The sequence below is a fragment of the Gossypium arboreum genome, chromosome 3 (genome assembly GCF_025698485.1).
Source record: "Gossypium arboreum isolate Shixiya-1 chromosome 3, ASM2569848v2, whole genome shotgun sequence".
NCBI classification, from domain to species: domain Eukaryota; kingdom Viridiplantae; phylum Streptophyta; class Magnoliopsida; order Malvales; family Malvaceae; genus Gossypium; species Gossypium arboreum.
Window position 1 is genome coordinate 133189716 of NC_069072.1, and position 60934 is coordinate 133250649.

The window sequence follows — 60934 nt, forward strand, 5'->3', positions numbered from 1 at the left end:
TACTTATATCTATATGTATTTTGTTTTAATACCATTATTATTACTACTTCCATTATCTTTTATCTCTAACTATTATGATTTTTACGTACATATTATCATTTATATTATTATTATTATTACTTTTTGTATTACTATTATTGTACATACATATACGTTATTATTTATATTATTACAATTATTATTATTGTATTTTATATTCTTTCTATTATGTATTACTCATATATTATCACTACCACTTGTCAAGATTTTATTATTATATTTTAATGTATTATTAACATGACTTTTATTTTATAATTATTATTACTATTATTCCTTATTGTCATGGTTAGTATTCTTATAGCTATTATTTTATTACTAATATTACTATTGTCATATCTAGTATTATTTTTTACTTTCATTATATCTACTACTATTATTATGGTTTCTCTTTTATACATTTACGTTTTATATAATACATTGATTTTACCACTTATTCGTTTATACTTTTATGTAATTCCAAACCTTTTATTTATTTTGTATCATTATTTTATTTTATATAATACTTATTTATGTTTATACCATTATTACTATTTTATGCTTTTTATTTATTATAAGTTTGTTTACTTACTCGTATGTTTATTTGCTTACCCCATTTAAAATCCAATTTTTACTATAATTTATTTTGTTATTTCCTTTATCGTTGTATTTTTATTTCGTTTTGTTCTCATTATCATTATTTCATTATGTTTATTCGTTTATTCTTATATGTCTCAATATATCTGCAAATCCATATTATTTTGTCATTATAATTGTTGTTTATATCACCACCTTTGTTATTATTATACAGGTTTATGCTGCAACTCGTTTCTTATTTCACCATGCGATTATGATTACATTGGTCTTTTACTCGACGCATATAATTGCATTTTTCTAAAATAAAACAAGTTTCGTATTTAGACAATTCGAGAAAATTGCGCCCTAAATTACTGGGTTTCGGTTTTCCTCGTTTAAATCTAAATAACGATATAATCCTCTTAAATCGCAATACGAAAAAACACTTATTTTCGGAAGTACGAGGTGTTGTGCCCTAACTTACTGGGTACGACATTTTGTCACCTCGAAATAAGAATTTGTTTAAAAATAAAGGCAATATTTGGTATTAGGAAATTCGAGAAAACGTGCCCTAACTTACTGGGTTTCGACTTTTCTTGTTTATCCTAAATAACCGAACAGCCTTTTAAAAAAATTTTAGAATATATGAATTTTAAATAAAGGCAAGCTCATTCTCAAAGTTTGAGATGTCGTGTCCTAACTTACTGAGTGTGACATTTTATTACTTCGAGATGAGAGAGTATTTAACATTTGTTTTAATTTATTCGGCCATTTTCAAATTAGCATTTTTACGAAGAGGGATCGTATTTCAATGTCTTTCAAGCTTTCTATTTTCGACACTAAGATATTAATTAATCAACTAGGTACCAATTTTTGGGTGCTACGAGGGTGCTAATCCTTCCTCGTGCGTAACCAACTCCCGAACCTATTTTCTTGATTTACGTGGACCAAAATCGTTATTTAAATAAATCAAACCATTAATTAAAAACAACCACTTTTACAAGGTGATCCAATCACACCTAAAAAGATTGGTGGCGACTCCCGTTTTCGTTTTTTCTCCAAGTCGATACCCGTTTTCCAAAAAATGGTTACGACAATATGGTTTAAAAATCATAAGGATGTGCAATTGCCATTTTTTTTATAGTGGCCGGCCATGTGGTTTAGTAGTTGAAAAGTATAAATTTTATATGTATTTATATATATAAATGTATTATAATATGTAATAACAATTTTATATTATAATAAAATAAGTAAATGGGTGAAAAGAACAAGGTTAATTACTTTTGTTCTTCATTGCCGATTTCTTAAAAGAAAAAAAGAGGGGATAGGAGAGATCAAACTTTCGGCTATTTTAGCATCCAAAGTAAGGTATGTTTCATGTGCTATCTTCAAATTCTTGTGAAAATTTAGTTAATTACATAGTTTCCTACGTAGCCCATGTTAAAACTTTAGTTTTGGTTGTGGATATAGCATTCGGCCATTTACATGAGTTTTGCTAAATTATTGATAGTTGAATGTTGGTTTTAAGGAATGAATAATTGTGATTGTAATGGAGTTTCATGTTGCTTAGGTGATGAATTAAGCAATTTTTGCAATTGGACATATTGACGAGATGCAAGGATTTTGTTTTTTTTTTTTATAAATGCAAATTTGGTCATGGAATTTGATGTATTTCTTATTAAATTTAGATGAATTTTGTTATAGGAGAAATTAAGGATGAATTTGAGTTGGCTATTAGTGATTTGTGTGAATCATTTAGCTAAGTGAGGTATTCGGCTAGGTCCATTTGAACAAATGTTTTGGTGTTGGTTGTTTAAATGATATTATTTTTGTATTAAGTTGAATTGAAAGATTGATAAATGTGTTAAAGATGACTCAAGACTTATATAAGCATACGGCAATAGCTAAGGAGTGGGAATTTTTGATAGTTGATGTATATGTGTAATGAGTATAGTGTTATATATATGTGATTTATTTGGTAATAGAAAATTTGTTAAAATGCTTAGTAAATGGATATTTGGTTAATGTTGTGTATATAAATTACTTAAAATATTAACTTTAAATGAGTACTAAAGGTTGTATATGAATTCGGCCTTGGGAGATATGTTAGTATAAAAATGCTTGAAAGTTAAATAGGTGATTGCTTTAATGACCAAATGTGCCAAAGAATAATGCATGATCTAGTTGACCAATATGTATTAAGGGAACATGAATAAATATATTTTGATGAGCTATACATTCGGTTATAGTATGAAATGCAATGTTAATACTTAGTTGCTAGTATGTATATGTGTGCTAGCCGAATTTGAACTTGAATGATGATTTGAACACGATGTATTGTATTGAGATTATGCTTAAGTGAAATTATAGAATTGTGATGAAATTGATTGGTGATATACATGTTTAAATAATATGAATGCAAAGAGTTGTGAAAGAGTAAATTGTAGTAAATCTGCTTGGGACAGCAGCTGTAACGTGAATTTGGAAAATCACCATAAATTGTGGGAGTGGAGTTAGAAGCTGAATAAATTATATAATTAAAGCTTAATGAGTCTAGTTTCTAATGAAATCAACAAGAACATATTTTGACTTCTGTACAATTAGAAATTTGATTCGTAGTAAAGGGTGATCAAACTAGTCAAATAGTGAAAGAGGGGAAACTTTAAGAAAAATCTGGTATTGATTGGCCAAACTAAAAATTCTGAAAATTTTATGGATAAAAGATATATGAGTCTATTTTCAGGGAAATTTTACGGCAATTGATTTGGAGTTTCATAGCTCCAATTATAAATAATTTAGTGACTGTTGCTCAGGAAGATAGCTTATTGTGAATTTGTGATTATGTGGTAATCATTGATAAAAATTTGTTAAGGAGTTGCTTAATGTTTTCTTATAAACTTACTATGATGTGTTTGAAAGTCGAATATATATATTATATTTCTGAAGAAATGCTTGAATAGTCAAATAAATACTAGTTTAAAATTTTTGAATTTAAGCTCAAGAGCAAAGAGGGTCGAAGTTGGATAGGGGAAAAGAGAAAGTAATTGAGTAGCCTTTCCGCAACCGTTCAAGTATATCTGAGGTAAGTTTTGAGTAGTCACATTTAGTACGTAATTGATAATGTCTTGATATGTGTATGATAACTGTACTGCAATCTATTGATTCTATTTGAATATAGTTGAGTGACAAATAATTTATGTTTAAGGCTTAAAGCCGAATAGACATTAGAAGTTAAGCTTGGAAAGTAAAATGGACATATATTCTTATGTACGTTATTAAGCCAAAAGTTATATGAATGGTGCCCATGTTATGCTATTATTCGAATGGAATAAATGAACTATGATTGTGAGACGTTATGTGAATTGAATTTTCTTGTGAATAAGTATGCATGACATTCAGTGATGTATATCCAGACTTAGGGTCCGCAGGCTATGTGCTGGAATTATATCCAGGCTAAAGTCCCGCAGGCTTCGAGCTAGTATTATACTGGGTTTAAATTCCCGCAGGCTTGTGCTAGTAATTGGCTTCAAGTCCTAAGACTTGACAGGCTTAATGCCAGTAAGTTAAGTAAGATTACGATATTGAATGTTCGCAGTAAACCATTGTCGAGTAAGTACTATACATTTAAAATGTTCAGGTACGTATTACTTACTCATCGGTGAATTGATTTCGAAGTGAATCATTAGCATCAAAGAAGAATATATATATATATATATAAATATGATTGATGGTTATATTTGCGAATATGAGAATGATTTAATCGGTCATGGTATATTTGTATATGAATTATATGTTAAAATTTCTTTATGTACTCATGTACATTCACCAATGATTTTGTGAATTATTAGTATTAAAGAATGATACTTAAGTGTGAATGATTGTTATATCTTTAGTAAAACAATGACCTATTCGGTCAAATATTGTTAATATATGAGATTATTTGATTTAAATGCATCTTATGAATTTTAAGTAGAAGAAAATATGTAACACCCCAAACCCGGCCTAGACGTTATGACCGGATCGATGTGCCACATTGAAGCGTTCAAATCATTCCGTATTACTTAGCTTGGAAAATTTAGTTTGGTGTTGTAAAAGACACTTTTAAAAGTAGGTTAAAGTGAACGGTAGTCAGGCACCGGTAGGAAACCGGGAAGAAGAGGAGGTGAGTCCGTCGATCGCTAAGTACCAAGCTCCTTCGGATCCAATCCTAGACATGCACACCGCCATTGCCACACTCTAACATCTCGTATAATTTTGAGAAAAATTGTTTGATTATGACCATCTTAAGAAAATGATTAAGGTTGCAAAACGTTTGCTTAAAGATATTTATTTTATTGGGAAAACATTTACTTTATGGAAACTTTGCGCGTCATCGTGAACTTTTTAAAACAAGTAGTTTTTATAAAAGCGAACCCTAGTGCTAGCCAGTTTAATAATCCCCAAAATAAAAGTAATTAAAAAGAGCGCCTTATTACAACTTTAAGCATGATAAAAATAAAATAATCCAAATTAAAGGCTAAACTTATTTAAAATCGTCAATCAATCTTCATGGCCACTCTGAATCCCGCCACTCCAAGTCCACCAATTCTAGGGCTCACCGCAAGGATGGAAGAGGAAGGGGTGAGTTTGGGAAAACTCGATATATCAGAAACCCATCCAAAGCCCAATTCAGCTCGAGCCCATTGGGCCTAAGCCCTATTCAGATAACAAGACACAGAGGTCAAGCCCTTTTCGAATCACATAGCAAGGTCTTAGCCCTTTTTAACATAACAAGTGTGGCCCATAGGCCCGTTCGAAGAACATGAGTAACAATAGTAATAATGAATGCAAGCCCATCCGGGAGACTACTCAACCCACCAACCGCTACACCGCCTGCACCAACCCTACACACCATGTGGGAATATCTCAACCCACCCATCCCTACACACCACAGTTGCAAAGAACGCACTCAAATTCAGTCGATTGAGGCAAAGCCTCCAAGACGTGGATGAACCACTTTCAAGATTTCCTCCATTAATACCCCAACCCCATGCAAGATGTTAATAAAAGCATATCATGTAAAATACAACATTGATCAATCATGCGATTCACCCAATTTAAAACTCTAGGGTATATCGGTAATTTTGCTCTTTAGGGTAATTTCAATAATTTTGCTCTTTAGGGTAATTTCGTGATCTACGCTACTACACAAGCTAATTCAGAATTTTTATCGTTTTATGCAATTTGATTCCACCATCTACCTAACAAAGCTAATTTGCCCATCTCTTGCCCATATTGGTCCAGTAAGCCCATTGGGCCCGCTTTTGGCCCATCGAGCCCTTTTTTTCCGAAATACGCTAAAACGTCACGCTGACGTGCTTACCACCTTGCGGTGCCAGATCTAACAATTACTCTATGACTTGAGAGCATTCGCATACTCACATGACCATGAAATGCCGGATTTGACATTTGCTTTTGCCGAATTGAACTAAGAAAGGGTGTTCGGTACACACCTGATTCGCGACAACCGCTACTGAGACCTCTTCCGATGTCCTACAATTGATTAGAACAGTTCTTATTTACAAATTGTAATCACTAAACCCAAAACCTACTTATCCATGACCGAACCATGTCCCTGAAAGCCTTTGAAACCTTACCTTTTTGCCAAAATCGATAGCTAGCTCAATCGATTGCTCCAATGAACCACGCCTTTAATTCAACGCTTAAGAAGACTCTAGTCACTGAAAGAAAACATCGTTAAAGACCCTTAGAGCCATATGCCCAAATCGACACCTCCCTAGATTTTGGGGACTTGACTTTTCAAAGTTGTAAAATAAGACTAGATCTGAAGTGATGAGCACTTACCACTTGTTCCTCTTTGATTTCTACGTAGATCGATGCGATTTATCCCTAAACGATGGTAGAACTCGAATCTAGAAGATCTGAAGTTCGCTATAAGTCCCTAAATCTATGGTATTTCGCTTTTTAGGTGATGAAGAAGATGATGGTTTGAGGCTATAACCTTGGAGTAACGTTGTTGAAGCGGATATTAAGGGTTTAGAGATGATGAATGTTGATCACAAGGAACAAAAATACTGAAGGATTTGGCTTTGGAGAAATCGGCACAAGTAGTGAGTTTTCGTGATTTGCCTTTTAATGGCGATTGGTGATGAAGGTTTAATGGAAGATGGGATCGACAAAGAAGGTGAATAAGATGGTCGAAGGTTTCGCTAGAAGGAGAAGCATAAAGGAAGAGAAAACATGGAGGAAAAGAGAAGAAGAAAATTCGCACAATGAGAAATAGACTTGTGTTTTCGGCTTTTGTGAGAATTCGAAAAAGATGAAAGAAAGCTTTCAGTGACTAACCCTAATTCTCCAAGATAGAAAAGAAAAGAACCTAACCCTAATATTAAATTAGAGCAATCGGCCCATTTCTCTAAGGCCCTTGTCGAAATTTACTTGTGTGATCACATGCCTAGTACATGCCTAAAAATTAAAAGAAAAAAACAATATGCCTACCTTACAACTTGAACCCTGGACCTCCAATTCCTTCCCAAGCGCCACTTTTTTAGAAACTTAGTGGCGTCACCTTGCCACTTTACCAAGGCCTTATTTGTGTCATAACTTACGCAGTTCTTCTTAAAAGCCCACTTAACCAAATCTCCTATTCACTTAAAAATCCCACCTTGATATTTTACCGTGTTTAGCTTAGTCTTGGGCCTTCTAAAGGTCTACTAACATATTTAAACATAATTCCAATATTTAGAACATGAAAATTTCAAGATTTACTAAAAATCGCAAAAACCCAAAAAAAATCCCGAAAATCAGGACGTTACAACTAATATTTTTTTTCCTTTCCAATAATAATAATAATTTTATAAATATATCTAATAATAAAAATTTCAAATATCAATAATACAGAAATAATAATAATTTTCATAAAATTTTCAAACATACATACAATAATATTTTTCTAATAATAATAATTTTATCTCATAATGCTAATTAAAATTTCATAAAAATTTAAAATATCCATAATAATAAATATAGTAAGAATTTTTCTAGTAGTAAAAATTCTTTCTTAAACGATAATAATTAAAACTTCTTAATTATTCAGGTTTTCTTCTATCCGAATCCCAGACTCAAAGCCCAACTCTTCTAGGCCCAATTTTTGGGGCGTTACAAAATATGTGCTGAGAAATCTATGTATATGTTTATGTGTATTCGGCCATGAAGCAATTTGAATTGAGAATAAGTCTGTTTAAATGAATGTTTCGATTTTCGATAAGTCTTTAATTGTTTGTGATGCTTAAAACTTACTAAGCTTTGAAAGCTTACTCTGTTCTTTATTTCTCTGTTTTATAGATTGTTGATTTTGGCCACCGACTCGGGGATCGTCACTAGTTCATCACACTATCGATCTTTTTGGTACATGTAACGCCCCAATTTTCGGGAATCCTGTGAATGTTGGCATAGGTTTAATTATGTTAGTGGGCCTCTAGAAGGCCCAAGCTTAAGATAGAACCCAGTAATTTTACTTAATTTTTGTTCCATAAGAAAAAGGGGGTGAAATTATGAAATAGAACCTATGTGAAAATGTTTGAAAATACTATAGGCTAAATTGAAGTGGCCAAATAAATAGGAGTGCAAAATAGGAGGATTTGCATGACAAACCTCCCATTTTACATGAAGTGGCCAGCCATCATGTAGTTGTAGACAAAATGTGCACTTGATATCCATAATTTATGGTACAAATTGATACAAATTGATAATAGGTTAGGTAAATGTTCCATGATAATGGGTTAGGTAAATGTTTCATGATAATGGGTTAGGTAAATGTTTCATGATAAGAATTTCATGTCTTTTGTATTAAAGAATTAAATGGATGAAATATGAAGTTTTATTAAAAGAAAAAGGGGTGAAAAGAACAAAGTTTTGTCCATCTTTGTTCATCATAGCTGAAAGTTAGAGAAGAGAAAGGAGAGGAGAAAGCTCTTGAGTATTCGGTCATTAGGAGGAGGAAAATTGAAGGTAAGTTCTTGGTACCTTGCTTCTATTTTGAGGTTCATGAGTTCTTCTTGATTCTACCTTAACTCTTGAAGTTTATTTTGATTTTTAGTTGTGTTGTGAGCATTTGGTCATGAATTAAAATGAAGGAAATGGTTGTTGTTTCATGTTCTTTTGATGAAAATGGAAGATATGTGAAGTTGAGCCAAACAAATGAGCATGCATGTGTCTTAGATGCTAAAGGGAAAAATTGGCTAACATGTTGTGCTTTAAAATGATGAAATGGAGATTATGCTTAAGTAAAAATCATAGATATGTGATGATTGATTGGTAATATACATGTTTAAATAACATGCATGCAAGATAGGTGTATGAAAGAGTGATTTGGTAATAAATCTGCTTGGGACAGCAGCAGTAACGTGACTTTGGAAAATCACCATAAATTGTGGGAGATGAATTAGAAGCTGAATAAATTATGTAATTAAAGCTTATTGAGTCTAGTTTCTAATGAAATAAACAAGAACATATTTTGAATTCTGTACAATGAGAAATTTGATTCGTAATGAAGAGTGGTCAGATTAGTCAAACAGTGAAACATGGGAAACTTTGAGAAAAATCTGGTATTGATTGGCTAAACCAAAAATTCTGAAAATTTTATGGATAGAAGATATATGAGTCTATTTTCAGGGGAAATTAACGGAACTTGATTTGGATTTTCGTAGCTCCAGTTATAAATAATTTAGTGACTGTTGCTCAGGAAGACAGCTTGCAGTGAAATTATGATTATGTGGTAAACATTGACAAAAATTTGTTAATGAGTTGCTTATTGATTTCTTATAAGCTTACTATGATCTGTAGGTGTGGTTGGCCGAATATTGTAAGGGGTTAATACGTAGTTTGTATTTGAATAGTTAGATTAACGTGTTAGTAATCCAATTGTAGGCGGTTCGTGTGTGGATCTCGTCAAGATATCGTCGCAAAGCAGTGTGTAAATCGACACCCTCTCATAGACTAGATTGGCAAAAGCGAAAAGTCGAAATGCCGAAAAGTCAGTATTTTGGGAATTTGCGAGTGTGCGAATGCTCGTAAGATAGTTGGGTTTGTATATTTGGTAATCTAAAGTAATAAACTGCAGTACGCGCGATTTCGTACATTTTGATAATTTGGGCTTAATGGGCCAAAGATCGAGTTCATGGGCCAACGGGCCCAATTCAGTAAGTATGTGCGGTAAGTATTCTGATAGTACGTAAATAGTTAGGATATGCATGAAAACCCTAAAATTAGCTAAATTATTATGATACCCCTATGTATGGAAAATTACTGTTATACCCCTAGGTGCAAAATTATCGTTATACCCCTAGGGTTAATTTTTACTGAAAAGCATGACGATCTGATTCTGTATGATGTATGCCATGATTATATATCTGTTGCATGGGGACATGGGTTATATTATGGAGGAAGCGTTCGGTGGCTATGCCACAAATATCTCGATCTGGTGGCTCGCCACATATATCTGCTTCGGTGGCTCGCCACGATTATTCAGATCTGTGACTCTGTCACATTATTCGCTCGCAGCCATGCTGCAAATTACGTGGTGTAGTAGCGGTTGGGTGGGTCGAGTTGTCTCCCCACACGGTGTAAGGTTGGTACGGGGTGTATACGGTTGGATATGGTTGGGTTTCTACATAAACATGTAATATCTGCTACGCTACGTTCATTATGGGCCTATGGGCTTTATTCGAATTTTGTTCGGCTAAGGCCAACTTATTCTATTTCGTGGTTTGAGTGATATAGGTTATGGTTGGGTTATTTTACACATCGAGTTTCCCAAACTCACCCTTTTATTTTCATCCACGCAGAAATCCCCAACCATAGTGGGCTTGGAGTCGTGAGGGAATTCGGAGTGGCCACCCGCTCGAAAGTTTGATTTTCTTCCGTGAACTAGACATCCTTTTATTTACGTTTGAAGTTTTAGGCTTTTAAATATAATAAGGCCGCTTAATTATTTTTATGGTTTTAATATGTATTACTAAGATAGGTAATACTTATTTTAACTGTTGAAATTGGATAGCTTTAGGCGCGTTTTCAAAAACAACAATTGATTTCAAAATAACACGACAACAAGCAAAGCTTCCGCAATGAAAGTATTTTCCAAAATTAATCACTTTTCCTAAAATGACTTAATCAAATCGGTTTCCTAGAAATATCCATGACGTTAAGGTGTGGCAATGGCGGTATGCATGTCTAGGATTGGATCCGAAGGAGCTTGGTATTAAGCAATCCGATGGACTCACCACCTCTTTTCCGGTTTCCTACCGGTGCATGACTTCCATTCACTTTAACCTTTAATGAATTAATCTTTTGAACATCAAGTACGATTTTCTGGACTTAGAATGGAAATTTTTTTTTTACGTTTTTGATGTGGCATGCCGGATCCGGCCATAACTTCTGGGCCGGGTTTGGGGTGCTACATTTAGTGGTATCAGAGCCTAGGTTGCAACAACTCGGCTGTGGAATGGGTTTACAAAAACAAAGATTTTTGAAAGCGAAAATTTTATAAAGATTGCGAAAAATGCGGTTTTCAAAATTTAGATCTTTAAAAGGTGGCATTCCGAATCTCCGGCCCAAGCCTGTAAGTACTACTCTAAACTCCTCTGAATATTTTTCTAAATTATCTGTCTGTACTGAAACCCTACTAGGATACTCTAGATAGGATGATTCTGAAACCATAGGAAAATCTGATAAGAGACTGAAACTGTAGCTAGACTTCGATTCTGCGAAAACAAACTCTGAACTACTGTCTAATTCATAAAACATCTGTAATAAACATCTTTTGATTTTATTTGTCATGCTTGATTTATTTTAGTTTCGATAATTTTTTAATGTTAATTTGAGTTGTATTGACAATAAATATAACATTTTGTATCCGATCAATTTTGGGTCAAATATAAAGTGTTACACTAAACCCTCTAAACTAATTTCTTCACTCACTAAGTCATCTTTCCTAGTAAAATTGGCCCACCTATTACAAAGACTCACTCTGAACCCCTTCTTTACTACCCTCATTAGCTCTGTTATATCCTCCAATGTAAGGCAACATCGAGGACAACTTTCTCACTAACATGTCTAAAATTCCTCCGATAATGTTGTCATCATGTATAAGGATTAAATATTTAGTATAAATTTCAACATTCGAGACCTTACAGAGACAAATGGTTTAGCACTACAGGTCATCTAGCAATTTGACATTTTCAACTATATCCCAGTGTGATGAAAAGGTGGTGTGTTCACATGAAAGGTGGGGATGAAATTAGTAATATGACGAGACAACATTGGTACTGAATGTATTTATTAGCAATATGATTGACAACAATCGGACCGATGACTTTATCAACAATGACAATAAATATGTTCATAAATTCCAATTACTCCTTTCCACGTAATGGGACCAATTATAGAGGTGCTTTTAAGAACCCCAACACAACGTGACCCACGTAAAAGAAAAGAACAATTCAATCACGTTGGAAAATAAGCATTAAAGACAACCTCACAAATTTAGTTGGCTTAATTCATTATTTCACTTTGTGAGATATGTTAATATCTAAATTTTACTAATTGATATTGACATTGTTATTAATGTAAAAGGATATGGGTTTGAGTACGCTAAAATATATTGTCCTCTTATTTATAAGTTGAGAAGAAACTATAAATAATTCTAAATATTGTGTTGGACCTACATAACCTATACTTCTACATATAAAAGTAATGCCCAAATGCATCTTACACTTTCACACTTGTGTTCTATTTTTCTTTGTCTTTTGTGTTGTTTTTCCCTAGAAATGGTCAAAATTTAACTTTTAGCTTCTATACTATATACTAATTCAAGTTATAATTTTTATACTTTAATTTTAACATATTTTGATTCAGTTGTTTTTATAGTGTCATTAGTTAGTCTAAGTCGTTAATATTATTAACTAATTCAATTAAAATTTTGACATCAATATTTCTTAAGAACACCGCTCTATCAAAAAAATCATTTTATGATAATTAGTTTGATTCTCAACATTTTGACTGGCTAATGCCATTATAATAGTATAGATACCAAATTTTACCAAACAAAAATATAAGAGCAAAATCTCAAAATTAAACATAATAAAGGGATCAAAACCAAAATATAATTGAAGACAATTTATACCTAACACAAATTATACCAAATAAAAATATAAGGACTAAATCTCAAACCCATAAATAGTAGAGAGATCCGGACCCTAATATGACCTAAAATAATGTATACCTACCACATTTATAATACGATATGAGTACAAGAGCTTCTCGTGGAAGAGGCTGTGGACGTGGCCGAGGAAGGGCTCGAGCGGTATCTTCGTCTTCGGGACATATGCCGGCGGTAGATGCACCAGTACCACCGGCAACAAAGGTAGAGTCTCATGACCACGGTGCCGAGGATGATTCCCTGTCACAGGCAATGCTTCGTGTTCTGGAAAGGGTTACCGGAGCAAGTTCGGGCAACGAAATTCAGGGATCTATTTCTGAATGACTTCGGGACTAACGGAACGGAGATCTTTAGGGGCGTGTCTGGTATAGCCCGAATATGGCAGAATATTAGTTGGAGGCCACAGAACGGATTATGGACGACTTGGACTGCTCTGAGGAGATTGTAAGTGGGGTATCTGTACTAAGTCCTTTGGGTCACTCGGTTAGGGTAGACAAACTGTATAGGAATGTACCCTTAGAAACTCAAGGCAAGATTTTTCCTGGAGATCTGATGGAGTTACCGTTCGGAGAGTTTGATCTCATTTTGGGAATGGACTGGCTTGTTAAGCATAAAGCGACTCTAGATTGTGCTGTTAAACGAATGGTGTTAAGGACCACAAAGGATGAGGAGGTTATGGTGATAGGTGAGCGAAGGGATTATTTGTCCAATATGGTATCGGCATTAAGAGCCAAGAAGTGGATTCGGAAAGGTTGTGAGGCCTATTTGGCATTTGTAAGTCAGTCGGAAGAGGGGGGACTGACAGTGGATAAGGTTAGGACCGTAAAGGAGTTCCAAGATGTTTTTCTGGAGGAGCTTCCAAGATTGCCTCCGAACCAAGAAGTTGAGTTTGGAATAGATTTGTTGCCTGGAAAGGCGCCTGTGTCTATCGCACCGTATAGGATGGCACCGAAGGAGTTAGTAGAGTTAAATGCTCAAATTCAAGAGTTATTGGATAGGGGCTTCATTAGGCCAAGCGTGTCTCCATAGGGAGCACCGGTGCTATTCGTGAAAAAGAAGGATGGTACGATGCGGATGTGCATTGATTATCGCCAGTTGAACAAACTGACGATTAAGAATAAGTATCCACTGCCAAGGATTGACGATCTATTCGACCAGCTTAGAGGAGCTTCTGTATTTTTCAAGATCGACCTTCGATCTGGATATCATCAGTTAAGGGTCAAGGAGGCAGATATCCAAAAGACGACATTCAGGACTCGGTATAGTCATTACGAGTTTCTGGTTATGCCATTTGGACTAACGAACGCTCTTGCAGCATTTATGGATCTGATGAATCGTGTGTTCCAACCATTTTTAGATCAGTTCGTAGTCGTCTTTATTGACGATATCCTGGTATATTCTGAAACTGAAACGAAACATGATAAACATCTCCGTGTAGTGTTGCGAGTGTTAAGGGAGAAGGAACTCTTTGCGAAGTTCAGCAAGTGTGAATTTTGGTTGAGGGAGGTAACCTTCTTAGGACATGTGGTCTATGCCAAGGGATTAAGGTGGACCCTCGGAAAATTGAAGCGATTTTGGAGTGCAAGCCGCCTAGGTCGATTGTCGAAATACGGAGTTTTCTAGGACTGGCAGGATACTACAGAAGGTTTATGGAATGTTTTTCTGTGATGGCAGCACCTTTGACAAAACTCATAAGGAAAGGAGTACCGTTTGTATGGACTAAGAAACAGCAGGAAGCTTTTGAGAAGTTGAAGAAAGTTCTTACTGAAGCACTTGTGTTAATTTAGTCGGAGTCTGGGAATGATTTTATCGTATGCGAAGGCGCATCATACGTGGGTTTGGGCTGCGTGTTAATGCAAGAGGGTAAGGTGGTTGCATATGCATCACGATAGCTTAAGCCTCATGAGGGAAACTATTTGACTCATGATTTAGAGTTGGCAGCAGTGATATTTGCACTTAAGATTTGGAGACATTACTTGTACGGAGAAAGGTGTATTATATACACTGACCATAAGAGTCTTAAGTATTTGTTGACTCAGAAGGAGCTGAACCTTAGGCAAATGAGATGGATTGAGTTGCTTAAGGATTATGACTGTTCGATCGAGTATCACCCAAGCAAGGCTAATGTGGTAGCCGATGCTCTAAGTCGTAGTCAGATCTCGATCCGAGAGCAATGTTTGCTTGTCTCGAGTCTCAGTATGATGATGGAAGTCTGTTGGTGAGTTGCAAGTGAGGCCAACCTAGGTGGATCGATTAAGGAAAAGCAGTTGAACATTGAGTCTTTGGTCACTCGTTTTCAACAAGTTAAGGAAGGAAACTTCGAGTTTGGGAGCGAGAAGAGACGATGCAACAAAGAATAACCTCATCTGTTTGATTAGGTAAATTTAGAGGACGAAATTTCTTTAAGGAGGGTAGAGTTGTAACGCCCAATTTTCGGGAATCCTGTGAATGTTGGCATAGGTTTAATTATGTTAGTGGGCCTCTAGAAGGCCCAAGCTTAAGATAGAACCTGGTAATTTTAGTTAATTTTTGTTCCATAAGAAAAAGGGGGTGAAATTATGAAATAGAACCTATGTGAAAATGTTTGAAAATACTATAGGCTAAATTGAAGTGGCCAAATAAATAGGAGTGCAAAATAGGAGGATTTGCATGACAAACCTCCCATTTTACATGAAGTGGCCAGCCATCATGTTGTTGTAGACAAAATGTGCACTTGATATCCATAATTTATGGTACAAATTGATACAAATTGATAATAGGTTAGGTAAATGTTCCATGATAATGGGTTAGGTAAATGTTTCATGATAATGGGTTAGGTAAATGTTTCATGATAAGAATTTCATGTCTTTTGTATTAAAGAATTAAATGGATGAAATATGAAGTTTTATTAAAAGAAAAGGGTGAAAAGAACAAAGTTTTGTCCATCTTTGTTCATCATAGCTGAAAGTTAGAGAAGAGAAAGGAGAGGAGAAAGCTCTTGAGTATTCGGTCATTAGGAGGAGGAAAATTGAAGGTAAGTTCTTGGTACCTTGCTTCTATTTTGAGGTTCATGAGTTCTTCTTGATTCTACCTTAACTCTTGAAGTTTATTTTGATTTTTAGTTGTGTTGTGAGCATTTGGTCATGAATTAAAATGAAGGAAATGGTTGTTGTTTCATGTTCTTTTGATGAAAAATGGAAGATATGTGAAGTTGAGCCAAACAAATGAGCATGCATGTGTCTTAGATGCTAAAGGGAAAAATTGGCTAACATGTTGTGCTTTAAAATGATGAAATGGAGATTATGCTTAAGTAAAAATCATAGATATGTGATGATTGATTGGTAATATACATGTTTAAATAACATGCATGCAAGATAGGTGTATGAAAGAGTGATTTGGTAATAAATCTGCTTGGGACAGCAGCAGTAACGTGACTTTGGAAAATCACCATAAATTGTGGGAGATGAATTAGAAGCTGAATAAATTATGTAATTAAAGCTTATTGAGTCTAGTTTCTAATGAAATAAACAAGAACATATTTTGAATTCTGTACAATGAGAAATTTGATTCGTAATGAAGAGTGGTCAGATTAGTCAAACAGTGAAACATGGGAAACTTTGAGAAAAATCTGGTATTGATTGGCTAAACCAAAAATTCTGAAAATTTTATGGATAGAAGATATATGAGTCTATTTTCAGGGGAAATTAACGGAACTTGATTTGGATTTTCGTAGCTCCAGTTATAAATAATTTAGTGACTGTTGCTCAGGAAGACAGCTTGCAGTGAAATTATGATTATGTGGTAAACATTGACAAAAATTTGTTAATGAGTTGCTTATTGATTTCTTATAAGCTTACTATGATCTGTAGGTGTGGTTGGCGAATATTGTAAGGGGTTATCGTAGTTTGTATTTGAATAGTTAGATTAACGTGTTAGTAATCCAATTGTAGGCGGTTCGTGTGTGGATCTCGTCGAGATATCGTCATAAAATGTGTGTGTAATCGACACCCTCTCATAGACTAGATTGGCAAAAGCGAAAAGCGAAATGCCGAAAAGTCGATTTTGGGAATTTGCGAGTGTGCGAATGCTCGTAAGATAGTTGGGTTTGTATATTTGGTAATCTAAAGTAATAAACTGCAGATGCAGCGATTTCGTACATTTTGATAATTTGGGCTTAATGGGCCAAAGATCAGGTTCATGGGCCAACGGGCCCAATTCAGTAAGTATGTGCGGTAAGTATTCTGATAGTACGTAAATAGTTAGGATATGCATGAAAACCCTAAAATTAGCTAAATTATTATGATACCCCTATGTATGGAAAATTACTGTTATACCCCTAGGTGCAAAATTATCGTTATACCCCTAGGGTTAATTTTCTTGAAAAGCATGACGATCGATTACGTATGATGTATGCCATGATTATATATCATTGCATGGGGACATGGGTTATATTATGGAGGAAGCGTTACGGTGGCTATGCCACAAATATCGATCTGGTGGCTCGCCACATATATCGATCGGTGGCTCGCCACGATTATTCAGATCTGTGACTCTGTCACATTATACGCTCTGCGACCATGCTGCAAATTACGTGGTGTGTAGCGGTTGGGTGGGTCGAGTTGTCTCCCCACACGGTGTAAGGTTGGTACGGGGGTGTATACGGTTGGATATGGTTGGGTTTCTACATAAACATGTAATATCTGCTACGTTACGTTACATTATGGGCCTATGGGCTTTATTCTGAATTTTGTTCTGGGCTAAGGCCAACTTATTCTATTTCTGTGGTTTGAGCTGATATAGGTTATGGTTGGGTTATTTTACACACTGAGTTTCCCCAAACTCACCCCTTTTATTTTCATCCACGCAGGAAATCCCCAACCATAGTGGGCTTGGAGCTGTGAGGGAATTCGGAGTGGCCACCCGTTCTGAAAGTTTGATTTTCTTCTGGTGAACTAGACATCCTTTTATTTACGTTTGAAGTTTTTAGGCTTTTAAATATAATAAGGCCGCTTAATTATTTTTTATGGTTTTAATATGTATTACTAAGATAGGTAATACTTATTTTAACTGTTGAAATTGGATAGCTTTAGGGCGCGTTTTCAAAAACAACAATTGATTTCAAAATAACACGACAACAAGCAAAGCTTCCGCAATGAAAGTATTTTCCAAAATTAATCACTTTTCCTAAAAATGACTTAATCAAATCGGTTTCCTAGAAATATCCATGACGTTAAGGTGTGGCAATGGCGGTATGCATGTCAGGATTGGATCGAAGGAGCTTGGTACTTAAGCGGTCAGATGGACTCACCACCTCTTTTAGGTTTCCTACGGTGCACAGCTTCCATTCACTTTAACCTTTAATGAATTAATCTTTTGAACATCAAGTACGATTTTACGGACTTAGAATGGAAATTTTTTTTACGTTTTTGATGTGGCATGCGGATCCGCCATAACTTCGGGCGGGTTTGGGGTGCTACATTTAGTGGTATCGAGCCTAGGTTGCAACAACTCGGTACGTGGAATGGGTTTACAAAACAAAGATTTTGAAAGCGAAAATTTTATAAAGATTGCGAAAAATGCGGTTTCAAAATTTAGATCTTTAAAAGGTGGCATTCGAATCTCCTACCAAGCCTGTAAGTACTACTCTAAACTCCTCTGAATATTTTTCTAAATTATCTGTCTGTACTGAAACCCTACTAGGATACTCTAGATAGGATGATTCTGAAACCATAGGAAAATCTGATAAGAGACTGAAACTGTAGCTAGACTTCGATTCTGCGAAAACAAACTCTGAACTACTGTCTAATTCATAAAACATCTGTAATAAACATCTTTTGATTTTATTTGTCATGCTTGATTTATTTTTAGTTTCGATAATTTTTTTAATGTTAATTTGAGTTGTATTGACAATAAATATAACATTTTGTATCTGATCAATTTTTGGGTCAAATATAAAGTGTTACACTAAACCCTCTAAACTAATTTCTTCACTCACTAAGTCATCTTTCCTAGTAAAATTGGCCCACCTATTACAGTACCCTCACTCTGAACCCCTTCTTTACTACCCTCATTAGCTCCTGTTATATCCTCCAATGTAAGGCAACATCGAGGACAACTTTCTCACTAACATGTCTAAAATTCCTCGATAATGTTGTCATCATGTATAAGGATTAAATATTTAGTATAAATTTCAACATTCGAGACCTTACAGAGACAAATGGTTTAGCACTACAGTCATCTAGCAATTTGACATTTTCAACTATATCCCAAAGGATGTAAAAGGTGGTGTGTTCACATGAAAGGTGGGGATGAAATTAGTAATATGACGACAACATTGGTACTGAATGTATTTATTAGCAATATGATTGACAACAATCGGACCGATGACTTTATCAACAATGACAATAAATATGTTCATAAATTCCAATTACTCCTTTCCACGTAATGGGACCAATTATAGAGGTGCTTTTAAGAACCCCAACACAGCGTGACCCACGTAAAAGAAAAGAACAATTCAATCACGTTGGAAAATAAGCATTAAAGACAACCTCACAAATTTAGTTGGCTTAATTCATTATTTCACTTTGTGAGATATGTTAATATCTAAATTTTACTAATTGATATTGACATTGTTATTAATGTAAAAGGATATGGGTTTGAGTACGCTAAAATATATTGTCCTCTTATTTATAAGTTGAGAAGAAACTATAAATAATTCTAAATATTGTGTTGGACCTACATAACCTATACTTCTACATATAAAAGTAATGCCCAAATGCATCTTACACTTTCACACTTGTGTTCTATTTTTCTTTGTCTTTTGTGTTGTTTTTCCCTAGAAATGGTCAAAATTTAACTTTTAGCTTCTATACTATATACTAATTCAAGTTATAATTTTTATACTTTAATTTTAACATATTTTGATTCAGTTGTTTTTATAGTGTCATTAGTTAGTCTAAGTCGTTAATATTATTAACTAATTCAATTAAAATTTTGACATCAATATTTCTTAAGAACACCGCTCTATCAAAAAAATCATTTTATGATAATTAGTTTGATTCTCAACATTTTGATAGGCTAATGCCATTATAATAGTATAGATACCAAATTTTACCAAACAAAAATATAAGAGCAAAATCTCAAAATTAAACATAATAAAGGGATCAAAACCAAAATATAATTGAAGACAATTTATACCTAACACAAATTATACCAAATAAAAATATAAGGACTAAATCTCAAACCCATAAATAGTAGAGAGATCCGGACCCTAATATGACCTAAAATAATGTATACCTACCACATTTATAATACGATATGAGTACAAGAGCTTCTCGTGGAAGAGGCTGTGGACGTGGCCGAGGAAGGGCTCGAGCGGTATCTTCGTCTTCGGGACATATGCCGGCGGTAGATGCACCAGTACCACCGGCAACAAAGGTAGAGTCTCATGACCACGGTGCCGAGGATGATTCCCTGTCACAGGCAATGCTTCGTGTTCTGGAAAGGGTTACCGGAGCAAGTTCGGGCAACGAAATTCAGGGATCTATTTCTGAATGACTTGGGACTAACGGAACGGAGATCTTTAGGGCGTGTCTGGTATAGCCGAATATGGCGAAATATTAGTTGGAGGCCACGAAGCGGATTATGGACGACTTGGACCGCTCTCGAGGAGATTGTAAGTGGGGTATCTGTACTAAGTCCTTTGGGTCACTTTCGGTTAGGGTAGACAAAGCGTATAGGAATGTACCCTTAGAAACTCAAGGCAAGATTTTTCCGGAGATCGATGGAGTTACTGTTCGGAGAGTTTGATCTCATTTTGGGAATGGATGGCTTGTTAAGCATAAAGCGACTCTAGATTGTGCTGTTAAACGAATGGTGTTAAGGACCACAAAGGATGAGGAGGTTATGGTGATAGGTGAGCGAAGGGATTATTTGTCCAATATGGTATCGGCATTAAGAGCCAAGAAGTGGATTCGGAAAGGTTGTGAGGCCTATTTGGCATTTGTAAGTCAGTCGGAAGAGGGGGGACTGACAGTGGATAAGGTTAGGACCGTAAAGGAGTTCCAAGATGTTTTTCTGGAGGAGCTTCCAAGATTGCCTCCGAACCAAGAAGTTGAGTTTGGAATAGATTTGTTGCCTGGAAAGGCGCCTGTGTCTATCGCACCGTATAGGATGGCACCGAAGGAGTTAGTAGAGTTAAATGCTCAAATTCAAGAGTTATTGGATAGGGGCTTCATTAGGCCAAGCGTGTCTCCATAGGGAGCACCGGTGCTATTCGTGAAAAAGAAGGATGGTACGATGCGGATGTGCATTGATTATCGCCATTGAACAAACGGCGATTAAGAATAAGTATCCACCGCCAAGGATTGACGATCTATTCGACCACCTTAGAGGAGCTTCAGTATTTTCAAGATCGACCTTCGATCCGGATATCATCGATTAAGGGTCAAGGAGGCGATATCCAAAAGACGACATTCGGGACTCGGTATAGTCATTACGAGTTTCTGGTTATGCCATTTGGACTAACGAACGCTCTTGCAGCATTTATGGATCTGATGAATCGTGTGTTCCAACCATTTTTAGATCAGTTCGTAGTCGTCTTTATTGACGATATCCTGGTATATTCTGAAACTGAAACGAAACATGATAAACATCTCCGTGTAGTGTTGCGAGTGTTAAGGGAGAAGGAACTCTTTGCGAAGTTCAGCAAGTGTGAATTTTGGTTGAGGGAGGTAACCTTCTTAGGACATGTGGTCTATGCCGAAGGGATTAAGGTGGACCCTCGGAAAATTGAAGCGATTTTGGAGTGCAAGCCGCCTAGGTCAGTGTCGGAAATACGGAGTTTTCTAGGACTGGCAGGATACTACAGAAGGTTTATGGAATGTTTTTCTGTGATGGCAGCACCTTTGACAAAACTCATAAGGAAAGGAGTACCGTTTGTATGGACTAAGAAACAGCAGGAAGCTTTTGAGAAGTTGAAGAAAGTTCTGACTGAAGCACTTGTGTTAATTTAGTCGGAGTCTGGGAATGATTTTACTGTGTACAGTGACGCATCATACGTGGGTTTGGGCTGCGTGTTAATGCAAGAGGGTAAGGTGGTTGCATATGCATCACGATAGCTTAAGCCTCATGAGGGAAACTATTTGACTCATGATTTAGAGTTGGCAGCAGTGATATTTGCACTTAAGATTTGGAGACATTACTTGTACGGAGAAAGGTGTATTATATACACTGACCATAAGAGTCTTAAGTATTTGTTGACTCAGAAGGAGCTGAACCTTAGGCAAATGAGATGGATTGAGTTGCTTAAGGATTATGACTGTTCGATCGAGTATCACCCAAGCAAGGCTAATGTGGTAGCCGATGCTCTAAGTCGTAGAGTCAGATTCGATCCGAGAGCAATGTTTGCTTGTCTGAGTCTGTATGATGATGGAAGTCTGTTGGCTGAGTTGCAAGTGAGGCCAACCTAGGTGGATCAGATTAAGGAAAAACAGTTGAACATTGAGTCTTTGGTCACTCGTTTTCAACAAGTTAAGGAAGGGGAAACTTCTGAGTTTGGGAGCCAGAAGAGACGATGCAACAGCAATAACCTCATCTGTTTGGATTAGGTAAATTTCGAGGACGAAATTTCTTTAAGGAGGGTAGAGTTGTAACGCCCAATTTTCGGGAATCCTGTGAATGTTGGCATAGGTTTAATTATGTTAGTGGGCCTCTAGAAGGCCCAAGCTTAAGATAGAACCTGGTAATTTTAGTTAATTTTTGTTCCATAAGAAAAAGGGGGTGAAATTATGAAATAGAACCTATGTGAAAATGTTTGAAAATACTATAGGCTAAATTGAAGTGGCCAAATAAATAGGAGTGCAAAATAGGAGGATTTGCATGACAAACCTCCCATTTTACATGAAGTGGCCAGCCATCATGTTGTTGTAGACAAAATGTGCACTTGATATCCATAATTTATGGTACAAATTGATACAAATTGATAATAGGTTAGGTAAATGTTCCATGATAATGGGTTAGGTAAATGTTTCATGATAATGGGTTAGGTAAATGTTTCATGATAAGAATTTCATGTCTTTTGTATTAAAGAATTAAATGGATGAAATATGAAGTTTTATTAAAAGAAAAAGGGGTGAAAAGAACAAAGTTTTGTCCATCTTTGTTCATCATAGCTGAAAGTTAGAGAAGAGAAAGGAGAGGAGAAAGCTCTTGAGTATTCGGTCATTAGGAGGAGGAAAATTGAAGGTAAGTTCTTGGTACCTTGCTTCTATTTTGAGGTTCATGAGTTCTTCTTGATTCTACCTTAACTCTTGAAGTTTATTTTGATTTTTAGTTGTGTTGTGAGCATTTGGTCATGAATTAAAATGAAGGAAATGGTTGTTGTTTCATGTTCTTTTGATGAAAAATGGAAGATATGTGAAGTTGAGCCAAACAAATGAGCATGCATGTGTCTTAGATGCTAAAGGAAAAATTGGCTAACATGTTGTGCTTTAAAATGATGAAATGGAGATTATGCTTAAGTAAAAATCATAGATATGTGATGATTGATTGGTAATATACATGTTTAAATAACATGCATGCAAGATAGGTGTATGAAAGAGTGATTTGGTAATAAATCTGCTTGGGACAGCAGCAGTAACGTGACTTTGGAAAATCACCATAAATTGTGGGAGATGAATTAGAAGCTGAATAAATTATGTAATTAAAGCTTATTGAGTCTAGTTTCTAATGAAATAAACAAGAACATATTTTGAATTCTGTACAATGAGAAATTTGATTCGTAATGAAGAGTGGTCAGATTAGTCAAACAGTGAAACATGGGAAACTTTGAGAAAAATCTGGTATTGATTGGCTAAACCAAAATTCTGAAAATTTTATGGATAGAAGATATATGAGTCTATTTTCAGGGAAATTAACGGAACTTGATTTGGATTTTCGTAGCTCCAGTTATAAATAATTTAGTGACTGTTGCTCAGGAAGACAGCTTGCAGTGAAATTATGATTATGTGGTAAACATTGACAAAAATTTGTTAATGAGTTGCTTATTGATTTCTTATAAGCTTACTATGATCTGTAGGTGTGGTTGGCGAATATTGTAAGGGGTTAATCGTAGTTTGTATTTGAATAGTTAGATTAACGTGTTAGTAATCCAATTGTAGGCGGTTCGTGTGTGGATCTCGTCGACATATAAATCATAAAATGTGTGTAATCGACACCCTCTCATAGACTAGATTGGCAAAAGCGAAAAGCCAAAATGCCGAAAAGTCGAGATTTTGGGAATTTGCGAGTGTCTGAATGCTCGTAAGATAATTGGGTTTGTATATTTGGTAATCTAAAGTAATAAACTGCGATGCAGCGATTTAGTACATTTTGATAATTTGGGCTTAATGGGCCAAAGATCGGGTTCATGGGCCAACAGCCCAATTCGATAAGTATGTGCGGTAAGTATTCGATAGTACGTAAATAGTTAGGATATGCATGAAAACCCTAAAATTAGCTAAATTACTATAATACCCTATGTATGGAAAATTCTTGTTATACCCTAGGTGCAAAATTACCGTTATACCCCTAGGGTTAATTTTGACCAAAAGCATGACGATCGATTACGTATGATGTATGCCATGATTATATATCATTGCATGGGGACATGGGTTATATTATGGAGGAAGCGTTACGGTGGCTATGCCACAAATATCTGATCTGGTGGCTCTGCCACATATATCTGTTCTGGTGGCTCTGCCACGATTATCTGTATCTGGTGACTCTGTCACATTATCTGTTCTGCAGCCATGCTGCAAATTCTATGGTGTGTAGCGGTTGGGTGGGTCGAGTTGTCTCCCCACACGGTGTAAGGTTGGTACGGGGTGTATACGGTTGGATATGGTTGGGTTTCTACATAAACATGTAATATCTGTTCTATTCTGTTATGTTATGGGCCTATGGGCTTTATTCGAATTACATCGGGCTAAGGCCAACTTATTCTATTTCGTGGTTTGAGCTGATATAGGTTATGGTTGGGTTATTTTACACACCGAGTTTCCCAAACTCACCCTTTTATTTTCATCCACGCAGAAATCCCCAACCATAGTGGGCTTGGAGTCGAGAGGAATTGAGTGGCCACCCATTCGAAAGTTTGATTTTCTTACGGTGAACTGGACATCCTTTTATTTACGTTTGAAGTTTTAGGCTTTTAAATATAATAAGGCCGCTTAATTATTTTTGATGGTTTTAATATGTATTACTAAGATAGGTATTACTTATTTTAACTGTTGAAATTGGATAGCTTTAGGTAGCGTTTTCAAAAACAACAATTGATTTCAAAATAACACGACAACAAGCAAAGCTTCCAAATGAAAGTATTTTCCAAAATTAATCACTTTTCCTAAAATGACTTAATCAAATCGGTTTCCTAGAAATATCCATGACGTTAAGGTGTGGCAATGGCGGTATGCATGTCTAGGATTGGATCCGAAGGAGCTTGGTATTAGCGGTCAGATGGACTCACCACCTCTTTTCCGGTTTCCTACCGGTGCACATCTTCCATTCACTTTAACCTTTAATGAATTAATCTTTTGAACATCAAGTACGATTTTCGGACTTAGAATGGAAATTTTTTTACGTTTTGATGTGGCATCTTGGATCCGGCCATAACTTCGGGCGGGTTTGGGGTCTTCTGATCTGATTATATTTTGGACTCGATATGGCATGTATAGGTTTGGTGATGATAACTATGTTTTGAAATTGCAAATATTTTGGCCATACGAAAATGGCGTATAACTTAAATATCAGTATGTATTTCAGCTCGATCTCTGTTTATGTTTATTGACACTGTGAATGAGATAATTAAATGTTTAGTTCGGTAATACCTCTTAGCCTTAATCCGGCGATCGGATTTGGGTTAGGGGTGTTACAGCCTTTAAAATCTACATTAATAAAAAAAAACATCATATTTTAAATCCGTTCTCGATTTTCAACTTTCAACATTAAAACACTAACAAATCAATTCAGTACCAATATTGGGCATGACGAGGGTGCTAACTAGAGGTGATCATGGGTCGGGCCGGGCCAGGTTCGAGTAGGGCCCAGACAAAATTTTAGGCCCGTCTACTAGGCCCGGGCCCTGCCCGGCCTGAAATATGGGCCTAAACATTTGTCAAGCCCGGCCCAAAATAAAATTGCTAAGCCCGAGCCCGGCCCGACCCATATTAAATTTTTTTTTTGCTTATTTCATTAAATAAAAATTTTAAAAATATAATAAATCAAATATATTTAAAAACATAAAAATAAATATTAAAACAAATAAAAATGATACTAAAATAATTCTTAAAACAATACACAAATTGACAATATAATAAAAAAATAGTTATATTAAAATTTTAAAATGATTAAAAATAAAATAAAAAATATATTAATATATAATTCGGGTCGGGCCCGGGCCAAAAAACTCTTACCCGAGGCCCGGCCCGTTTTTCTAAATGGGCCTCGTTTTTTTGCCCAAGCCCATTTTTCGGGCCTATATTTTTACCCAAACCCTCCTATTTTTCAGGCGAGCCTTTGGGCCGGGCCGGGCCACCTAGCCCATGATCAGCTCTAGTGCTAACCCTTCCTCGCACATAACCGACTCCCGAACCCGTTCTCTCGAGTTTCGTAGACCAAAAACACCATTTTAGTAAACTAAAATGTTTTATTAAAACAAAGGTGATTCGATCACACCTAATAAAGATTGGTGGCGACTCCCGTTTTAATGTTCGCTTTCAAACAAAGTCAACTCCCATTTTCAAAAAAAATGGTTTTGACAAATTTTTTTAAATAAAGCGTATAAAGGGTTTGTATTTTCAAGTGTAAATCCATTACCAGCAATAGTATAATGAATTTGGATATCCAAATACATTATCTATAGAAATAAAATAAATTTGAATAATAGATATTGATTGTTTATATATGTATATGCTTTAATATAAATAGTAATTAAAATATTTACATTCAAATTTTATTTGAATTAGCAGTCCAAATTAGTTTGCAAAATCTAATATACACAAATATCTGAATTCATATCATCAATATATGGCAATATTATATTAAGGTAATCTATGAACGTATAGACCAAAAAAACATGTTTTAACGTGACTAAGCCAAACTCTCATAACAACAATGAACATCTAAATCTCTTTCTTTCACTTATTGATCCTTAGTTTAGGCGACACCATTATTATTACAACAAGAAAGATGTGAGTTTGAACACATTTAAAACACAATTTTATTTTGATTTAAAGATTTGAAGGCTTATGAGTAGAAATAGGTATTTTATAAAAAAATCCAAATTTTTTTCTTATTGAAATCCAATCCATATTCACTTTAACAATCCGACCTTTAGTTTGGTTGGACCTATTGAACTATATGAGTAGTCCAATTTTGGAACAAATTTAATGTGCTCTATTATTGTTATATTTTTTTAGTCTACAATAAAGAGTGGAGTCTATTCAAAATCAAATTCGGAAGATAAAAAATTATTTTTTCAAAATTTAATTAGATAATTTCAAAAACTTTATTTTATCATTTAAAATTGGGTAAATTATAAAGATAGTCACTTAACTATGAGAATATTTCTATTTTCATCACCTAGCTAATTTTTTTTTATTTAGTCACAGACGTTTTCGAAATTTGATTTTTTGGTCACTTTGTCATTAAGTCGTTAATGGAATGCTGGTGTAAATTTTTAATGATTTTTAAATTTTTCACAATTATTTAAAAAGTTTATGTAATTTTTTAATTTCATGTATATATTTTAGAAAATTAAAGATCAAATTAATAAAATGTGTAAATGTTAAAAAACTAAATTTGTTATCATGCCAATAAAATAATAGCCATGTCATCATTACATAACCACTTAATGGTAGATAAAAAAAAGCAACAACATTAGTGACTAAATTGAAAAAAAAAATTTGGTTGGTGACCAAAATAGAAACACTCTCGTAGTTGGATGACTATACATGTAATTTACCCAAACATTAGTATTATAAATATTATCATATTAATCAAATATGACGTGAATTCATCAACCGAAGCAAAATACTCTCGCTTTCAATAACTTTAGCCATAAATAACCGAGATTTTGCAACCACAAATGTTTTCAAAACATGAAAACAGCCCTTTTTTGCGAGCATGTCTTCTTGAATGTCTTGATTTTTTGGTTGCCGTTGTCGGATTCTGACTAGAAAGGAAGCTCGAAAATTCATTACTTGAGTAATAAATCGGTGGGAGTTTGGTTCTCCACCATTCAAGTTTCAAATCGAGCCCTTCCATGCTTCCATCTAAACTCCATCCTTCTCCCACCGAACTCTCCATCTCTTCCATTTTACGGTTCCTGTTCCTCAGCACCGCAACCGCCACTTCCGATGGCGATGGACCCAATTTCGAATCGGTCCAAATTTTCCGTCCACTCGTTAACCCACTTGGTGACTTCCCTGGTGGTGATATCAACTTTGGGCCATTGATGCCCTTTGTAGGACTCAATTTTCTCTTTCTGTTAGTACTTTTGTCGAACACATAATTGACCATCGAAGTTCCCCTGAAATTAACCTTGTAGTTGTTTTTGCCAATCTCCAACCCGTTAACAACAAACCCACCATTGACAACCGATGATCCTTTCATCGATCTTCTGGGCCTTAATTTTGGCTCCAAAAGTGAACTTGAGTCACTCTTGGTTCGTCGAAGCTCCGGTTTGATCAACCCATTAACCAAAAGCTGATGGTTATTGGTATTGCTTTTTGTGCTCGAAAGAGGCTTGACATCCGAGCTTTGAAACGCATCTTCCTCGCTCATTCAATGTCGATACTCGACCGTCGACGATCCCATTTGAAAATACAAAGGCATGCTCCTCATTGAGCTATCAAGCAACGCCGCCCCAATGTTCAAAATCCCTTGAGGCCGCCCTTTTTCCAATGAGATTTTTTTTTCTTTAAAGTTTTTAAGATTTTAAATATATTAAAAACCCTTTTTTTGTCTTTACCTATTAAAAATATTTTAAAATTTTAAAATTGGTTATACTTAAATTTTTTAATATGTTTAAAATTTTAATATATTAAGTATATTAAAATTTTAAAATTGGTTATACTCAACATTTTCTTTAATATATTTAAAATTTTAATATATTTAATTTTTTAAGTTTTAAAATTTTAAATATGTTAAAAATCTTTTCTCTTTACCTATTAATAAGTATATTAAAATTTAAAATATATTTAAAGTTATACTTAACATTTTTAATATATTTAAATTTTTTAAGTTATTTAAAATTTTAAATATATTAAAAATCTTTTTCTCTTTACCTATTAAAATATATATTAAGTATATTAAAATTTTTAATATATTAAAAATATATTAAAATTTTAAAATTAATTATACTTAATATTTTTAATATATTTAAAATTTTAGAAAACTTAGAAAAAAAAATCACATTGCAGTTGAAAACTAGTGTCCCCAATTTATTTGGCTCTACTAGAAAATGGAATTTTTTTTAAAGTTCGTCCATTTTTCAGAAATTACAGTATTTTTCTAATATTTATACAAGTAGCGTCATTCTACATGGCTCTACCAAAAAAATTAATTTTTTTATTCAGGTTGCTGATGTAGCATGTTGGTGGCGCCAAACTATTTGGCTCCACTAACTTTTACTGTAGATTTTAAGTCATTTACTGATTTAATTAAAAAATAAATTATTTATGTAATTAATTAAATTTTTTCGATTAATTTTATAAAAAAGTCAAGTTGTAGGCTTGAATTTATTTGTGGATCATGATGACATAACAGTTGGAGTGTTAACCGACAGTTGTTGATTTGTGGGGTCACGTATGTTGTGGCTTTTGCACCAACTCCGACAACAACGAGGCTAAAGAATCCCCCGTACACCAATTAATAGGAAGTTCAGCTTCTGACACGCGTTCCATTTGAAAGGCTAAAAATGTGTATTTCCAATTGGGTATTATTATGGTTACCTGGGTTAGCAGTAGCTCATAAACAGCAACAGCTTGTGACTTTTACCATGACTGGCACCTTCAAATGTAAGGGAAAACTTTTCCATAAATCAAGATCTAAGCCTTTCTCTCATTCATGTATTGAATCCCTGTAGATACTGACAAATATATATGATCATAACACATAGTTTCATGTTATACTTTAATACATATGTTGAACTTAAATTCTAGACATGAGTATTTAATACAAGTACCAGATTCTACATAAACTAAACATACTTGATTGCAAGAACTTTGAAATCTAACTATTATTCAGTCCTATCCATATCCTTTAAATGATCAAAGATTGTTTTCTGAAGGATCCTATATACTTGTAAACCCCAAGCATAAACGTGGAAAATCAATGGAGGCAGGTTGGGCAAACCAATGGAGGCTAGATATCAATGCAGGAAGGCTTCCACAACAAATGCAACATCTAGAGATGAGGTTCACACACGTGATCCCCCAAATCAGCCACCTCCCAAGAAAAAGAGCAAAGCAAAGCATATATCCACGCATCCAACTTTAGAAAAGAAGGAAAACAAAAAGTTACTTACAGAGAAGTTAGAGTTCATCAGCATCAGGGTTTTCCTCACCAGCGTGCTCTGAGACATTTGAGTATGATTAATGCTACGACAAGAGCAAAAAATATTACTAGCAAAAGCAAAGCTTTCCCCTTAAATTTGAAGGTTTCAAAAATGGTAAAACTCATTGTTGTTGATGATTAGCTACTGCCTGAATCCAGTTTTTTTTTTCCCCTGTTCTTTTTTCTTTCCTGTCTGCTGCCAACACAGGTAACGATATCAAAAAAAGCGGAAGGAAGGAAAAATAAATTCTCAACTGACCACTGCAACTTATCTCAAAACTCGGTGAGCTTAAGCTATATACAAACCCGGTAATGATATTAGATTATAAAAAGAAATCATATGCAACTTATCGATTGTTGGCCGTTGGATCTAGTGACAAAAAGTACAATGACCTGCTGTCGGAGGTTGTCTCATTATACTTCAATTCTAGGCTATATAAGGTCATAAAAGGAAAACTCTTACTTTAAAAATCACTTTTTGTACAATCACTGTTCTGTCATATCGTTACCCAAATCCCAAAGTGTCCGTACTGTTTCTTCAGCAGAGTATATATGCAACTGTGCTTTGCCTAGTTCACATGCGCCGATGTCTTCGCAGTTTGAGATTACGAAGTCTAAATGGGTGGATCGAACACGAATCAGAGAGCAAAATACTCGACAAATTGCATGGCAAATAAAGTAGCAGAGAGCAAATGTAGAAGTATCGTGGGAGAGTATAAAGCTACTTATGCACTATCGAGAGGCCATTCTCTTGCGGGGGCTGTTTTTTCTTTTTTTCTTTTTTTTTTTTTTTTGAGGGGGGGGTTGTGATCGGACTCCGATCACTTATTTGATCCATTCATTAATAAAATCATAACTGCATTGAACTGAACACCAGTCTCCTATGCATAGGTATTCACATACATGCAGTCCACAGAATGTCAGAACAATTGTTTTCTCATCATTTCTGGTTGGGCACATCATCTTCCTGATTCTCAGTCTTTGTTCCCGACGACTTTGTTTGGGAAATGACTCTCATGACCCTCCTTAAGAATTAAATATTCTTATCTGGGCCAGGTCGGCTGCAAACGGAAAAGAAAAAGAGAAAAATGGACTCAGACAAGTGTTATAAACAATTTTTCTTTATTAGTTGAAGTAGGGAAAATAAACAATTTTTCTTTAGAAGTTGAAGTAGGGAACATTAATAATAATAATTAAAAAAAAACCTCAGCTAAAATAGCATTTGTGATTTTGCCTTACAAATTTTAGACATGTGATTTGCTAAAGTTTCATAAAGTTGAAGTAGGGAACATTTACAAAGTTGAAGTTTCATAAACCCTATGTGTTCCTAAAAACAGTTTAGGAACCTTCCTTTTAAAGTAGAAAATTTTATTTAAATTTTATAAAATTTATAAAATTTTAAATTAGTAAAAATAAAATCTTCCTTTTAAAATAGAAAATTTTATTTAAATTTTATAAATTTTATAAAATTTTAAATTAGTAAAAATAAAATTATACTTTGGACTTCTACAAATAGTAAAAATTTAATTTAATCTTTTAAATATTATAAAGATATGAACTATTAAAATAATAAATTATATTTTTACTATCATAAAATTATAATTCAATTTCAAACTCCTGCTAACAAAATTTTTTAAAACAAGAGTATTTAATACAAGCATCAGATATTGCATAAACCAAACACACTTTGCAAGAACTTGGAAGCTAACGCATATGAAAGTTTGACTTTGTACTTTAATATATATTTTTTAATTTATATAAAATGGTAGGCTAACTTTATACAAAATGACATAATGGCTACGTTGTAAAATTAGGAAAATATACAAATATCCACAACACACGTGACCCCCAAATCAACACAGTATACACTCCCCACAAACCATGCCTACAACTTGCAGCAGCAATGTGCAATAAGAATCTTAATTACAATGACAAAATCATTATGATCGATTCTTGGCCGTTTGTTGCGATGATAAAATGACCAAGTTTTTATTTAGTCATAATTTTTTTTAAGAAACCATCTTAATTCATAATCCAGGTGTTAAAAAAAACCAGTGGAGCATGAAGAGAGGCATATAATAGGAGCAGAAACTATAACATAAAATTCACTTTAAACTTGTCATGAAAACCCAATCCAAATAAAATCATAACCATAAGTACATAATGAGAAAATACATGGTACTTCAACAAATCTTTGATACAATTAAACGACTCATTATTCCGTACACAGCCCATCTATTCTTGGGATAACAACCTGTTTGGTATTCAAGAAAATGAAAGTAAACATCTTAGTATCTAAATATGTTCATATTTTATGCAAAACAATGGAGCATGATAGAGTATCACTGATAGAGTAGTTGTATATTGGTAGTTGTGGTTTGTTATCCAAGTGGTTAGTCTGTTACTCAGAGCAGTTACTAAGCTCTCTTCTATAAATAACAATCTTGATGTTCAGAATAGGTAGGAATGAATTTACAAAAGCAATTCAAGGTTAGTTCATTCATAAAGTGTTTAGTCTAGTTTACCTTCTATCATGGTATCAGTCGCCTATCATAGTATCAGTCGCCTAAGATCTTGGTGGTCGCTTCTGCTCCGTGTTCATGGATCTGTTGGTTGATCAGCCTGCTGGTGCTTCGCTTCCTACTTCTGCTTCGTACTCTCGCCTGGTCTATAGCTTCCCTCGTCATGAGATTGCTAAGCTGGATGAGTCTAATTTAAATCGAAAGCGCGAGATCAAGTCTGACTTATTGTTGATGGCTACGGCCTTCAAGGGTTCTTGAATGGCTCAGTCACCGAACCGCCGAAGGTGGTGGCCAAAAATAATGGTTGTCTTGCTCCAAATCCAGATGTGGTTTGGTTCACGCAGCAGGATAAGCTGCTTGCCTCGTGGCTTCTGTCCACGGTGAGCTCGTCTCTTCTCTCTTATTTCATTTCGACTAAATTTGCTTGTGATAGTTGAAGTGCAGCAAGTCACCTCTTCGCTGCAACCTCGGTTGAGAAAGTTTCTCAGATCTGTCATGATTTACATGCGGTTCGGAAGGGCGGATCTACCGTCAAAGAATACGTGTCCAAAATTAACACTTTTTGTGCCTTGCTTACGGCGTCAGGATCGGCCGTTTCAGAGGCGGAGAAGGTGGAAGTTCTTCTCAGAGGTTTCACCTCTGATTTTGATTCGGTCTTTATGGTGGTTTCGGTCTCGTCGAAGTCCTTGACCTTTTCGAAATTGGTGGACATTCTCATGGCCTTCGAGCGTCGCCAGTCCCGGGCAGTGCGTGAGGTGCCGTTGGTTGCACATATGGCTCAGGTTCCTAGTGCAGTGCCTGATTATGATTCGCGTGGTGCTCGTGGTGGTCGGATGCCAACTGGGTCACGTGGTGGTCGAGCTTTTCGTTCGCGGGTGCAGTGTCAGATCTGCAATCGGTTTGGGCATGTTGCTCAGCGGTGCTATTATCGCTTTGATCGCGACTATGGTGGACCATCGGAGGCCGGTCCTACTGGTGGTGGTGAACCCGTCCGTCTGCGTCCTCCTGCACAACAACTTGAAGGAGGGCAGTGGCTTTGTCAACAGAACCCGATTGCTGGTGATAATGGTCAGCCCAATTGGGCTTCTTACTCTATTGGACCGACTAGTGGGTTTTATGTGCCTGGGCCATCTGTGTATGACAATGTTAGTAGGCCACCCGTAGCAAAAAGGATGCATCCAGATTTGGGCTTGCATCATGGGCGTGATTTTTTTTATGGACATTGGCCGACTGGTGCAGGCCAAATATTTAGGCCAGCTGGGCCTAGTAGTCCGGCTTCAGCTCCTCGGGCTCCCTATGTGTCTCAGCAATCCCTTGGGTCTCCGGTTGTGCACTGTGTTGATGTTAATGGCTCCATTCCGAATGCTCCTCCTGAGGCTCCGTGGCGTACAAAACCTCGTGCTCGAGTTTTTTATGTTGATAATTCTCAGGGTATTGGCTTGCCTCGAATACCGGACTTTCATGCTTCTGATTTTTTCGATCCGTCTCAATATGATTCTAGTTATGGCAGTGTTGACCCGTATGGTACTACGCCTACTAGAACTGCTTCGTGGTACCCGGATTCTGGAGTGTCCAATCATGTTTGTCAAAGTGCTGCAGACTTGAATGCTTCAACACCGTATTCAAGTACATCTGATCTTTTAATAGGTAATGGGGCTCCTACCAAAATTTTATCTATTGAGGACACGGTTATTTCTGCTAATGACAAATTATTACGGTTGTCTAATGTGTTGTGTGTTCCAAGCATTCGTAAGAATCTTTTATCTGTCTCGCAGTTCGCTCGGGATAACAATGTGTTTTTTGAGTTTCACCCTTCCTATTGTGTCGTTAATGACATCCAGACGGGGGAAACTTTATTGCGGGGCCAAGTTCGTGCCGGGCTTTATCAGTTTTCAGTTGACTCATCTCTTTCCTCACCACCGGTGTCTGCAGTTCACAATGTTGATTTTCCAACCAGTTCGCTATGTGATGATAAGTTTACTTTGTGGCATAATAGACTTGGTCACCCATCATCCTTAGTTGTTAATGACGTTTTGACTAAATGTGGTATTGTTACCAATAAAAAGTCTCTTTCTGATATGTGTATTGCTTGTAAAAAAGGGAAATCTCATAAACTCTCATTTTCTCCGTCAACTACTGAATATAAGGAGTTGTTTGAGTTAGTTGTTTCTGATCTGTGAGGCCCGGCCTCAGTTGCTTGTGACGAACATTTGTACTATGTTTCGTTTGTCGACATGTACAGTCGGTTCACCTGGGTTTATTTGATTAAACGTAAATCACAGGCTGTTAAGTGTTTTTCTCAATTTCAGAAAATGGTCGTCACTCAGTTTGGGAAGCCTATTAAAACCTTCCAGAGTGATTGGGGAGGTGAGTTTCGAGCGTTTGCCTCTATCCTTGCTGATCACGGTATTCTTCATCGGCTTTCTTGCCCTCACACTTCTGAACAGAATGGGGTTGCTGAACGTAAGCATCGGCATATCGTGGAAACTGGTCTCACCTTGTTAGCTCAGGCTAATCTACCTATGCAACACTGGGTTATGTTTTTCGCAGTACTGTTCATCTTATCAACAGGCTTCCTACCCCGGTTCTTCAGGGACAGTCTCTGTATCAGAAACTTTATGGGCGTGCCCCGACGTATGATCATCTTCGGGTTTTTAGCTGCTGTTGTTTTCCGTATCTCTGCCCTTTTCAGCGTTATAAGCTTAATTTTTGCTCCCAACCCTGTACTTTTTTAGGGTACAGCTCTCAACACAAAGGGTATTATTGTCTCATTCCAGCAGGGTCGGTGATCCTTTCCCGTCATGTGGTGTTTGATGAAAATCGATTCTTGTTCTCCTCTCCCACGGTGTCTAATGCGGCTACTCCATCAACCAGTGTAACATATGTTCCGCTTGTCCGTCCACCCTCCGTTCGTCGTGATTCTTGTTCTATGTCTGAACCCAATCGCGAGGTTATCACTCGAGAGGTGGTTCGTGCTGAGTTTCTTTCTCCGTCTAATACTGAGTCTACCCCTTATTGTCTACCACCGGATGTTCCTGCTGCTTTCTCACCGGGTATTTTTGATGTTTCCCAGTCTGATTCCAGTAGGTCCTCCTCTGCTCCCACGTCCTCTGAAGTCTCGTTACTATGTCCTTGTGGGAATACGCACGCTATGGTTACCCGGTCCAAAGCTGGCATTTTTAAGCCCAAGGTATTGGCGGTTAAAACTGCTGAGTTTAAGCCTTGTTCTGTTGATAAGGCAATTGCTCATCCAGAGTGGAAATTAGCTGTTTAAGCAGAGTATGATGCGCTCCTGGCTAATTCTACCTGGGAGCTTGTGTCGCTACCTCCTGGACGGAAAGCAATAGGGTGCAAATGGTTGTTCAAGATTAAGAGAAAGCCTGATGGATCTGTTGATCGACGAAAGGCTCGGTTGGTTACTAAGGGTTGTGCTCAAGTACTGGGGTGCGATTTTAAGGAAACTTTTAGTCCAGTGGTTAAACCGGCCACTATTTGAGTCATATTGTCCATTGCAGTATCGAGGGGATGGCCACTTCGTCAAGTCGATGTCAATAATGTGTTCTTAAATGGCTATTTGGATACTGAGGTTTTTATGCATCAACCTCCGGAATTTGTTCGGTTTGGGACAGATGGAAAACCTCTTGTCTGTCGATTGCAAAAGGCTCTGTATGGTCTTCGACAAGTACCTCGAGTGTGGTTTGACAAATTAAAGCAGTTTTTATTGTCTGTGGGCTTCACTGTGTCTCGGTCTGATGCATCGTTATTTGTTCGGTTTGCTTCAGGTACTACGCTGTATGTTCTAGTTTATGTCGATGATATCATCATTACTGGTAATGCGTCGATAGCTATTACTAGTTTTGTTGACCAGTTACATGCTATGTTCTCACTCAAAGATATGGGGGATCTGCATTACTTTCTTGGGGTTGAGGTTACACGATCTTCCTCTGGTAGTGTTCATTTATGTCACAGGAAATATATTCGGGATTTGCTTGCTCGAAGCTCGCTTCTTCATGCGAAGCCCGTCCACACTCCTATGATTAGCTCGACTCAGTTGTCTAAAGATTATGGTGACCGCTTGAGTGATCCTACTGAGTACCGGAGTTTGGCTGGTACTTTACAATCTGTGGTACTTACACGTCCTGACATTTCATATGCTGTGAATCGTATATGTCAGTTCATGCATAGTCCAACAACTACATATCTGGTTGCTTTAAAAAAAATCTTGCGGTATCTATGTGGGACACTTAACTATGGTCTTGTTATTCGTTCTTCTTCGTGTTTGTCCCTTGTGGGATATGCAGATGCAAATTGGGGGCTCGATTTTGATGATCGTCTCTCCACTTCAGGCTTCTGTGTCTATTTTGGTGATGCTCCAGTCTCTTGGTGTTCCAAGAAATAGCCGGTGGTGTCTCGTTCTACGGCTGAGGCAGAATATCGTGGTCTTGCTATGGCTACTAGTGATGTAACCTGGCTCGTTTCCCTTCTTCATGAGCTTCAGGTTTCGTCCTCTGATCCACCTATCATCTGGTGTGATAGTTCTAATGTTGTTGCTGTTGCTACTAACCCTGTTCTTCATTCTAAATTCAAGCATGTAGAGCTTGACTTATTTTTTGTTCGAGAAAAGGTCGCCAGGGGTTATCTTCTGGTTGGCGAAGTTCCTGCTTGTGATCAGGTTGCTGATGTTTTTACCAAGCCTCTCTCTGTCACCTTTTTCACTCGTTTTCAAACTTCTCTTCGGGTCTTGCCGGTGGAGAAGATGGATGCATGATAGAGTATCACTGGTAGAGTAGTTGTCTATTGGTAGTTGTGGTTTGTTATCCAAGTGGTTAGTCTGTTACTCAGAGCAGTTACTAAGCTCTCTTCTATAAATAACAATCTTGATGTTCAGAATAGGTAGGAATGAATTTACAAAAGTAATTCAATGTTAGTTTATTCATAACGTGTTTAGTCTAGTTTACCTTCTATCAAAGCAATATGAAAGATCATACCACATGGTTTTATATTATATTTCAATACAACCTAAATTTTAGACATGGGTATTTAATACAAGCATCAGATTATGCATAACTTGATTGCAACAACTTGAACTCTGACTATTATTTAGTCCTACTCATATCCTTTAAATGATAAAAGATTTTTTTTAAGGTTCTTGTAACGCCCCAATTTTCGGGAATCCTATAAATGTTGGCATAGGTTTAATTATGTTAGTGGGCCTCTAGAAGGCCCAAGCTTAAGATAGAACCCGGTAATTTTAGTTAATTTTTGTTCCATAAGAAAAAGGGAGTGAAATTATGAAATAGGACTTATGTGAAAATGTTTGAAAATGCTATAGGCTAAATTGAGGTGGCCAAATCAATAGGAGTGCAAAATAGGAGGATTTGCATGACAAACCTCCCATTTTACATGAAGTGGCTAGCCATCATGTTGTTGTAGACAATATGAGTACTTGATATCCATAATTTATGGTACAAATTGATACAAATTGATAATGGGTTAGGTAAATGTTCCATGATAATGGATTAGGTAAATATTCCATGATAATGGGTTAGGTAAATGTTTCATGATAATGGTTTAGGTAAATGTTTCATGATAAGAAATTCATGGCTTTTGTATTAAAGAATTAAATGGATGAAATATGAAGTTTTATTAAAAGAAAAAGGGTGAAAAGAAAAAGTTTTGTCCATCTTTGTTCATCCTAGCCTAAAGTTAGAGAAGAGAAAGGAGAGGAGAAAGCTCTTAAATGTTCGGTCACTTGGGGAAGAAAATTGAAGGTAAGTTCATGGTAGTTTGCTTCTATCTTGATGTTCATGAGTTCTTCTTGATTCTATCTTAACTCTTGAAGCATATTTTGATTTTTAGTTGTGTTGTGAGCATTTAGTCATGAATTAAAATGAAGGAAATGGTTGTTGTTTCATGTTCTTTTGATGAAAAATGGAAGATAGGTGAAGTTGAGCCAAACAAATGAGCATGCATGTGCCTTAGATGCTAAAGGGAAAAATCGGCTAACATGTTGTGCTTTAAAATGATGAAATGGAGATTATGCTTAAGTAAAAATCATAGATATGTGATGATTGATTGGTGATATACATGTTTAAATAACATGCATGCAAGATAGGTGTATGAAAGAGTGATTTGGTAATAAATCTGCTTGGGACAGCAGCAGTAACGTGACTTTGGAAAATCACCATAAATTGTGGGAGATGAATTAGAAGCTTAATAAATTATGTAATTAAAGCTTAATGAGTCTAGTTTCAAATGGCATAAACGAGAACATATTTTGAATTCTGTACAATAAGAAATTTGATTCGTAATGAAGTGTGGTCAGATTAGTCAAATAGTGAAACATGGGAAACTTTGAGAAAAATCTGGTATTGATTGGCTAAACCAAAAATTCTGAAAATTTTATGGATAGAAGATATATGAGTCTATTTTCAAGGAAAATTAACGGAACTTGATTTGGAGTTTCGTAGCTCCAGTTATAAATGATTTAGTGACTGTTGCTCAGGAAGACAGCTTGCAGTGAAATTATGATTATGTGGTAAACATTGACAAAAATTTGTTAATGAGTTGCTTATTGATTTCTTATAAGCTTACTATGATCTGTAGGTGTGGTTGGCCGAATATTGTAAGGGGTTAATACGTAGTTTGTATTTGAATAGTTAGATTAACGTGTTAGTAATCCAATTGTAGGCGGTTCGTGTGTGGATCTCGTCAGCATATCGTCGCAAATAGGTGTGTAACTAACACCCTCTTTCTTAGTCTGGATCGGCAAAAGTCGAAAACCGAAATGCCAAAAATCGGTATTTTGTAGATTTGCGAGTGTGCGAATGCTCGTGAGGTAAATCGATTAATGTTTTTGGTAAGCTTGAATGTTTGGACTGCAAAGTGCATGATTTCTGTGCCCTCGATATTTTTGGGCTTAATGGGCCAAAATTGGAATGATGGGCCAACGGGTCCAATTCGGTAAGAACCCTCGGTACGTGATTCTGTTAGTACGTGAAAGGTAGGAATATGCATGAAAAACCCTAAAATAGATAAATTACTGAAATACCTTTAAAAGTAGAAAATTTACAGTTTTACCCATAGGAGATAAATTACCGAAATACCCCTAGGGTTAAATTGACCTAAATGTATGTTTGACTGTTGTTATTTACTGCATGCCATGTTGTTATTATCTGATGCATGGGACTGGGATATTGACGGAGGAAGTCTTGAAAGTGGCTTGTCCACGTCTTGGAGGCTTTGCCTCAATTCTTCGATAATGAGCAAAGAAGGTCAGCTCGTGGAGTGTTAAATGGGTGGGTTGAGCTATTCCCCACATGGAGTGTATGGCTGGTACGGTGGAGTGTAGTGGTTGGTGGGTTGAGTAGTCTCCCAAATGGGCTTGCATATGTTTCTTGATGTTGCATGTATTTTGAAATGGGCCTATGGGCCATATCATTATCTGAATAAGGGCTAAGGCCCGCTTTATTATAATCTGAAAAGAGCTCGCCCATATCACCATTACTGAATGGGTTTAGGCCCAATAGGCTTGAGTGACTTGGGCTTTGAATGGGTTTTCCTTACACATTGAGTTTCCCAAACTCACCCTTTTATTTTCATCCACGCAGTAATCCCCAACCATAGTGGGCTTGGAGTCGTGAGGGAATTGAGATAGCCACCCGCTCGAAAGTTTGATTTTCTTACGGTGAACTGGACATCCTTTTAATTACGTTTGAGGTTTTAGGCTTTTAAATGTAATAAGGCCACTTATTTATTTTGATGGTTTTAATATGTATTACTAAGATAGGTAATACTTATTTTAACTGTTGAAATTAGATAGCTTTAGGCGCATTTTCAAAAACAACAGTTGATTTCAAAATAACACGACAACAAGCAAAGCTTCCACAATGAAAGTATTTTCCAAAATTAATCACTTTTCCTAAAAATGACTTAATCGAATCGGTTTCCTAGAAATATCCATGACGTTAAGGTGTGGCAATGGCGGTATGCATGTCTAGGATTAGATCCGAAGGGAGGTTGGTACTTAAGCAGTCCGATGGACTCACCACCTCTTTTCTGGTTTCCTACCTGGTGCACAGCTTCCATTCACTTTAACCCTTAATGAATTAATCTTTTGAACATCAAGTACGATTTTCTAGACTTAAAATGAAAATTTTTTTTTTACGTTTTTGATGTGGCATGCCGGATCCGGCCATAACTTCTGGGCCGGGTTTGGGGTGCTACAGTTCTAATCCTATATACTTGTAAACCCCAAGCATAAACGTTGGAGGCTAGATATCAATGGCGGAAGGCTTTCACAACAAAAAAAACATCCAGAGATGAGTTTCACTAGTTAAGTTCTCCTATGTAAACCCTAGGCATAAACGTGGAAAGATTTTGCAGGTTGGGCAAACCAATGGAGGTTGGATATCAATGGAGGAAGGCTTTCACAACAAGAGCAGCATCCAGAGATGAGCTTCACTGGTTAAGTTCTCCTATATAATCCAGACATGAACCTGGAAAGATTTTGCTGGTTGGGTAAACCAATGAAGGCTCGATATCAATGGAGGAAGGCTTCTAAATCAATCAGCTACCAAGAAAAAAAGCAAACCAAAGCAAAACAGAGCAAACCAGATATCCAGGCATCCGCCTTGAGAAAAGAAGGAAAACAAAAAGTTACGTACAGAGAAATTAGGGTACATCAGCATCATCAGCATCAAGGTTTCCCTCACCAGCAAGCTCGACATTAGTACTATTTTGGCAACATTTCATACATTTCAGTATGATTAATGCTACGACAAGAACAGAAAATATTGCTAGCAAAAGCAAAGCTTTCCCCTTAAATTTGAAGGTTTCAGACATGGTAAAACTCATTGTTGTTGATGATGTGCTATTGCCTGAATCCATTTTTTTCTTTCCCGTCTGTAGCAAACACACTAACACAAGTAACGATATTTTTGTAAGAAATTCTCAATAAAGGTATTTGATATAAAAAAAAAAGCTAAAGGAAGGAAAATCAATTCTCGAGTGAGCACTGCAACGCATCTCACAACTCGTTGAGCTTGAACTATATATAAAAGTGATGACAGACTATACGTCCACGATTTTAGATGATGGGAACAGCTGAGATTCCTGATTGGGTAGGAGCATCGTCTTTCCATGTGATTGACTTGTGTCCAAGGGCGATAGTACTGGAGGAATATGTCGGTAACGTCAAAATTTTTAAAATTTTATATTAGTAATATTTTTTCTCCCCTAAAATTTAATTTTAACTCTAGAATTTTCTGACTTCCCGTCTACCAAATTTGCAACTTCACGACTTCACGTATTTGTATCGAGATTTGTTTGACCTATGCGACTAAAAGAAAGGTGGATGAAGTCCAAAATGCGATGGAAATTTTTTATGACGTCAGAAGAAATCTCAGCCCTTCAATCGGTAAACTCATGAGTCATGACATTCATTGAAAATTATATATCGGGTTACCTGGGTAGGGTCGTCAGCAAACAGGAAAGAGAAACCTTTGCTAAAATAGCATTTGTGATTTTGCCTTGTAGTTATTTTTACGGGTTACCTAGGTAGGCTCGGCAACAAACAGGAAAGAGAAAGCTTTGTCAAAATAGCATTCGTGATTTTGCTTTACAGTTATTTTTACTTTTCTCTCAAATATGTCAAATTGAGTTTTAGGTCGATTAATATGAATATTGTTGTCAATATAAAAGGATGTGAGTTCGAATGCGCTAAAGTGCATTATCCTCAAGTGAAATTCCAATATGAATCCATTACCAACAATATTATAATAAATTTAAATATACAAATATATTATTTATAGAAATCTCTTTCTTTCTCTCATTGACCCTTAGTTTAGTCAGCACCCTTAGTTCTAGTATATTTAAATACATTTTTCCTCCTTTGAAACCTATCGGTCTAATTGGGTGGTCTAATTTTTTAACAAATCTAACGTGCTCTATTATTGTTACATTTTTTTTAGTCTACTATAAAGAATGGAGTCTATTCAAGATTAAATTCAAGTGTTTTTTTTCAAAATTTAATTACATAAATTTAAAAAAATTGTTTTATCACTTAAAATAGGGCAAATTATATGGATAGTCACTTAACCATGAAAACGTTTCTATTTTTGTCACCTAATTAAAAAAAGATTTATTTAGTCCTGACGTTTTCAAAAATTGATTTTTTGGTCACTTTATCGTTAAGTCGTTAATGGAACGTTGGTGTGGATTTTTAATGATTTTATAAATTTTCACAATTTTTTATGTATTTTTTAAAAAAATTTATGCATATATTAGATTTTTTAAAAGTCAAGATGAAATTGATAAAATGCGTAAATGTTAATAATTAAATTTGTTATCATGCCAATAAAATAATAGCCATGTCAGTATTACATCAACCACTTAATAGTAGATAAAAAATCGAAAATATTAGTGACTAAATTGAAAAAGAATTTAGGTTGGTGACCAAAATAGAAACACTCTCGTAATTGGATGACTATACATGTAATTTATCCATTAGTATTATAAAATATTGTTGTATTAATCAAATATGATGTAACTTCATCGACCGAAGCAAAATACTATCGCTATCAATAACTTTAGCCGCAAGTAACTGAGATTTCGCAACCACAAATGTTTCCGAAACATGAAAACAACCCTTTCTTGTGAGCACGTCTTCTTGAATGTCTTGACTTTTTGGTTGTTGTTGTCGGAGTCTGACTAGAAAGGAAGCTCGAAAATTCATTACTTGAGTCATAAACCGGTGGGAGTTCTGTTCTCCACCGTTCGAGTTTCGAATCAAGCCCTTCCATGCTTCCATCTAAACTCCATCCTTCGCCCACCGAACTCTCCATCTCTTCCATTTTACGGTTCTTATTCCTCAACACCGCAGCTGCCACTTCCGATGGCGATGGACCCAATTCCGAATCGGTCCAAATTTTTCGCCCACCCGTTAAGCCACTTGGTGACTTCCCTGGTGGTGATATCAACTTTGGGCCATTGATGCCCTTTGTAGGACTCGATTTTTTCTTTCTGTCAGTATTTTTGTCAAACACATAATTAACCATCGAACTTCCCCTAGAATTAACCTTGTAGTTGTTTTTTCCAATCTCCGACCCGTTAACAACTGACCCACCATTGACAACTGATGATCCTTTCATCGATCTTCTGGGCCTTAATTCTGGCTCAAAAAACGAACTTGAATCACTCTTGGTTCGTCGAAGCTCGGGTTTGATCAACCCATTAACCAAAAGCTGATGGTTATTGGTATTGCTTTTTGTACTCGAAAGAGGCTTGACATTCGAGCTTTGAAACGCATCTTCCTCGCCCATTAAATGTCGATACCCGACCGCTGACGATCCCATTTGAAAGTACAAAGGCATGCTCCTCATTGAGCTATCGAGCAATGCCGCCCCAATGTTCAAAATCCCTTGAGGCCGACCCGACGGTCTCCAAACTTGAAACGCCACGAATCTCATCCCCAATTGGAGCTCTTGGCGGTTGCGCGTTTGAGAAACCGGTGGTATAAGGTTCTGAACAAGAACCCGAACGGTCCCTACATGGATGTCACGGAACCAATGCACCGCATAGATTTCGATCATTAAAGTAGACGTATCGCTATAGAGGAACTCATCATCGACGCGGAAAACGAACTTATCGTTCCATGTCGGGTTGGTGTGGCCTTGGGTGTCAATTCGGGTTGAAAGTTTTCGCTCCGAATGTACCCAAGCCACCGCGTAGGTTCGCATTTTACGACGACATACCGGTTTCAAATCTTGGGCAGAGATGACATTGAGTTCCAATAGCTGGAATGGTGCCAAATTACTCATGATTACACAACAAGGAAGGACAAAAAAGAAAACAATGAAGAACCTGTTAATGTCTGTTCCTTCTTTATTTCCTTTTTTGGAATTTCCTTTGTCGCGGCTAAAGTTATTCATACAATTAATATCCAAACTCCGGCCCTTTGTCGTCGTCAGCCATGTACGACGACAACAATGGCAGAGAAGAAAATGAATCAGTGATGAGAAAATAAAGGCAAAATGAAATGAAGCCATTTGAAAAATAGTGCGGGATTTGTGGTAATAAAAGAGGAAACCGTTGTTCTTGACATGTGTTCGTTATTTTTTAACTGCCATTGGAGGTGGTGTAAGAAAAAAAATAACCAACGACAGGTTTTTTCTTTATTTTTTATTTTTTTAATAATTTAATTAGGATTAATTATTATAAATTTAGGGTATAGGAGTTTTAAGTTTAAACGATTTTTCTAGGAAAATAATAAATAAAAATCAAATCGATTCACTTATTGTACCATTTTTTTTCAAATATATATTTAATTAAAACCTTCGGCATTTGATAATTATATTTAATCTCGATTATTTCGTAATTAACAGATTTTATTTTATTTATTAAATATTATTATTTTTATATAAATTATGCATTAAATATAGTATTTTGTTAAAATATATACATTTTGACTTAATGAGATTATTTTTATGAGTTAACTATAGTAAATATATTTAAACTATGATCTTTATTTTAAATTAGTTCTCAAACTTTAAAATATTCGATCATATCTTTAAACTATCGATGTTATATCAAGAATATCCTCATCGTTACTAAAACCATTAATTTAACTAATAATGAGACGTCGATCTTATTGGATATAATACAAAATGAAACTTTTAAAGAAAAAATGAATATTATAAAAAACTTGATTTTGAGGTTTTCAATGTTTTTATAGAAATTATCATCCAGATTTTTTTCGGTTTTACTTTATTTTTAGTTTTAATTTTAAAATTATGCTGCAATATTTTACTTTTCTTTAAAATTTCATTTTAAATTATATCACATAAAATTTTACATGTCACTTAATGGTTAAATTAACGGTCTCAATAATAGAAAAACTTAATTGATATAACATCGATAATTTGGATATATAATTAAAATGCTTTGAAGTTTAGGGACTAATTTAAAATAAGAATCATAATTTAGGATATCTACTTTTTTATATATATGATTAAGAAGTTACAAAATTCATAATTTTATTAAAAATAACAAAAATTAATTGAGCCAATTTTCTTGTACGGTCCGGTAATTGAAGTGCCGAACCAAGCAATTGATGCGATCTGATTAGACCGGATCCATTATTTTGGCAAAAAAAAAAGGGAATATATCCGAAAACTGAACGGTTGAACCGGTCTATTGGTCTAATCCAATATAATATTTTCATATAATAAATAAATTGGGGTGGACCAATGATTTTGGCTAAAAACTGAAAAGATCAAAACTTGCATGTTAAAATGAAAAAAAAGACCAAACTTTTTTGAAGGCATAAGCAAAATGAGCCCCAAAACTGCAAATATATTGCCTATTAAATATTGAAAGAACAAATTTCAATGTATGATCACAAACCCTAATTCAATTCCTTTTTCCAATGAAAAACACCTATCTTATATATTGATTGTTGAATCTAACAAAATCTAGATATTGCTGAAAGCAAAAGGTTTGATCCTTTAATAGATGATGTAAAAGAGGCTGAATCTATGAAGTTTCTCCATTTCTAGATGCTTGATATCCAGGTAAGACTCGATCTTGGCGAGGAGTCGGCCTGTAGTATCCATTTCCTCTCAATCTACCGTGGTCTCGGTCATTTCCATCGTAAGCACCACCCCTGCCATAACTTCGAGCACCAAAACGCCCCCTTGAAGCATCTGTTGGATAGCTGCCTCGGCCTCTACCTCTCCCTGTCCGGAATATTTTAACCACTTCAATTAAGAATAGAAAACAAATAGCAACCACTGTTTCGATGGCAACGCTCTCATTATCAATTCTTGTTCAGGATCTACTAGTAAAAGGGCTTGGACGATGCTCGTGTATACAATAAAACATATTCCAATAGGAAAGAAGTACATGCATGAAAAGAAAAGGGAAAGAAATACATACTTCCACCTCGAGATGGGATATAGCTGTTTGGTCTCCGCTCTTCGATGTACACTTGTTGTCCGGCAACCTGTGCTATTCCCGCCTACATAAGATTTGACTAAATTTAGTATAGAAATGAAAACATCAAAAACCTTACTAAAAATGTTGAAATTCAACTCAATGTTACAACGAATGCGCCTCTTGATTTGGATTTCAAATCCAACAATTAAAGCAGATAGAGTGAAGAAACATCGTGGATTTCTTTTTCCCGAAAAATTTATTACTAAAACTACAGTTACAGTTCTTCCACTGATAAAAGATTAGCTACTAAAACAAGAGAAATGGTTTTTTCAGTAGGTGCTTGAAGTAAATTCGGACCTTGACAGCATTATGGACACTTGTCATGTCCTCAAATTCAACAAACGCGTAACAAACACCAACATCCTGCACTCAAACGGAATATTTTAGCATTAAAAGGCAAACTATCTTAATCGGAATACGAAAGAAGCTACAAAGTGAACCTTGCGACTACGAATCACCACTCCATCATGACTGATATCACCAAATTTCTTGAATTCCTCCATTATTTCAGATTCAGACACAGTATTGGGCAAGTTCCTTACATAAACAGATTTTAATTCACCTAAAACACACAAGTAACAAATTAACTACGTGTATTTTTAGCTTCGAGATTATAGCTAAGAAGTGCCTATCTAAAGTTCCAAACCCGATGAACATTTCGAGATTTGCATTGACAAAGTCTTGTAGAGTTTCTACAGAATTCAATTCTCTCATACATGTCGCCATCCCACATAGTAAAAGTTACATATAAGCTTTATTACCTTCATATTCTACGGGTGAAATTTCATCGACCATATCAGTGCCAGACACTTCAACTGCATTTGAGGAGTTGTTGTGATGATAATCATCAGGTGGCGTGTTCTTGTTAACAGGAACCTGAGGAACGACTAATGGTGCAGGTTGTCCTTTAGCAACCCTTAACTTTGACAATCACACAAAAAACAATAGAAATTGCATTAATGTCGGGAAAAGAAGTTGATTTTTCTAATCCAATAAACACAAATATTTCGTTTGAGCATATCAGGATATGAACGACATGAAATTATCTACAACGGGTAGAACATACAATAGAGGCATAGGTTTGCTTTTGGGGTTCCCCGACAGGTTCCTCGATAGGAGGAGGCACATGCTCTTGGACAGTATTCACTGTATGCAGAAGCAAACCATTGGACTCGTGCACACTGTTGTTCTCCACAATACTTTCAGATTCTGGAGCTTGCTGTAGTTGTTGTTCTGGGAAACTATACTTGTCAACAAGACCATTTTCTTTGGCATCATCGGGAGCCAAAAATTCCCGTCCGTGGATATCTCCTCCCAACATATAGCTTGGTACTACAACGAGAATTAATATGTAGACATATTACAGAATCAGTCTATAATCAGATGTTAAAAAGAAATCTGAAATTAATTATCTATGATTCTATAAAAAAAAGGTATAAATCTCAATGCCATGGTAAAAATAACGCTTTCCCTAAAATGGATAATACATTTAAAGAAATGCAAGCTATACAGTCACATTGAATTGTATTTGTAGTTCACTATAAATTATAGATTTCAAACAAGGTCGGGAAATACCCGGTTCAGGATTTGTCACGAAAGCATTGGGTTTAAGATCAAAATTGTGCTGGGTTAATAGGACTGCCGGATGTTGGTGAATTTGTTCCTCAGCAATATAGTGAAAGATGTCATTTAGAACGAAATAGCCTTTCTCTTGTGGTGCAAGAAAGAACGTTTGCATGAATTTCCTCCTGAAATTGAAATCCTTCACTTGCACCGAACCGGAAACCATCACTAGCACACCTCCATTCCAAGATTCTAGGGAATATGCCGTCTTTATTTCAATCCCGGTAAAGTTAAGTGACATAACAAGAGCATGTATTTGCTTCCAAATGAAAAAAGACAAAAAAAAAAAAAAGAAAAAGGAAAACAGAATCGATAAGCCTATTGTACCATTCATTCAGTGCATAAATAAACAATAAAAACCAGTATGAAAATGGGTTGTTATTACCAACTGACAACATTATCCCTTACTACTGCTTTCATGGGACCATTAATTACAAATCGAAATGCTAACTTCCGATCAATATGTGATTATTGAATATCAAGAACAGACACCAAATACATTTAATGAACTAAAATGTTGTGAATATTGAACAGAACCATCTACTTAGATACTCCATGAAAATGTAATAAAAAAAAAGACATCAAAAAAACCTTATTTTTCTTGAAGATTATACAATGCAAACTCGATAAACTAGAGAAGAGAAAAGTACCAGCATCGCAGCGGCGGTTTCCCTGTTATTGCCGTCGACACGAACCATGGTACTGGAATCACTGTAAAACTGGTGCACCAAGTGTGGTTCTTGTTGAAGTACCTGATAATATTGCCCCACAAAATATGTTCCCACCTGAAAAGAAAAATTTTAAAAACCCAATATAAGGAAGAACAACAACAAAAAGAAAAAAACCCAGATTTTATATCTATTCATTTCAACTACACATTTCAAAAAAACAATAAAAATCACTTTTTAGATAAGAACCAAAGATAAAGCAATAAAAAAAAGGGTTTCTTTTTTCAAGTACCTGAGTAGCAGAAACTGGAATGGGATAAGGAGATGCCATTGCTGAAACCCCCTAAAACCCCCAAAAGAATTAAAAAAAAAACCCTTTTTTAAATAGATCCTAAAACTGCCTTCACTACCTCAAGATCTGCACCACCAAAAAGAAAAGCTCCCACATTTCAATACTCTAAAATGAACATAAAAAAAACCCACGAAAAAACAATAAAAGTAAGAAGAAACCTAAGATGGGTATTTAAAGAAAAAGAAGAAAGTGATACCTTTAGAAACATAGATTTGAGAGAAGCTTTTGTCCACTGTTTTTTTTGAAAGTGTGCTTTGCTGTATTTTTTGGCTCAGTTGTCTAATGTCTTGCACTCTACACCGAAACTTTTGGGTTTTCTTTTTTCTTTTTAAATTTCCAAATTTTGTATCCGTCACTGTGAATGGAGAATTTGTTTGTGGGGACTTAAAAGAACAAAAAGAAATGTTTAAAAAAAATAAAATAAAATAAAGTTTATCCCTAATTCCCTGAGCAGGCTATTGCTAGCTTGCTATCTGTTTCACTTCCACATATTTTGCAATTTTCTCTTTAAAAAAAAAACAAAAATATATTGACAATTTTCTTTTAATATCATATGTGTATATATATAATTTATAGATTAAAAATATAGTTAATTATTTTGTTGGCATGATTAATTATTGAAAATACATGTTTACTCTTTTATTGTCTCTATTTTTATTGACTTAACGGTTAAGATGTTCATTGTCTCAGTGTGGTCTAGATTCAAGTCGCGTTGTTATTAGGGTTTTACCTCTTCTTATAATTCATTTAAAAATAATTTCAAGAATATTTAAATAAAATTAATTATTTTGGAAAAAAAGTCAAGAACTAAAAATTTGACATCATAATTCATTTTTCATATTAATTTATAATCTATAATTATTATTGAATTTAAATTTCAAGAGCGAATTTAAAAATTGCCATGTGTCATTTATTTATTAATTTTATTTTTAATTATATAATTTAAGAATGAATATTATTTCATTCAGTAACTATAGAGTTTTTAAATTCTATAAATAGATAATACATTATGTAAACGGTGCAATTTCATTTTACTAATATAAAAATATATAATTTAATTCTTCCTATTTCTCAATGATATCCCACGATCAAGACAATTGGCTGAATCCCGTGAAACCATTTCATAGAAGTTCATTGGTATCTTCTTTTTATAAAGCAAATCGACTTCGATTCTTGAATAATCCACATCACTTCTGCTTCTATTGTAACAAAAGATTCCCTTTTTATGTGGAAAAGGCCCGTATCAATAATTATGATTTTACGTATGCACAATTCCTCAATATCTTGTTCATTCGCAACAAAATATTTTCTTTGTGCGATGGTAAAAAAAACATGCCTTTTTGGGGAGAGATACTATTTCACCTTCGCAAGGGCCAACTTGATCCTCTTCCCCAGTGGATCCCAGATAGGGAACCTAGGGAGCCACCGACTCAACTACTAGTCCATGTACGATCCATACTAGATCGACCAACCGTCCATCCTACCTCTTCTACGTTCTTGACGACCATCTTTGTCTCAAGAGAGTCTTTCGGTGGCATGTTTGGTCCTCTTCCCCATTACTTAGAAAAAGTGAGCCACCGATTCGGTACAAGATACTATCATTACCGCTTTGGACAATTGACACCCAACCCAGTAATCACAACGACCCAATTGCAAGAGCGGAGCTCTACCAATCGAGCTATATCCCCGAGCCAAGTGGAAGATGCATGAAGGAGTCGATGCTTCTTCTATTCTTTTCCTTGGCGCATGGGCCATCCTGGACTTGAACACGAGACCTCGCCTGTGAAGTAAATCATCGCACCTACGGTCTAACCAATTGGGAGAGAATCAATAGATTCCTTTTCGGGAGCGATTGATCATAATTGAGCTGAGTGTGTAACATGTATCAAATATTTACTCAAATTACATTTTTGGCCTCTCTATCTAAAATTGAACAAATTAATCTATATGCTTTAATTTAAAGAGTAAAATAATCATTAAATACTTATTTCTAAGATTGCCAATTGATAATTTTTGTTATAAAAAATCCAACAAATAAAGTAAAAATAAAAGGTAGAATCCAAATTGAATAAAAGGATAAAAGTGAATGATTAAATTTGTTATTATACTTAATATATAAAAAGCTAAAATAAGTATTGAATGACACAATTTTAAAGGAAAAATTATTCTACTCCTTTATCCATTTTTAAGGATCGTTTTGCCCAATCTTTTCGTTAAAGGTTCCACTCCTATAGTACATAGATAACGGTGAGCAAATAATTAATTCGGTTGGTTCAATTAGTGTTTCTCAACTTAACCAACCATCATATACAATAATCGAATCAACAGATTTATATCATATAGTCCGACCTAACTGAACCGACTTAACATTTACATTGATTTGTTAGATCAAATAACCAACTTATTTAAAATATATTATAAAATAATTAAAAAATATTAAATATTAAATCTATCAATTTAATAATAAAATTTAATGACATAACTAAATAAATGGATCTACTTAAATCAAAACCTAATTTACCGAACTGATCAGTAAAACCATTTCCCCTGATAGACAGAGAAATGAAAGGGAACTTTGAGGTCCTCATTTTATATTAATTTTATGTGAATGATTAAATATTCCATCAAGAAATATGGACGAAATTACAGCCCAAATAATGCTTTGTTTCATGGTCGTCTTCCTTGAGCCAAGCTCACTCGCAATGCCCTTCCTTCCAGTTCCTAACACATCAATCAAACAAACATGAGTTGCTCAATGTCGGATATTAATATTCCGAAAAATAAAAATCGATCTAATATATATATATATGCATGTATTGATAATGATAATACCACTCCATTGAGAGATTGAATGGCAGCTTCCATCTCTGATTTTGTGGAGTAGCTAACGAAACCATAACCTCGAGACCGTCCTGTCTCACCATCATACAAAACCCTAGCTCCGACCACATTCCCGTATTCTTGGAAGGCTTGTGTTAAGATTTCAGATGTGACAGACCACGACAGGTTTCCTACAAAAAGCTTGTATTCGGTTTCTGGGTACAATGGTTCTCTTGGTCTGGGTTTGTCTGAAAAGTTCACTCTCAATGTTCGACCAAGATATTCCTGGAAACGCCAAAAAGGGAGTTACTGTCTGAATTTATTGAAACATTTGTGTCGTGTGTGTGTGTGTGTGTTTAGAACTACGAGTTCTTACACTTCCATCGAGGTTTTGAATAATTGTATTGCAATCTTCAATGGTGCTCATGGTGACGAATGCAAAGCCTCTGCTTTTACCGGTTTCCCTATTGTAAAGCACCTGAAATCATTCACAAAATCCATCAATTTTCAGAGGAAAAAGCAAAGAGTTAATTATTGCGCATTTGATCCTAAATTTTCTTTTTTTTTTTTTTTTAAATACGTTGTGTTCTAATTTGTATCCCACAGGATCAGCAAATATTCCATTATAAATTGATCCTTCAAATGTACGAAAATTCGAAACGAGACCTGCATTTCTAATTAAATCGAAAATTTGTGTTCTAATGTCATTGCATATGTGTGGAGGTAGTAAAATCGATTAGTTCACTATTCAATCAGTTTTATGAGTCAGTTTTTATTTTAATTAAATAAATTATTAAAATATTTACAAAATTAAAAATGGTTAAAGAAATAGAAATCTATTTACTCAAATTTAATTTAAAATTGGTTGAATCAATTCACGATCTAATTAATTAGTCCAATCTAATCTAATTCTAAAATCCTGACTTCATATCATCAAATCATCACATTTGGAGATAACTATGATTTGTGAGATAACTATGATTTTAACCTAAGCAATTCAAGAGTACGATCACAAATATTCGGTCATAGAGTCGTGCCTTCCGATTCAAAAATCTTATGATGAGTACCGGTTTCTAATATCGGTGTCTTATTTTAATCCGAAACTCGAGTAACAAACCACAACATATTGGTAATTGATGAGTTAAATTAATTTAAATTAATGACATAAGACATAGGAGGTACCTCAACAAGCTCTGGACTGCCATATTCTTGGATTATCCCAGCAAGTTGGGCACTATCAACATTGTAAGGCAAGTTCCCAAAGTAAAGTTTAGTGTTCACAGTAGACTCAGCTTCAGCTTCAACCTCACCTTCTACCTCCTCGACCTTCTCTTCCTCCACCGGGCTTTCGGCTGTTACCGCCGTCTCTTGTTGAGCAACAGCGGCGGACACCTTAAGCGCGCGCCACTTCTGAACTGTGACAACGGCAGTGGGAAAAAGCTCGTGAGTGAAGTAAGACTGATGATGGGATATCGAAGAAGGTGATAAGACGCGAGCGGAGGGGATTCTGAGGAGGGGGGTATGGTGATGATCGGCGGCGGCGGCGAGTTGCTTGAAACGCAAGCATTTAAGGGTGTGAATAGATTGAGAGAAGGATGAACCGACTACTGCTGCTGCAGCTGTTGCAGCCATGGTGATCTTCACTTTAACTGTAACAATGGCAGCAAATGGAGTTTCTTTTTTCTTTGGCAGTGGAAGGTGATTAAAGCCAAAGCAGTTTTCAAGTATCAACACAGTATGGGGAAGCGGATGGGTGTAAAAGTTATCCGAGCTGACGTGGGCAGATTTTGTCCAATAAGATTGGGATAAGATGAGTTTCAGATATAGGGCCGGGTTATACCCATTTAGTTCACTTGGGTCGGGTCGGATCTTTGATAAGCTTATTTTCAATTCCAACTAATTCATATTAGATTATATGTGTTCATGGTTTAAGTAAAGTGGGGTTTGAATCAATTTTTTTTATCATACATAATTATTACATTAGACATCATTAAATTATAAACTTCATTTTACTTTTAAAACGTTAAACTATCATATTAATAAAATTATTCTATTATTAAAATTGTTAATTTAATTATTAAATGTGTTAGACAGTAAGTTATCTCGTTTGTAGGAGCTCATTTTCATATGTACCTTATACATATATGTTTTAGGGACTGCTACAAGAAAATAGTGTGCTGCAAGTCAAAGAAAAATGAAAGAGAAGACAATTTTTTTTTTTACATAGACCAGCCATTCTATTTTCTTCAATTGGAAGTTCGTTTGGTGTTCATTGGAGCTGATTTTTTACGGTAGTTATTACCGTCGAAGATCTTTAATGTATACAGTTTAATTTTTGTTTAGAATACTGTAGCTTCAGGTTTTCGACTTTCAAAGTCAACTCATTTTTTTGTAATATTCTCAACTTTTCTCTTAGCATTTGCTTGAAATTATTTGTTGATACCTTATTTGAGTTGTATACTCTTTATTGAGGCTTGGTTGTGATCTTGTAGCAAGATTTTGATTATAGTGGAAATTTTTGTAGACTTTCAAGTCTCGCGGTTTTTACCATTTGCTTTAAAGGGTTTTTCACGTAAAAATTATGTGTCTTGATTTATTATTTTTGCTTATGATGTTGTGGTTTATTTGCATCAATTGTTGATATATTGTGTTATTATGTTTGTCGTAATTACTAAATTGATTTTTCAGGAGTGAAAGAATACTGATTGTGTTTCTGCGGTATTTCATCGGGTTGTATTTCATCCCAACAAAATGAAACGTAAAATCTCATTTGACATAATTTAAAATAAAAATTTTAAAGAAAAGTAAATTGTTTGCCATGTAACTTTTAAAATTTAAAACTAAAAATAAGGTAAAACTGAAAAGAGGGCGAGAAAGCCTGAATGATAATTTATGTAAACCCAATATTCATTTTAAATTACGATAAACTAAACAAATGGTCATTCAACTATACCCGTATTTTTGTGTTGGTCATTCAACTTTAAAAATTTTCAATTTAGGCACTAATGTTTGAATCCGTTCTTGTTTGAATCGGTTAAATTGATAACGAATAACCTTTTTTTAATTAGTGTAATAACACATTTAGTCCTCAATTCCTATATGTTCTATCAATTTGATCCTAATTCTAAATAATTTAATAAATTCAATCCTTCACCTTTACAAATTCTATCAACTTGATCATCAAACTTTCTAAACAAAGCTTTCAGCTTTTAAAATAGAGGTATTCTACATCTATAAATTTGTAAAATCCAGTTAGAAAAAGACTTTGTATTATCAAATTAATAGTAGGTGACCAAAACATGAATGAATTCAAACGTTAGTGCCTAAATTGAAAATTTTTAAAGTTGGCTGACCGAAATAGGAACGCGGGCATAGTTGGGTGGCATTTATATAGTTCACCCTTTAAATTATGTTGCATAAGATCTAATATCTCGTTCAATAATTAAATTAACAATTTTAGTAATGGAAAGACTTTATTGATATAACATTTATAGTTTAAGGATGTAATTTAAATGTTTTAAAGTTTAAGGATGTAATAAGGTTCATAATTTGAGGATGTTTGATGCAATTAACTTAATTATTTAAGTCTAGCCTAATTTGAAATATAGGCTTCAATTTTTATATAATTTTGTCTATGTTTGTAAATGTTTAATCTAAGTTTAGGCTCATGTATATTTTTTAAAATATATTAATTTTATATGTCCTAACTTCTAATGTTGTATGCGTTGCATGTGTAACATCCCGAAATAGGGCCTAAACGAAACAGTGGTTGCGAAACCACAAATCCGAGGTAGAATGTAACGGCCTAATTTTCAGTGGTGTCAAAAATGGTGATTTGAGATCACTAAATCGGACAAATAAGATTGAACAAGATAGTAACTTAATATTTATGAGTCAAGTAAGAATTTAGAAGAATTTGTGAAATGGTGAAATTAGTGAATTAAAATAATTTATTAGGTCGACAGGTCAAAAGCGAGGTATCGAGACCTCGAATTTGAAAATCGAGCTATAAATATTTTTATAAATATTTATGAAGTGTCATTGAGTTAGTATTAAAGTTTCGTTAGAAAATTTTGATGTTTGGATAGCTAATTAATTAAAAAGGACTAAACTGAAAATAGCTCAAAATTTGTTAAATTGTGAGTAAATAGCTTAAGTATTTAAAAAGATGGATTTAAAGAGCAATTAGACCCAAAGGTTAATGGCTGGACGGTTTGGGTATGAAATAAGCAAGAAAACAATGTGAACAAGGGACAAAATTGGAATTAGCATAAAAGTTAATAGTTAAAAAAATGATGTAATTGAAAATCTAGACATTTCTTCATCTTTCTCAGCCAGAAACGTCGTAGCAGGTCTCCTATGCTGGTTTTTCATATTTTTGCACCATGTAAGTTCAATTTTTACTATTTCTTAGTAATTTTTATGTTTTTGTGACTTTTACAATTAGGTCCAATCATCTAATTCATTAGTTTTTGATTTGGTGCGTGAAATTGGAAGTTACCCTGGCTGAGTAAGGGTAGTTTATGATGAATTATTATGAAATTGAAGTTCTAATTTCATATTAAGGTTGTTTTATTAAGTCATTTTGATAGAAAATGGTATTTAGGACCTAATTGTGAGCAAAATTGTGAATTAGATGTTGGTGTTAAAATTCAGAATATCAAAGGCTGTGAAATAGTTTATAATGATAAAATAAAGTGTTAATTTAGAAAAAATTAGTTCAATTGATGGGTGAATTGAGCAGGGACTAAATTGTAAAAAACTATAAATTTTGGGGTAAAAGTGCAATTTCGAAATTTGAACAGCATAAATTGTGAAGTGAAATAGAAATCAAATAAATGCTAATGAGTAGAAATATTTTATATTATAGATCAAGAATCCAAAGAAGAACGAGGAAAAGAAAAAGTAAAGGACTAAATTGTAAGGTTTAGTCACATTTTGTATCAAGGTAAGTTTACAGTAAATAAATGCAATATTCTTTTATTTACATTATTATTGTCAATTTCCAGCATTTATATATTTATGTTATGAGAATATTTAAAGTCGAATTAAAGGCGAAGTGACAGAGAAAAAGCATCAGGAAGCCCCGTTTGAACCTTAGGAATGTTAGGATATTGGGGTTGACAGGACAGGACAGGACAGGACAGGACAGAAATGAGCCATGTAAGTCCATATCAGATATATGGCTTTGGAGACAGGAATGAGCCATGTAAGCCCATAATATATATATATATATATATATATGGCATTGGAGACAGGAATAATTCATGTAAGTCCATGTCGAAGACATGGCATTGGCAAGATATTGATAGACAGAACGACCTAGTATCCTTAGTATTCCGAGTGGTTCAACGGGTCATTGTACACGTTAAATTACAGTGAATTATCAGCAAAAGGGAAGGTAGATTATATTTATGAATAGTGAAAGGTCGGTAAGAAAGAAGGTAAGTGAGTAAAGAAGAAGGTAGAAAATGAGAAGTAAAGGAAGTTTATGAGGCTAGGTGACATTATGTATATTTATTCAACATGTTGAATGTTGTAATTTATTTGCTTGTAAGCTTACTAAGCCTAGTGCTTACTCTCTTTATTTTCTTTTCTTATAGTTTTATCAAGCCACTCGGGGATCGAAGGAAGCGTCGGAGACCGATCACACTATCGAAGAAACCACATTGGTATAGTTAAACGTTTCGTTTTGTGAATGGCATGTATAGGAACTTGGTTTCTTTTAATATGATATGATCAATGAATGATACTTTCTAGTGATTAACTAATAGAATGGCTGATGATATACATGTTTAATAGTATGTATGATTAAGTAGTAACTATCACATGAAAACTATGAAAAATGTGAAAGTAACTTAAAAACAGATTCAAGTATCGGAAATAACGTGATTTTGAAAAATCACAAGAAATTGTAGAGACATGGGTTGATGGTGAATAATATACGAAACTAAAGCTCATTGTGTCTATTTTCATATGGAATAATCAAAACAGTTAAAGGTTTTGTATTTTATAAGATATCTGGGTTTTAGTGAAATAGGGCCAGAGCGATTTCTGGATCCTCTGTTCCAACTTTAGAAATTCGCCATAAATTTTACAAAAATAATTAGGTGGTTTACTTTATATGTTTAGAATCCTTATTGAATCTAGTTTTAATGGAAACAAGCGGTATAGTCATATGAATTTTGTACAGAGAGAAAAGTGGTTCGTAGTAAGTAGAGGCCAGTGTAGTCGAATTCTGAAACAGTGATAACTTTAACTAATAAACTGTACTAATTGGCTAAGTAAAAAATTCTAGAAAAAAATTAATAGATAGATATATGAGTATAGTTTCAGGAAAAATTTACGGATCTTAATTTCGAGTTTTGAAACTCGAGAAATGAATTTTTAAGCAACCATGACGCAGAAAACAGTTTATTCCGAAAATTAAAATAAGTGATTTAGAGTTGTTTAAAAGGTAAGATAAGTTTAGTAACACCTCAAGCTTGACTCGGTGACGGTTTCAAGTGGGGCGTTACAGCATCGATTTACATGTTTAATATTTAATTATTTTTATATGTTGTACTTTTAATTGTGGTAATTAGTGTAAAATAATATTTCTTATTTGAACTAATGAATATAATTAAAATATATTAACTTATCAATTCAAATATTATAATAGAAAATTTTCAAATAATAATTAAATCATTTTCACATATTCAACATACAATATAGTTTCACTTTATGTATTTTGAAAAGTAACATTATTTAAAATAATAATTAATTAATATAATTAACTCTAATATTAATTAAGTGATAATTAATATGTTTAGAATTCTATTCAAATAACAACTTTAATTTACATCAATAAAATTAGCACAACTTTTTAAAATAAAATTAGCAAAACTTTTGTTTACATCAAAATTTTTAACTAATAATAGTAAATTATAATTATCACAACTTTTTTCCTTATATTTTATGCATAGAGTTCTATTCAAGTAATAATTCTATTTTAAAATTAGCACAACTTTTTCACTTAATACTTCAATTTAATTTCTAATTATTTTTAACTGTGTAATTATCACAACTTTTATTAAATAATATTATAATTATTTTTAAATGTGAATTTAGTAATATGATAAAAAACAAAAATATTTAAAATTACTAATAACCATGTTTGGAATGCATTTGGATAAATGGTTGTTCATGTTCAAATGTATACAGACAACCAATTGTTCAAGTTCATTCTAGTGTCATGAGACTAGAACTTTAATATGGCAAACTGGGTAGCCTTAGCCAATTGCTTGAGTTTAAATCCATCTAAATCAGTCTTACTCTCGGAAAATGAGATTTCTAGAAAAAGAAACCATGAACGAACAAAAAAGTCACGGAAAAATAGCGTATAGAGTAAATGCTTTCAAATATATTCAAAACTATGAATGAGATGATCACAAATGATGCAAAATGTTTCTTTTTTTTAGTTGAGCTCTATTAAATCTAACCGTATAAAAGGAATTACATCAACAACTGAAATCAGTGTCCATCTACAAGATGAGAGTTATAAGGGGTTTAAATTTTATATATCTTTATCCCTTAAGATTTATAATAATTATGCTGGTAACTCTAGTTTTACTAGAGTTTCACTGGGCCACCAAGGTTTCAAATAGATGAGTTTCTCCACATGTTTTACGAATCAGACCAATTTAAATGGATTAAATATGCCTCGTTTGATCAGTTGACTTCCATTGAACGTTTCATGGGCATTCATCATGGGTTTTGTTCTGCGGCCTGGGACACTAGTATCAAATAATATTTCTAATATTTTTATAAATTTATAAACTTTTATTTTTTAAGATTTTATATATTTTAAATTCAAAATAATAATATATAAAAAGAAATATATATATAAATACTAAAAAGTATATCTAGAATGAAATTTATTTATTTTTAATAATTTTTTAAAAAAAATTTCACGTGTCAAAATGTGAGGCTATCACATTTCACCATGTTATTGGTCGACAATGGCTCGTCAACGTAGTTTAACAGTATTAGTCAAGTATTCAAAAAAAAAATTAAATTTATTTACGGTTTTCAAATTTAGCTACCAATTATATTCAAAACAAAAATTTAGATACCAAATAAATATAAATTGCTACGTTGAATTACTTCAACATATATTAATGGTTTATAAAAATTAAAATGATTAAACAAAGGATTTTTGCATATTTTTTCTATCCAGACCTAATTCAACCCGAAATATAAACTGACATTTTATCTAAGCCCGACCCTACTTAAATAAAAGTAATTCAAGCCTAGCCCAGCCCGTTAATAAATTATTATTTTTTAAATAACACCTCCATCCCCTGCTAATATTTGGTAGGGGCACAACCTTACTTTTTTGAATAATTGAAATTATGTTTTACATAAAAAGAAAAAGAAAAAAGAAAAAAAAGACTAGACTATTGGTATATTAAAGATACCATTCAAACAATTTAACTATAATAATCGCTTATAAATATATTTTCAATAATATTGTACTTAAATTTTATCATTCTATATCAACGTATTTTTTTCCTACAAAAATAAAATCAGA

The 60934-nt window shown here is 34.7% G+C and overlaps 4 protein-coding genes and 1 long non-coding RNA gene across 6 annotated transcripts; 1 reads left to right on the top strand and 4 right to left on the bottom strand.

The window, feature by feature from the left end:
- Positions 1-15697: 15697 nt before the first annotated feature.
- LOC128290131 (uncharacterized) lies at positions 15698-17899 on the top strand. Its single transcript, XR_008279774.1, has 2 exons — positions 15698-15821; positions 17655-17899. It is a non-coding gene; the product is annotated as an uncharacterized LOC128290131 (long non-coding RNA).
- A 9978-nt stretch (positions 17900-27877) lies between these two features.
- Positions 27878-28609, bottom strand: LOC128290611 (uncharacterized). The gene has a single exon (XM_053026329.1). The coding sequence runs from the start codon at positions 28607-28609 to the stop codon at positions 27878-27880; it is 732 nt and encodes a 243-aa protein (XP_052882289.1).
- Positions 28610-43311: 14702 nt separating this feature from the next.
- Positions 43312-44945, bottom strand: LOC108475208 (uncharacterized). The gene has a single exon (XM_017777193.2). The coding sequence runs from the start codon at positions 44832-44834 to the stop codon at positions 43494-43496; it is 1341 nt and encodes a 446-aa protein (XP_017632682.2). The 5' UTR covers positions 44835-44945; the 3' UTR covers positions 43312-43493.
- Positions 44946-46295: 1350 nt separating this feature from the next.
- Positions 46296-50038, bottom strand: LOC108474638 (nuclear transport factor 2-like). 2 transcript variants are annotated; one of them, XM_017776631.2, is made up of 10 exons: positions 49739-50038; positions 49483-49608; positions 49173-49307; positions 48475-48781; positions 47966-48231; positions 47661-47820; positions 47340-47461; positions 47197-47262; positions 46840-46921; positions 46296-46640 (listed from the first exon to the last, which is right to left on the bottom strand). In XM_017776631.2, the coding sequence occupies exons 2-10, from the start codon at positions 49519-49521 to the stop codon at positions 46438-46440; spliced, it is 1380 nt and encodes a 459-aa protein (XP_017632120.1). In that variant the 5' UTR covers positions 49522-49608; positions 49739-50038; the 3' UTR covers positions 46296-46437. The 2 variants fall into 2 exon arrangements, with proteins under 2 accessions (XP_017632120.1, XP_017632121.1); XM_017776632.2 differs by lacking the exons at positions 49483-49608; positions 49739-50038 and having other exon boundaries at positions 48475-48714; positions 49173-49253.
- A 1905-nt stretch (positions 50039-51943) lies between these two features.
- LOC108475544 (29 kDa ribonucleoprotein A, chloroplastic) lies at positions 51944-54102 on the bottom strand. Its single transcript, XM_017777521.2, has 4 exons — positions 53545-54102; positions 52739-52840; positions 52375-52647; positions 51944-52263 (listed from the first exon to the last, which is right to left on the bottom strand). The coding sequence occupies exons 1-4, from the start codon at positions 53992-53994 to the stop codon at positions 52210-52212; spliced, it is 879 nt and encodes a 292-aa protein (XP_017633010.1). The 5' UTR covers positions 53995-54102; the 3' UTR covers positions 51944-52209.
- Between the last annotated feature and the right edge of the window lie 6832 nt (positions 54103-60934).

Excerpts from the sequence above, each read along its gene's own strand:
- LOC108475208 (XM_017777193.2), bottom strand. The coding sequence starts at position 44,834 with ATGAATAACTTTAGCCGCGACAAAGGAAATTCCAAAAAAGGAAATAAA.
- LOC108475544 (XM_017777521.2), bottom strand. The coding sequence starts at position 53,994 with ATGGCTGCAACAGCTGCAGCAGCAGTAGTCGGTTCATCCTTCTCTCAA. Across the intron at positions 52,841-53,544 it reads GCAGTCCAGAGCTTGTTGAG|GTGCTTTACAATAGGGAAAC; the intron begins GTACCTCCTATG and ends GAATGATTTCAG. Across the intron at positions 52,648-52,738 it reads TTCAAAACCTCGATGGAAGT|GAATATCTTGGTCGAACATT; the intron begins GTAAGAACTCGT and ends TGGCGTTTCCAG.
- LOC108474638 (XM_017776631.2), bottom strand. The coding sequence starts at position 49,521 with ATGGCATCTCCTTATCCCATTCCAGTTTCTGCTACTCAG. Across the intron at positions 47,821-47,965 it reads AGCAAACCTATGCCTCTATT|TTAAGGGTTGCTAAAGGACA; the intron begins GTATGTTCTACC and ends TGATTGTCAAAG. Across the intron at positions 47,462-47,660 it reads TTCACCCGTAGAATATGAAG|GTGAATTAAAATCTGTTTAT; the intron begins GTAATAAAGCTT and ends TGTGTGTTTTAG.
- LOC128290611 (XM_053026329.1), bottom strand. The coding sequence starts at position 28,609 with ATGAGCGAGGAAGATGCGTTTCAAAGCTCGGATGTCAAGCCTCTTTCG.